This window comes from Lupinus angustifolius, chromosome LG17 (genome assembly GCF_001865875.1).
Source record: "Lupinus angustifolius cultivar Tanjil chromosome LG17, LupAngTanjil_v1.0, whole genome shotgun sequence".
Taxonomy (NCBI): domain Eukaryota; kingdom Viridiplantae; phylum Streptophyta; class Magnoliopsida; order Fabales; family Fabaceae; genus Lupinus; species Lupinus angustifolius.
Genome location: NC_032025.1, coordinates 10,061,316 through 10,124,955, shown reverse-complemented (window position 1 = coordinate 10,124,955; position 63,640 = coordinate 10,061,316). Strand labels below are relative to the sequence as shown.

The 63,640-nt window shown below is 32.3% G+C and overlaps 3 protein-coding genes across 3 annotated transcripts; 1 reads left to right on the top strand and 2 right to left on the bottom strand.

Moving 5' to 3' along the window:
• On the bottom strand, nucleotides 2,982-21,076 carry LOC109331021 (beta-glucosidase 40-like). The gene is made up of 13 exons (XM_019565304.1): nucleotides 20,941-21,076; nucleotides 12,941-13,007; nucleotides 11,844-11,902; nucleotides 9,813-9,888; nucleotides 6,926-6,997; nucleotides 6,718-6,805; nucleotides 5,814-6,069; nucleotides 5,571-5,686; nucleotides 4,681-4,904; nucleotides 4,551-4,582; nucleotides 3,892-3,994; nucleotides 3,262-3,379; nucleotides 2,982-3,175 (listed from the first exon to the last, which is right to left on the bottom strand). The coding sequence occupies exons 1-13, from the start codon at nucleotides 21,073-21,075 to the stop codon at nucleotides 3,001-3,003; spliced, it is 1,521 nt and encodes a 506-aa protein (XP_019420849.1). The 5' UTR covers nucleotide 21,076; the 3' UTR covers nucleotides 2,982-3,000.
• Nucleotides 31,347-40,125, bottom strand: LOC109330856 (beta-glucosidase 40-like). The gene is made up of 12 exons (XM_019565129.1): nucleotides 39,895-40,125; nucleotides 39,004-39,099; nucleotides 37,980-38,094; nucleotides 37,689-37,833; nucleotides 36,257-36,512; nucleotides 36,024-36,139; nucleotides 34,824-35,047; nucleotides 34,705-34,736; nucleotides 33,774-33,881; nucleotides 32,480-32,582; nucleotides 31,671-31,788; nucleotides 31,347-31,592 (listed from the first exon to the last, which is right to left on the bottom strand). The coding sequence occupies exons 1-12, from the start codon at nucleotides 40,123-40,125 to the stop codon at nucleotides 31,418-31,420; spliced, it is 1,719 nt and encodes a 572-aa protein (XP_019420674.1). The 3' UTR covers nucleotides 31,347-31,417.
• LOC109330855 lies at nucleotides 46,873-54,037 on the top strand. Its single transcript, XM_019565128.1, has 4 exons — nucleotides 46,873-47,286; nucleotides 49,007-49,205; nucleotides 50,844-50,908; nucleotides 50,966-54,037. Exons 1-4 carry the CDS (start codon nucleotides 46,873-46,875, stop codon nucleotides 54,035-54,037), a joined length of 3,750 nt encoding a protein of 1,249 aa, XP_019420673.1.

The window sequence follows — 63,640 nt, the reverse complement described above, 5'->3', positions numbered from 1 at the left end:
GGTTACCTTTGGTTGCCATTTCCTATCAAGACAACACAAAACTTTGTTAGAAAAATCAGCATTAGTAAAAGTTTTATCAAGGGCGACCAAATGATTTACAACATGAGTAAAACGTTTTTGCATATTACATATAGATTCATTAGGAAGCATGCGAAATAACTAATACTCATGCATAAGCGCATTTAGTCTAGCGCGCTTAACTTCACTCGTGCCTTCGTGGGTAACTTGCAAAGTATTCCACATTTCTTTTGCATTAAGGCACTGCGAGACTATGAAGAATTCGTCATAGGATAAGGCCAAAGTAATAATGTTCTTGGCCTTAAGGTCATGTTGGACCTTTATTTTCTCAATATCCGTCCATAAGCTTTTAGGCTTCTTTAGACTTGCCATCCACCATATGAAGTAGAATGTATGGGCCATTGACAACGGAATCCCAAATGTCCGTGTCTATTGCCTCANTTGCCTCAATATAGATTCTCATGCGAACCTTCCAATATGCATAACCTTCCCCACTGAATACGAGAGGGCGGTTAATGGATGCGCCATCACCGCCAAATGGGTTATTAGAGCCCATATGTAGTCCCTCTCGGATCACGCGGATGCGGTTGAGCTAGCACGACGTACTAGCTCTAATACCACTTGTTAGGTATCAGTGGTAGAATACACCTAGAAGGGGGGGTTGAATTGGCGTGGCAGAGCTCAAGTTCCACTTTTCTGGTTTTCACACACTTGCTGAAAAATGCGCAGTTAATCAATTAACGACTGGTCTTAATCGATTAACCAGTAACAGAAACTGAATGATCAGATCAACTTCTTGCATAGATATACAACATATACTTTTATGCAAGATTAACAAGAACATAGCAAGGAACAAGCAAACAAAATATTAGCTCCAAATTCGCATTAAAACATCTTGAAATATAAAAGAGAAAAGGATAGAAAAGATTACGCAAAGATTTTATCCTAGTTCGTTTGGTTGTCCACTGGAAAAATACATCCAGTCCTCCCCTCTGATTTGGGAGATTTTCCTTCTTCACTATAGAACACAATGTACGTTACATACCCGCTTCTAATTACAAGACTCGAACGCTCCCTTCTTGGAACCCAAAGAACTTCGTCACCCTTGGTTTGACCTTTCCCAAAACCGCCTCCAAGAAAACTTTTCTTACGCGATTCGGCCCCAGCCAATGTATCGCCCTTTATCCCAAGACCTCAAAGTCTTTGTGAAGACACCTTACCTAATCGCAGCTAGGATTTTCCCAATCCTTTAATAACAATGCTTTGAGTTAGGAATGAGTACTTAATACTCGGATATTACAATAAAGATCAAAGCCTAAAACCTAAGCAAGAACTCACAAGGCGTCCTAGTCTAATATGAATATTCATGCATGAGGTTTCTGAAAATATGCAATCATTAAAAGACTATCTCTTTTTATTTTCAAGAAACATAAGAATGATGCAAGAAAAACTCTTTAAAGAATAATGCAATATGAATATGAATACTAAAGCCTTAGCATGATGTAAGCTTTCTCCTAATTCAACATGCAATATTTTATCCTAGATATGATAGTTAATGACTCAAAAATATGCAGAGAGAATGATGTAAAAGTGTATTGATTCTTATGCCACATATCCTAAGATTTCAATTTAAATAGAAAATTGTTTAAAGTCCTAGTTAATCAATTAAGTACCCATTTAATCGATTAACAGGTTGTTTGAAAATAACTGTTTTCAGTTTTTCCGTTTTCTATTTAAACTGCAGTTCTCTGCACTTCTGTTAATCTGCTAATCGATTAACGGGTTACCTTAATCGATTAAACAATGTACAAATTAGCTTGTTAATGCATGGTAAACTACCTATATGATACATGCTCATGCGATACATGATTTCCAAAATATAATACATTTAATGCATAAAATCAATGTATTCAAATGCATGAACCTACTTATCATATATTTGTAGATGATGTCTCATTTTAGTGGATTGATTACTTTATTATGTCTTGTAAGAGTCACACTTAGGTTTACCTAACCTAAACTCAATATCTATGGCAAGCAACTTAGACTTCTAAAAAGATAATAAATAATTATAACATAAGTCTAATAAGTCACCACTTGAGCCCTCGGCATGTTGATTGTTGAGCCATCTTCAAGCTTTAGCTAATTCCTTGTCTTCATCAAAACATAGGCAAAACATTGCTAATGTAATCCTTGACCATTTGCACTCGCACAACTTACACAAAAGTTTAATACCAGTAAGTGTGTGGGTAGAATCTGATTCCACAATGGTGGTGGATATATTCAAGGGTCATGCTAGTGTTCCTTGGAAGCTTCAAAACAGATGAGAGCTTTGTAAAGTCAAGATAGCTTCAATGAGTCTAGTCATAACTCATATTTACAGAGAGGGCAACACATGTGCTGATAAGTTGGCCACCTTTAGTATTAAGACTAGGTCGAATCATTGGTGGAATGTCATGCCTACCTTCATCAAGGAGGACATTCACAAGAATAGGAATGAACTCCCAAATTATAGGTTTAGAAACTTGTAATACTTTGTTCTTGTATCTTGACACTTTAATCTAATATATCAGTGCAGTAGCACTATTGTTAAAAAAAAGATCAATATATGATTGCGCAAAAGTGTAAGAATTAGAATCTACAGTTTTTGAAAACCATAATCAAAATCTAATTTGGATCGAATCCATGATAAGGATAAAACTTGACTTTCCCCACTAAAAATAACATCATTTCTCATACTCCAAATACACCAAATAACCACAAACTTATGATAATCTTATTACATGTTTATGATGATTTTTACACTCATTGATCTAAGTCATCTTAGGAAGATCGCGAAAAAGACACCTGAATTAGACCAATGTAAATTCATATTGTGTTTCATTTACTGTTGAAGCATAATGATAACATCTTTATTGATAACAACTTTTATTTAATGCTGCATGCTGTTGTCATATATGCTTATACATCCTCATTTTGCAGTTAATTAGTTGGTTTCAAGAAGTTCTTGTACCACACAGCAGATTTTTTGGGGTATCTCTTCAAGTTGTCTGTATAATCAACATAATATAGACCAGTTCTACTACTGTATCCAGTTTCCCACCCCCAGCAATCTAGTAGTGACCATGTAAAATATCCTTTCACATTGCAGCCATCTCTGCAGTTATCAAAATCACAATGTTATTAGTTTATAGACTTCAAAAATAGTAAAAGAATTAATAAATAGAAGCAACTACTACATACTTGATAGAAGCCAGTAAGCTAGATAAATAGCTACTGTGGTATCTAATCCGTTGCACATCATTTAAATAAGCATAAGCATACTTAATAGAGATAAATGGTGTAGATACATCAGACATCCCTGTGACAAACATGAAAAAGAAGCATTAAGATTTAGGTCACAAATTTTATTCTGTTATGCAATTATCTTCTGTTGCAAAATTATGGAGAATGAAAATATACAACACAAGTTGGGATGAGAGAAAGAAGGCTTTAAACTTGTGCTGAATAATTTTTTAAATCATATGATGAGGTTTAACTAGCCATGTAAAAATAAGTAAAACTTGTATAGGCTCATACACATGTAGGCAGAACGAATTAGAATATAGCTACTCATTAAAATGATAATTTAGAAATAAAATAAAAGTATACTTTCAAATCTTGATTCGTTGTGTCTATATATAGACATGTGCTAAGTTTTACTATGTAGAATGTTGCATATGGTATGTATGTATGCAACACTGGTAGCTAATGTATGTACTAATACACAACTATAAAGACCTAGGATCAATTAATTAATTTACAGTAGCCTATAACTTATTAATGTTAGATCAACATTGAATTTGTTGCAGAAGGCAAGAGTTTGAAGATTACCGTTTTCAGTGATAATGATGGGAATGTTTCCATATTTTTGTTTGATGTAGTTCATTAAGCTTCTAATGCCTTCTGGCACAATATACAACCATGTAGAACTTGTCTGCAAGTCAGAATTTACAAATTGCTGTCGTGAGTGAGAGAGAAATTCAACAAATATATGCACTATATAACAAGACCGGAGTGTTTCAAACTGCAGACTGTATCACGTGATGCACCGTAATATTGCGGTTGCGGTAACTACTGTAACTGCATCATAACCACAATTGCAGTCTGATATCGAATTACAATGACATAACCACAACGCAACTACACCAGACTGCATTAGATTGCACTGATATCGAAAATATTTTTTTACTTGCAAAATAGTTCACACCGTAACAGCATAATCATAACGGCTATAATAACCGTAATTACAGTAACCGCAACCCCATTTGCAGCCGAACTGCAATTTAAAACCCTGCAAGACTATACTATATAGTCATCACTCATCAACTATATACAACCATAATACTAGAGCACTTAAATGCTCTACACCTTTCAGTAGCAAAATCCATTCCATTTATGTTTCATTTCTCAATGAAATAGCTAATCAATCATCATAACATTAAAGTCTCATTATAAGGAGTAAAAAAATGCTCTATTTATGCAAGACTTACAATTTCTCCAATAAAGTTTGTACCGTTGAATGCTGAAATGAAAGGGTTTGACAACAGTGACTTAGTTGTAGCTGTAGTGCAAAAAAGCAAAGCTATAAAGCACTCAGATAATGTTTGATCTTAAACTTACAAAGAAAAAGGGCACCATTGTCTGTCAAGGCATCTTTGAGAATTCTTTTAGTGATATTAATAGAATCATCTTTTACATAATATGTGGTGAAGTGATTGATTCCCACAAAATCTAATGAACCCTTGAGTAGAGCAGCCTCAGCTTGAGAAAATTTTGGCAGCCTGCTTCCTACTCTACTTTTCATTGAGCATGGATAATCTCCAAATATCAAAGGATCAAGAAACCTGTCATTAAGAAATTTAAATGTTTGTTTCAATCATTATCAATGTGTAGATATCATCTCCATTTCTTGTTCATTTTCAGGTGTGATGGTCGTTATTTTTGAAATAACTTAAATTCAATATTTTAACATATATGTAAATTTCTTAAAAGAAATAGAAAAGACCTAGATTCCTTTTTATTAATTTCCTCCATCATGACATGTGAATATTGTAGAAATTTATGATGATATTAATTGTTAAACTAAAATACGAATTAATTCAAATAATTTATTATATAATCAAAATTTGTTACAAAAGATAATATAATAACGATTTAAATAATAATATTAAGATGAAAATAAATTAGAGATAAATTTAAACAAAATAAAAGATAAAGCTAACTAGTCCTAAAGCTGAAGCTTAGTACATATAAAATTATTACAAATAATTCATCTTTAAGATTATTAATGTGAAAAAAAGTCACTACTAATATAATTCATGAGTACTAAAAAAGACACCACCAAAGTAATGGTGAGTGGAAAGAGAAACCACTAATATAATCAACTTCGGAATGATCATGAGTGGGAAGAGAAACCATTAATATAATAACACTTTTATTTAAGCTTTTCATTTCATGTCTTTAGAAAATTATGAAAATTTTAATCTATCAGCTACATGTCAATGACTTACCAGCCTAGCATGAAATCTTTGGCTCTTTGAGTTGCGACAATGTCTTTTTCAGCGTTTGTTGCTGGCACAAACCAAGGGGTAGCTAAAATTGTCCCAATTGATCCACCCTGTATATTCTGTAGAATAACCAAGTTATTTACAAGTTCCTTACAAATATAAGATCTCAACTTTACAATTACGTACGGAAATGAAAGTCATTTTTGCATGAATTTAAGTATCCACAATATCATTAAGTATATTTACCTTATATTTTTTCCTGTAAATATCTGCTACTGTTGCATGAGAACGTAGGATATTGTGGCCAACAATGTAAGGTTCAGTAGCTGAGTTTCCTGACCTACAAAAGAAAGGAGGGAGAATGGAGCAATGTCCAGGCGCCTGGATCCCATAATCATATCCTTGTATGGTAATCGAATAGGGTCTAGCGATTGTGCTCCAAAATTTCACCCTATCCCCGAATTTCTGAAAGCATGTCTCGGCAAAATTTCCATAGTCCTTTCTGTAGAACACAAGTATCATGTAAACTGGTATACATAATATTACTTTTAGAATTTAATTATAATTACTTCTTAGAAATTCACCTTTTCCACTTCTCAACTTATCGCTCGTATCCATATACTTCACACTTGATTATACCTAACAATATTTCCTTCAAGTATGAGTACCCCACACTTACCAAGTAGCCTTAAAGTTCTTTATATCTCAGTCGAACCGTCAAGTTCTAATATCATTTATTGGACTTGTCCATGACGGAGGAGTCTCCAACAACCGTTTGGTTTTATTGTTATTAGACATGAAAAGAGTGAAGAGCTACGACTGAAACATCATACATGTCTTCAACCTAAACCTTTACTTCATCCGATCGTTTCATGTCTTGCCTAGTTATAAAATCTTCAATTTATCCACATCTATCTAATGTGAGACTTTACATTCGAATATACTAAACAATTATTATTTTCTTGTGAATAAAAGATGTGTTAACTTTCTTTCATGTATTTAATGTCTTATGTTTAGTGTTACTCAAATAAATGTAGAGAGACCTTTCTTCTAAATGTATTTAAGTTGTTCATTCAAGTAGAACCAATTTTCATGAATTAAGGAATACGGCCAAATCAAAAGTTAAAATGATGTACATGATAATCTATACATTATCTCGGTGCTGAGCCATCCATTATATTTGTCTTCTAATGCTTGAGGTAGGTCCCAGTGGTAGATGGTGACGAACGGTTCAATTCCTATAAATGTAATGGATCAATCAATAAGAAGCATTGAAGATATCTTGGACGGTATTCATAGACAGAACTTTTTTAATTCAAAATTAAAATTTAGAATTGTACAAGGAAAATGAGAACTACCTTCAGCCACTAATGCGTTGATAAATTCGTTATAATGGTCAACTCCTGCATCATTGATTTCCCCGGATCCATCTAAATTCAAATTTTATGATTTCAGATCATTTTATAATCTTCAATTAGAAGCTAAGCAATCTAAATGATATTTTGGAAGCAGGTAGACTTGATTATTTTTAATAAATCAAAAGTTTTGTGCTAAGAAAATCAACAGGTACACAAAAGTGTAAGTTCTTTCCGAACATTGACTACGCCAAAAAGTTTTGTTAACTATCTTGAAAAGTGGGTAAAATAACATAATATATATAAAGAGAGGATTCACTTACTATAAGAGTATATTTAAAAAAATTATTTTATATACTAGTCATCCATTCTAACTAAATCTAATGGCTTAAATATATTTATTAATTCAAATCATTGGATTTTCTTATGGTAAAAGGTTAAAATGTGAATTTTGTTTTTTAAACTTTCTTTTATAATAAATGGACCCCTTCCATATATATTACCATAGTTAGAAGCGGTATTGTAAAAATCGGTGAATCAGTCTCAATATTGATACAGTACCATAATTACACCGGTTATGCAATCATACCGGTCAAAGCGACCAAAACCGATCATATCGGTCGGTTTTCAATTGAGCCGTACTATTCATATAGCCGATTTTTATTTAAAATTAATTTTTTAATGAAATAAAAAAAGTATTGGTTTTTTATTGATTTTTCAACATTAATGTTAATATATTATATATGTATATCTAATCTCACCGATATGTAGTTTAATTAGTAAACGACTAGTTGAATCATTATATCATTATACCAGTACTCTAACCAGTTTGGTGACCAGTAAATATTTAATAACACTCGTTATAAGGCGAGATAGTTAATGTATGGTTAGTGTTATAGATTTATCTCATAGAAATATCAATCCATAAATACATGTTAATCGTGTAGAAATTTTAGGAGAATAAGGAAGAGTCAAATTCAAATACAAGTCACACAAATAATTTATTATATAAACAAAAGTTGTTATAAATGATAAGATTAAAATGAATTATACAATAACTAACAAAATAAACATAAATTATAGGTAAATTATTCAATTAACATGAAACTAACTAAATCTTAGATAAGATTATGTTCTATCAATCTAAATATTCTTTTAACACATCCATTCAAATTAAAGCTTAATAAGCTTTAAGCTTGTCACGAATAATTTCTTCAAAAATGAAAAATATACAACTAATTATATCGTTGCACAAAATCATTTGAAATATGTTATAACTGTGAAATATGCAGGTACAGTTATCACATGTGAGAAAAGAATTCACTAATGATATAATTTGTCACTAAGAGAAGATTCACCACTGGAATTATCATTAACAGAAAGAAAATCATTGATATAATGACCACCACAATATAATTGTCGACATGAAAAAGTTTACTACTAGCATAATTCATCAATGAAAGCAGTATTATAAAACTCGGTTCGAACCGGCTGGTCCGACTGATTCAACCGTGAACCAGACATCTAACTGATATGAGCCTCGCATCTAATCGGTTTTGCATCAAATCAGGTTGATTCGGTTAGTTTAAGCCTAAAACTAGTAACTTGAATGGTCGGACCGATCGAGTCAATCAAAATTGTTGTTTTTAAAAAACAACTGAATCGATATCGTTTTTCAGTGAAAAACAAGTAATTTTAACTCATATATAGTCATGTTTGTCATTTGTTAGTTTACATTATAACAAAATCTTCATTGTATGTTTAATTAAATTTTAAACTTATTATACATTTTTGTTGTAGTTAAAACATAATTCATATGTTATTTGGTGATGTTATCAACTTACTTATGTCATTTTATAGTAGTAATTTTTTTTTGTTTAGTTAGACGTGATAATATTTTTAAATTTTGAGTATACGATTATTAAATATTGTTACGTAATATTATGAATTTTTTAGAATTTGTAATATAAATAAAGTTAACCGGTCCAATCATTGATCCACTGATTAAACCAGTGATATATTGACCTAGTACCCTAATCGAGTCATTGACCGGTCCGAGTTTAATAACACTGAATGAAAGAAAAGATACCATCAGAATGGTCTTCGATAGAATGAGAAACTCGGTTATATATATAATCACCATCAAAATGATTATGGATAGTAAATAAATCAATATATATAAAATGAAAAAAGTGAATTTTTATATTAGAGCATCTTGGTATTTGTTTATTTGGATGAATGTTCTTTGATATTTAGAATTATTATGTTGAAGAAAAAATAATGATTATTAACGAGAAAGTAACATGTAACTAATCAAAGATTCAAATTTTTGGCACCTCAATGGTGGGATAGTGGCAAAATATATTATAGATGATGAAACCACTCTTGTTAGGTGGGGCAAACACGAACATCGAAAAAGATTAATTTATTACTTATAAGGTAAGAGGATACCATTATAGTATCAAAAAAGATAACAAGTAGAAGTTTAGGATTGATTGGAAAAGATCAATCAAACTCAAATATAAGTTAGTTCAAACAATTTATTATATAGGCAAATGGTTAAAGTTTCGATTCCTGTACGCAACACTTATTAGGTTGAATAGTTATGCACCCAAAAATGAATTAGTTCATTACCCAAAAAATAAGAGAATGCTCTTGTTAATACTAAAACAATAAAAATAGTAGTTTATATGACCGCAATGTTACATTTTTTAGGCTACAATTGCATTTGCAGCCTTAGTTTTTTTGCAATTTCCCATATCTGTAGTAATGTAATCACAACTACAACTATAATAGCACACAAATCATGAATCTTAATGTCACTTTTCTAATAAATAGCATTACACCAGTTACAAATTATATTAAAGATAAACTGTAAAAAAATGCTTACTTGGAAAAATACGAGGCCAAGAAATGGAAAACCTATATGCATTAGTCCGCAAGTCTTTCATCAATTGTATGTCTTCCTGCACGATAAATCAATTTAAAGTAAAACAACCTTTGTTTGAGGGCTAAAATAGTAAAAATGAAATTTTATTTATTTTGAATTAGTTTCACTATCTAAAGAAATCCATTAAACTATAAGAGTGTTAGTTAATTTATTTACAAAACATTTGACAACAACAAAAACCAGTGTAAGTGTTGAGTTTTATTTTGCAAAAGTGGAAACCCAATATCTCATATCACTTTTCAACTATTCATATGTCATGTTCACACCAATCTGAATGTATGTACAGCACAAAGTATAAGTTATAGATCCAAGAAAAGACTTACCAATGACCAAAAACAACAGTCAAATGACAATTATCATTCATATTATTATTATTTAAGAGGGATTGTCGTGCATGTGAATTCACACATTTTTTAAATTTAATATTATAAATTAACACTTTCTTAAATAAGAGTTAATTATATAAGCAAAATAAAATATATGAATATAATGATAGATTTAATTTTATATAGATAATAAATAATAGAATGTATCTTGAAAATATAAATTATTAGTATGACTAAAATAAGACAAACAAATTTATGTTATTCAACTTTCCATTTATTTATTAAATAAGTGTAGATATAGAATATATAGAGTGATATTATGATTACGGGTTATTAGAACTTAAAATTTGTAAAAGGATATGAGAGTAATTGTCAGGTCACCTAGTAAAGGAAGCTTTGAAATTTCTTGCCTTTATGACCGATTTGCGTCAATGAGTAAGACTCAATGTAACTTTCCTCTTCTCAAGTATAGTGTGTCTATGTGTGTCAATGGCCTGTGAGTTAATTTCCCATATCATCGTAAAAGAAAACTTAATATTAATTGGGGTTTGGAACATATATGTGAATGTGATTTGTTTAATTCAATAACTTTAATATTACATATTAATATTTCTATAAATAAAAGTTGAAGGGAAAGATTAAATTCAATTTTATAAGTTAAGTTTGAATAATATATTATTAGTGAGGGTAAAATAGGACAATGGTAAATTATGCAAAAGTAATTGTCATTCCTATATCTTTTATATATGTATATACACACACATAAATGTACTCTTATCAATTAACATTTTTTTAATTCAATAAATATAATATTCTAGATTAATAATTTCATAGTCACATATATTAAAAATAAAAAATTTATTATTAATGAGAATGATGAATTTAACTTTAAAGACATAATAAGATGGATTTTATTATGAGAGATAATGATAAACACAATTTCAAAGATATATTAGAATGTATTTATACTATATATAAAGTCAAAACTTGAAATAACTTCTTTCATGGTGTAATTTTCACTTTCTGTTTTGCCATTAACATTATTTATATTTTACAAAAAAAATTATATAATCCTAAGCAACCACCACCAACATATTAATTAACCACATATCTCACCTTAAATTAAACTTTGTCATAAACACACAAAAAATATAATATAAAGTACACTGAATACAACAAATACATTCTAATTCTAAAAAATGAAATATATAAAATTTGAATATATAGTATCATGCAATATTCACCGGCAGATATGAGGTGTCTGTACACACTAGTGTTAATAAATATAAATTATTAGCTAGGATAATTGAAATGTTTTAAAATTATGCCAATACAATTACCATTTTAAAATTATTATCTCGAGTAAATAAAAGTTAAAATCGATGGGAAAAAATAAATATTTTTAGATAAGTGCCTAAGTTTTCCCTATATATTGATACCCTTTTATACATTTTAAAATTTGTTATCAGGATAATAATAGTTGAAATGAATGAAATTTTTCAACTCTTTCTAAATAAATAGATAAATTTTTTTCCTCTATATCAATAAAAACAGCATATAGTACGGATGATAATAGTAGTAGAAAAAAAGAAATAGGGACACCAAATTTTGTTCAAAATGTCTAAATATATCAGTCATAACATACTTTGAATCGATGATACTGATCCACCCCAATATCATCATTGCTAAAATCCAGTATCTTTCCTGCAAGACATGTAAAGTAAAGGTCACCATGCATGTTAGAATATTAAGAATTTAATGCTTCTAATTTTTGTAATCATCTAAAATAGATGCTACTACAGTTAGCTGAGTTCTTAATTTGTAATATATAAATTGTGTTGCATGGATTTAAAATGTCGCAATGCACTTTATTCTTCTTATTCACTTCCCACTCTTTTTTTCATTAAGAGAAACTTATGTAAAGACATATACAACATGTCATGTTTAGATAAAAATGTATTTATATTTTTTTGTACTATCATTATAACTAAATTTTAATTTAAATTAATTTTTTAATATATTGTCAAGATTTTATTAAATGTCTCTACATAGATATATCTCTATACAAGTCACAAATAATGAATTGATTTTATATAATGTATAATTAGTTAAGAGTAAATTATAATATTGACCCCATTCAAGTTTAACTTAAAGTTACGCCCACCACCTGGTTACTTGTTTAAACGATTACATATATTTACTTTGTAGAGATAATCAATATGATGTATGTATATAAATATAATTTAGGAGAATTTATATAGGTATAAAAATGACAAATAATTTTTATAATTTTACTAAAATTTAGAAGTCATGAGTATTCTAAATGACTCTAAAAAATTGAGGAAGTAATACTGAAAAATAATAAAACATACAATTAATCTGCTTTCCTATGGCAAACTGTTAATTTTCATGGAACACTGAAATCATTTACATGATCATCTACTTTGTTTTATTTTTGGAAAAAAGTTACACTTTAGCAACCACATCAAATTGAGCACCAATAAAAACTTAAAATAGTTAGCTTTGCCACTTTTAAGAATGGTTAAAAGTGGTAAACATATTTGTATTGATAGAATATTATCTAGAATTTAGTTAGCTTTGTCACCTTCATCCTAGAGAGAAGTTAACAATATTACTTAAATTGTTTAGATCCAGAAATGGATATTTAAATTCTTAATTAGGAACAATTAAACTAAAATGATGAGAATCTTCAATAAAATATGCTCTAAGAATCACACTTACCAGGAGTATGTGAAAATGTATCCCACACAGATTGCCCCTTTCCGTCTTCTTTCACGGCTCCTTCAACCTAGAGAGACGTTAACAATATTACTTTTTTTTCTTAAGTAGAAGGGTGCAACAACACCCAAAAGAACTAGATTAGAAAATAAAGTGAGTTACAAATTGCTAAACCTATTAGCTGGTAAACCCATCTTATTTCTATTACATTCATTAACCAAGAAAGTGGGGACAGAGTTCCAATGAACATAACACTTCATAGCAATGCCATAGCTCGCAAGCTTGTCTGCACACTCGTTTCCTTCACGGAAAATATGAGAAATAGACCAAGTGCACTGTCTCAGAATGGATTTGCTTCTTTCCCAACTACTTAAAAGTTTCCAAGGGGCATTGCACTTACCTTTGAAAATTTGCACAACCAGAGCCGAGTCACATTCAATCCATATGTTTGTCCAGCCTTTTTTAAAAGAAAATTCAATTACCAAAATTGCAGAATTCATATCAGCAAACAAAGCATCATTGATATGAAAATAATCAGCAAAACAAGCTAACACTGTGCCCTCATGATCCCTGAAGATAGCTCCTCCACCCGAATGACCAGGAGAACCATGGGCAGCTCCATCAGTATTTATTTTAACAGTGCCCAAAACCGGAAAGCACCAATTTACTTCAACAATACGGGGAGCCCTTGTGTAGTTAATAGAAACATTGAAGGCTTTAAGAATAGTAAGCTCATGCACATTAGGACGAGCAGCTGAGTTGGAAGAGTTGGCAGACAAATTGGTAGCCAACTTTATCTTAGAAATTGCTTGTTGTAGATTGCAAACTCTATTCTCAAATCTAATATGATTTCTGCAATACCATATTATGTTAATGGTATGAATTATTGTAGCAGCCAGTAAGTCTCTCACCCGAGGGCTCCAATTACTCCTACAGACCTTGATCATTAATGTTATTGAAGATTTATCAATGGAAACTGAGAAAGTAGAGTTAACCTAATCCCATAGAGCAGAAGCAAAGCAACATTGCAGAAATAAATGATCAGAATTCTCAAAATTTTGATTGCAAAGGCTGCACATAGAAGCTAAGTTGCAACCCCGGATCTGTAAGTTGTCATCAGTTGGCATTTTCTTGTTTATCAGTCTCCAAGTTGTGAAGGATTTAGAAGGAGGAATTGAGGAAGACCAAATCAAGCTACACCAACTTAGTCTATTTCCCTATGAAGTTGTAGTCATGTAAGCAGACTTAAGAGTGATAACACCATCATTAGTGCCCTGCCAGCAACACTTATCTTATGCAAGGTCTCTGCTGATTTTAGAAATTGAAACAACAATTTGAGGGAATTTTTCCTGCAAACAATTTGGAATTGTCCACTTATTCCCCAAAATGAAGTCACCAACAGAAGACTTCAACTTATGATGCAACTCCTCCGGGATATCAAGAATCTGCACAAGAGGCATACCAGTCCAATTATCATTCCAGAAATTGACATTTTTACCATCCCCAATCAGCCAGGTTGAGTTCATTGAGAAAGTTAGCATATTGGACTTAATTCCAGGCCAAATAGAAGATTTGAAGTACTTGGACTTGCGATAATTTCTGAACCTGTGTCTGCAACCAGTAGCCCAATCTTGATCAGAGGATAGCAAAGACCAAGCAAGCTTTAGAAGGGCTGCATGATTCATCTTTTTAATAGAGCTGAGACCAAGACCACCCTCATTCTTAGGAGTGCAAACCTTAGCCCAAGGAACAATGACAAGCTTTCTAGAGTTAACATCCCCTGACCATATGAAATTTCTTATACAAGAATCAAGTTTTTTCAGAAGTTGAGCTGGCCAAACATAGATATGAAAGCTAAAAATCATCATGCTATGGATAATTGATTTCACCAGCTCCACTCTTCCCATAATCGAAAGAGAGTGACCTTTCCACTTAGAGAGCTTACCAATAATCCTATCTGCAATAGGAGTGAGGTGAGACTTCTTAGGCTTTCCTATGAACAAGGGAACCCCTAAATAGGTGAAAGGCAAAGCACCAGAATTGAAACCCAAACAAGCAGAAAGCTCATTTATTTTCCTGGCAGGACCCTTAGTGTAGAACTTGCACTTTGAGGGGTTTATGTGTTGCCCAGAGGCCGAGACATACTTGTTAATTAACTGCTTAAGAGCCATAAGATCCCTTTTGATTCCCTTACAGAAGATCATAATATCGTCAGCATATAAAACATGAGTAGTAGTTGATAAATTCCTAGGACCTGAAATAGGCTTGATCATATTTTCCCTCAACAACTTTGTGATCCCTCTGCTTAAAACATCTTCAGCCAGACAGAAAAGAAGAGGAGAAAGATGATCTCCTTGTCTAACCCCTCTACGACAATTGAAGAAACCGACATTGTTACCATTGACATTAAAAGACAACTTGGCAGATTGCAGAATTACGTTTACCCATTTGATGAATTTGTTATGAAAACCAAAAGCCTTCATAGTATCAAGCAAGAAAGTCCAGTCCATAGTATCAAAAGCTTTCTTTATGTCCAGCTTGATAGCCAAGTTACCACCAAAAACTTTATGGTCCAAGAGATTAATGGCTTCAGAAGTTGTGCAAATACAATCCTGAATGCTTCTATTCATAATGAAACCCTTTTGTTGAGGAGAAACAATTCTAGAGGCAACCAAAGCATGTCTATCAGCCATAACTTTGGTTATGATTTTAAACTGGAAATTAGCAAGAGCAATGGGCCTAAAGTCTTCTATTCTATCAGCAGAAGCAGATTTAGGGATAAGGATCACCGTGTTGGAGTTCATGTTTGGCATCAACCAACTTTGGGAAAAGAATTGCTTGATAGAATTACACACATCATGTTTGATAATATTCCAAAAACTCTGATAGAAGCAGCCACCATAACCATCGGGACCAGGAGCTCCATCCCTATTTAAAGCAAAAACAGCAGCCCTGATTTCATCATCATCAGGCATTTTAGTTAAATTCTGATTCTCCTCTTCTTGCACCAGACTTGGGATAACCTCCTGAATTAAAGAGTTAGGAGTAGAATTATTAGGGCAAGCAAATAAATCAGTATAGTAGTTAAACACATGACTAGCTATATCCTCCTGATCAGTAAGAATTTCCTCATCCACCTTCAACATGGACAAAGATTTAGAGACTTGTCTAATTTTTGTCACTTTATGAAAGAAACTGGTGTTTCTATCTCCACTGCAGTGCCAATTTAATCTGGATTTTTCCTTCCAGAACTTTTCTTCCATAAGAAGGGCAGAAAAAAGATTGGTTTGAGCAATTGCTTCTTGGTCAAGTAACTCATGATCAGGACCAAGATCATTAATACAAGACTGAATTGTTTCCAGATCAGCTTTAGCATCTTTCACTCTATGGTGAATGTTACCAAAAATGTTGAAGTTCCAATCCTTAAGCACCCCCTTAAGCGTTTTTAACTTAGCAGCAAGAACATACATGGGACAACCAACAACATCCAAGGCCCAAGACTCCTCGATTATTCTTCTACAGTCTACATGATGGAGCCACATCTTCTGAAATTTGAAAGAATAAGATCTTCTGACCAAATCAGAGTGAGAACAAAGGAGAATTGGGTTATGGTCAGAGGCAATTCTAGGCAAAGAGCAGCAAGCCACTTGGCTCCATTCATCGATCAAACTATCATTGCATAAAGCTCTATCTAATCTTCTCTCAATGAGGGCAGCCCCCTTCTCTTATTTGTCCAAGTGAAGTCAGCACCCCTAGTGACAAGATGAATAAGATTTAAATTCTCAGTGAAAGAATTAAACTCCTCAGTAGGTACTCTTTGAGGAATTCTGCCCCCACGACACTCATGAGCCCCTCTAACAACATTAAAATCACCAAGACAGCACCAAGGACCCACATTAGCAAACATCAGAGCTTGAATCTCATTCCAGAGTAATCTTCTATGGTGAGAATCCGTGCTAGCATACACAGCGCAAATGAAGAAAATTTGATTATCAATTTGTAGGGAGATAGACAATTGTTGATCAGAATTAGCTATAATTTTGGGACTCAAACCCATGTTATAAAGACCCCAAATAGAAGGCTGCAAAGAGTCTCTTTTATTAACCATAAACAAGTTTAAATTAAGATCAGATCAGAAGCTGGAATGAACATCAGAAGCAGCAATTTTAGGCTCAGAAATGAACACTAAATCAGGCTTATTATTGACACACATAGATTTAAAAACCAAACGAGTTTTGTGATTACCAAAACCCCTCCGGTATTACTTAAATTACATGAATAAATATATAATTTCATGTCTTCAAATAATACAAAGATTAAATATATGTAAACAATGATCATGCATAATGATAATATAACTTCTTTGCCTACTTTAACGTTATGATATTTAATTTTATAACTTTTTTTATTCAAAGGAGAGATTCATATAAAGCCTTATATAAGAGAATAGAGATATGAGAAAAGGACCTAAGAGTCAAAAATATTTTGATGACTTATTAGAGATTTCACTTTATATTTTACAAATTAGCCAATTCAAATAAGGAATGACTATGGAATCTAATGGGATGAAGCGAGCATAAGCAATCTTTTCCATTGCTCATATTATCATCTATTTGTGAATACCTAGTGAATATTTATGGCTACCAAATTTTAATTATATATTTAATAACAATTAGTATATATAAAAATAATTATTACATGATAATAACATAGGTATATGATCAATTTATCACTATAGTTAAATCATTAAAACCTATTATTAAATAATAAAAACGATTACACATATTTACTTGGTAGGGATAACATATTTACTATAATACTTATGTCACCCATAAATTATTATTACTGAGTACCCATTATGGATACCTACTGCTCAAATATTTTTGCCACCTCTAGATTTACATAACTCTCAAACTATTTTTTAAATTTAAAACATTGAATTTTTTTGGTTGAACATTATTCTTTGGTTGTCCATCAGGCTATTTTCAAGATAGTTTAACACCATTAGATAGTTTAACACCATTAGGTGATTGTTTTTTTTTGTTGGTATTATCAAGTATATCTTCTCACCTTATGCAAAAATATTTGAGCATTATTGGTACCTACTGCTCAAATATTTTTGCCATCTCTAAATTTACATAACTCTCAAACTATTTTGTAAATTTGAAACATTGAATTTTTTTGGTTGAACAGGTTGTCCATGAGTCTATTTTCAAGATAGTTTAACACCATTAGGTGATTGTTGGTTTTTTTTGTATTATCAAGTAAATATTCTTAAAATAAATAAGTAATTTCTCTAATAAATATCATTTTTAGGAATCAATTTAGTGAACTTTTTATCTTTCTAAAAATCTAGCACACTTACACCACTAAATGAGCTTTTAATTGGTTGTTGGTTTAGTCATATAAATTATAATAGTTATAATTTTTTGGACAAATTTAAAAAGTCAAGTTATTACGTTGACTTTTTATAAAAAAAGAATATTAATATGTACATTTACCCGCCAAATAAAGTATTGTTACTCTTTTATCGTTTCAGTAAAAATGTACTAGTTTCACCTTTGAAAATTACTATCAATTACTTATAAGTTTTATAATTCATGAATATATTAGATACAAAACAATATCTGAATAGTTTTATATGTTAAGTTAAACCAATGATTAGAACCGGATCAGACTGGACGGTCCGACCGGTCTGACCGCTGACTGGACTTGAAAACGGCTCTAATTTGTCGTCTTAACCGAATGAGAGTTGAATAGCTTTGAACCGAAAAAAATCCAATCCGACCCTGTTAAACCCGGTTAAACCGGAATAACCCGGGAAGTAAACCGGACGGCTCACCTAAAAATGGGACAATTTTATAAAATTTTGTTTTACTACGATCCAAAAAAATAAAGATACATTATTTCAATAAAATTGTTCATATTTATATATAAAGTTTTACATTTATATATAACTATATATTTATAAATAAAAATTATTAATTATGTCCGAAATCATCCGGTCAGACTGAACGGTTTAACCGTTTAAACCGGTTAAACCTAATATGAAACCTTTGTTTTACTTCCTGCGGGTTTCACAACACTGGGTTAAACTATTATTTTATATATCTTTTAATTGGCACATCATCTGAAATTTCTTAAAAAGAGGATAACTTTGGAAGAAGGGATTTTCTTACTTGAAATTTCCACACAATAATGCTATATGAAAGTAGACAGGAAGTGGACAACAGCATTTAAGAGCTTGTTGCAGAATTCATTATGATTATCCTAGTCTCTAACAATAAATTTCTCTGTTAAAAGTAAAATACTGTGGCTACATTTGTCCTTCTCAGTCTCATCCTTGTAGACTCCATGGTTGATAAAGTTTATTACTTGACATCAATCAAATTAATTAACTTACAATGACAAGACAAATTCATTGTTTCCTAATTTAATTTGTGGTATCATTTTCTATTCTATTTTCATGTCTTTCAAGAAAACATATCATCCCTGGAACATAATTTGTGTACAGATCTCTCTTTAATGCCAATTTGTGAAATTTCATGAAAGAGAATAGTTTTCAAGAGGAAAGAATCCATTGACGCATAGTGTAAACCAGTGTTGTTAATATAGTAAGTACCGGTCATCAAATTGGTTAGGGTATTAGTATAATGGTATAACAGTTCAATTAGTGGTTCACTAATTAAACCGCATACCGGTGAAATTAGATATAAAAATATAATATATTATCATTAATGTTAAAAAGTCAATAAAAAACCAATATTTTTTTCATTTGCATTAAAAAATTAATTTTAAATAAAAATCGGTCGGTATGACCAGTACGGTTCAATTGAAAACCGGCCAGTATGACCGATTTTGACCGGTTTTAACCGGTATGATTGCATGACCGGTATAATTACTATACTGTACCGGTATTGAGACCGATTCACCAGTTTACCGGTTGAACCGACCTGCACGAGCCGGTTTTCATAACACTGGTGAAAACTTATGTTAGCAATTTTCATCCAAAACTAACAATATATGCTCAGAAAATGTAATGAGTAAAACTAACAAAAATAAAAATAAAAAATTTGGTATATTTATAGGTATCGAAAACAAATTTAAACAATCAATTAATTTATATGGACAACTTTATTATTTCCCTATTTAATTTAATTTGGTGTGTCATTTTCTTTTGCTTTTTTGTTGGGTACATGTGTGTCATTTTCTATTCTTATATCTGGTTACATATATGCATGGTAAGGGTGTCTTCATGTGCTAAGGAATAAACTCTCAACTTTACTCACCTCACAAAATCAAAGGAGTAAAGATTTATGACATTAGAAATATATAATATATATATATATATATGTATATATATATGTATATATATATATGTGCTACAATAATATATAACATTAGAAAATGCATCTTATAACAGGAAGCAAAGTTTTAAATTATGGTCACCGTAGCCATTTTTTTACGTTTACAGCAATTATGGATTATTATATCAGAAAATGTGGTTGGTTGTAATTGTGCCCTTAAAAATACTAAAACATTAAGAGTAATGATATATTTTTTTACTACAAATCTTATATGTGTCATTGTTCCAACCTTAATATTATCATCTTGGTTTGTTGTTTTATGATCGATTTGAATTATGAGGAATGATGTTATTTCTTATGATAAGGAGTTTAGCTATATCAATTTGATAGACCTTATCCAAATTAGATCGTAAATGTATTTTGCTCTAGTGTAGGTCAAAAATTTTATAAGTTTGCATAATGGTTTATTGATCCTTGAAGTTGTATTACTCAGTCGTTTAAGGGTAATCACTCTTGACGATTGTCTCTCTACGCATTTGGGTTGACACTTTTTGTGTTTTTTTAATGAATTTTTCTGGTATGAAAAAATAATATTATGATCTTAGTTATGATCGCAAATCCAAATTGAAAACTACAGATATTTTGAAGTGTAAAAACATGCAGTAAAAGTGAATAAGTAGCTAGCTAGATGCAAACCTGAATGGCTGAAGATCCAGTACCAAACATAAAGCCATTTGGGAAGTCACTCCAGTTTATCTCTGATGTACATATCTGAACTTCAAACAATACCGCCACTAATAATATCAGAAAAATGTTGCTCTTTAACAACATCTTAACGTGGAGAATGAGAGAGAAAGGAAAGTGTTCAGTTTTGCATTCGAAGTGAAGTTCATATGAGAAAGACTTTTGAGTAAATATGCATGTATAGATATAGGGAGGACATGAGAGAGAAGTGGGGTCCAGCTGTTAAAATGAGTACATCTTATTATATATTAATATTTGGAAAATGATATATGTGGTACATAATGTGATATTGATGAATGTAAGGGGATAGTGATATTTTTAAGTTTTAATTAAAAACAATTGCAAATATGAACCATTAAAAACATCTCTATTAGTAATGAGAGGAGTTAGATCTTTTAATACACTATAAAAAATAATGTTTCACAAAGTTTATTAATGATTGGTTTATAAGTGACATGTGTCACTTTCTTATGGCGATGATTTATTTCGTAAGGAGAAAAACTTGTGTATAGACATATCTATACAAAGACAATCAATAAAATATTGACAACACATTAACATTTTAATTCTAATCAAAATTTAGTCCTAAATGATAGACCAAAAACCATAAATGCATTTGTCTTCAAATATGACGTGTTTGATACAATTTTACACAAGTTTTTCTCTTTAGTATGAAGATATAACATTTTTCTTAATATTTATAATATACTATTTTAATATACTAAAATATTTTATGTGAAATTTGAATTTGAAAATATGAAATTATTGTTTGTATTACATAGAATTATTTAAGAGCATGTTCATTAACTTATTTAAAGATAGACATATTTGATTGAATGAAGAAAATTTTAAACAAGTGAAGTATAGACTATTCTATTAGAAATTCATAATTTTTAATTAAGGTGTACATCATATATTTAATATAATTATATTGACTATTTATTTTGGGTTACGAAATAATTTAATTAATGACAACCTAAAAGACTTCTAAAACTGATAACGAATATGAGCTTAATGAGGGGATACCCAAACAGTTACCCTATAGGGGTAATAAGAACCCTATAAGTTAACATATAAAGAACGATTATGGTCCCCAAAACACCAAATCAAAAATAGTTTTCACCTTTACCCATCAGAAAGAAAACGAATGTCCCAAAATGAATTAAGGATTTGTTGAGGAATACCATCTTACCAAAACTCTTTCAAAAAGTATATTAAAGGAGTAGATCAGAGAACATGAATACAGATATGATTTTGTATCATTGTTTTTTATTATGTGAGAGTATCATGAGATTCAAGATCCTAGAATTGGTATTTCACCTATCATAAGGAATTTCTAACAAGTAGAATCAGAATAGAGGTTCTGAATTTTATGATTCTCCATTAAAAGTATTTTTTCCCAATTTTTTATGAACCCTAATTTTTAAATTTGAGGATTTTAATGTTTCCGCTATTGGTTATGAAAAATCGGTATTTATGAAAAATGAGGATAACTTTCATGTGCTTCCGCTTATTTGAGTCATAAGTAATTTGTATTATGAATCCTTGCAACATGTGTTGAAGTATATATTCATATATGTTGGACATTGACTTTGATATATGTGCACTAATGCCTAATGTCTTACTATTGAAAATTGACTTTTTGGTGACTTTACAATTTGCAATTTGTTAAAGTATGTATATATATATATATATATATATATATATATATCATGACCTTGTATATATTGTGAATTAAAATATACATGTATACACATAATATATATATATATAATGGTTACAAATAATGCTTAAATTTTTTGATTAAAGCTAATATATATATAATGGTTGAGGTGACTATGATTTTCGGAATTATTGATTAAAGCTAATATATATATAATGGTTACAAATAATGCTTAAAATTATATATAAAATGTTAGTGTGTAAAAGTGTATATATATATATTAAGATATGCATGATCATATTCAATTTGAAATTTTGATAATGATTTGCATTTATTTTTATGGTTTTCAATTTGGATCTACTTTGCATTTGGTTAAGATTGCATCTACTTTTATGCATTGACATATATATGTAATATGTCTTTTTGATTTGGAATTATATTGTGAGATTAAATTTGTTAATCATATGAGATATCAAATCTGAAGGTTTTAATTCCAAATTATATTTTTTTATAATGGACCCATATTATTTTCCTTTTGTCTGATAATTATTTTTGAATTAATTGATGCAATATGTTGCGAAAGTAACATCTATTATTTTTGAATTACACGGATGAGTATGCGATTGTTTATGTGAATTATATTGGCCCAAAGGAATATACAATTTGACTAAGTAATAACATACATGTGATTGATAAATAAGTAACAATTATAAAGTTTTTCCATGTGAATAATAATCGGTCCAAAGAAATGTTATTGTTTGACAGAACTAATTGTTAATATTTGATCATTACATTGAGAGTACCACTTACAAATTAATTTCTCTATCCAAGGACTAGAAATTGATATTGTGTTATATATCTTGTGATGAGTCTATTATGTGAACATGTCTTATTTTATATATATTACCTAACTTGTTTGTTTAAATGGTTACAACACTTCATGGTTTGTTGCATTGGTTGATGGCTAATTGCAATGCTACCAATAGGCTATAGTGGTTATATGTGTTTATATGTGATATAAATAATATATATTTTAGATTAAGTGTTGAATCAAACTCAACTAAATGTTTTTTATTTTATAAAATAAAATTGTTTGACATTTTAAGTGAACCTATTAAACAAGAAGTCGCCAAAGTGACATCTTTTCTATTAATTGTTCATAATAAATGTCAAATGCTAGTGCATATATGTATCCATGCGAGTATTAATCGTCCCAAAGGAAGATTATTACTTGGTCGGATTCTATATACACATGTGATGATAAATATGTGATTATTATAAGGTTGCATATCTGAATGATAAATCAGTCCAAATGAGGGCTTATTATTTGACATGTATGATGATTAATGTTTGACCATTACAAACAAAAGCACCATTAGTGATTGATATAAAATATCAAGCCAACTATATGTGTGCATATTATGCGAATAATGACCGGTCCAAATGAAGATTACTATTTGGCCCAAATTACAAACATACTTGTATCAATAAATATGTGATAATCATATGACTTTCTATGTGAATAAAAAGTGAGTCCAAAGAAAAGCTTATTGTTTGACATGACTCATTATCAGTGTTTGATTACTATATTGACTGTACCACTTACAAGTTCATATTTTTGTCCAAAGACTGAATATTAATGTTGTGCTAGGTAAATCGTGATGTGTCCCATCATCATTTGAATTTAAGTTTAATTGCAAGAATAATTGCAATTTGTTTTATTCTTTTATTAGTGTTGCAAATATTTCTACTCAAATTAAGAACATCTCATTGCTGAATGAGACAAACTTTAAAGTCTTTAAGGAAGCCATAGAAATTGTTCTCGACTGTATGGATTTAGATCTAACACTTCAGGTGGGGGAAACCATTTCTACTATGGAAATCCTCGATGATGTTAAAATTGATAAATTGGAATAATCTAACCTAATGTGTCTAATGATCATGAAATGCTTTATTCTAGAAGCGTTTCGGGGCTCTATTTTTGAGGTTCAGAGTGCAAAGAAGTTCCTTGAAGAAATAGAACCATACTTTGCCAAAAATGAAAAGGCAGAGACAAATAGCTTTTTGGATAAACTCATCTCCATGAAGTATAAAGGCAAAGTGAACATAAAGGAGTACATTATGGAGAGATATCTAATCTCTCATCAAAACTCAAGTCACTTAAGTTAAAGCTTGGTGATGACTTGCTCATGCACTTGATTTTGATCTCGCTTCCTGCACACTTTGGGCCATTCAAAGTGAGCTATAACATTGAGAATGACAAATGGTTTCTCAATGAGCTAATATATCACTGTGTGCAAGATAAAGAGAGACGGTAGAGAGATAAGACTGAAAGTGCTCATTTGACTATGACCTCTCAGAATAAGAAAAGAAAGAATAATAAGGATGTCGTGAATTGTGTCTTTCCTCAGAGAATATGGAATTGTTCTGCAATACACTATACCAAGCAAACCTAGAATGAAGGGTGTTGTTGAGCGATTAAACCAAACTCTTAAGGATATGATGAGAAATATGATTAGTCATTCTTCATTGCCAGAGTCTCTTTGGGGGAGAGATTTAAATACCACAATTTACATCCTTAATAGGGCGTCAAATAAAGTAGTTAACAAAATCACATATGAGCTTTGGAGTAATTAAAGACCAAGCTTAGAACACTTGCACATTTGTGGTTTTCTAGCTGAGGCATGACCTTATACGTTGTATGAAAGGAAACTAGACTCAAGAACTGTTAGCTGCTATTTTGTTGGTTATGTTGAACGCTTTCAGGATTATAAATTTTATGATCCCACTTCAAAACATTTTTGAGACGAGAAATCCAAGATTTCTTGAGGAAGTTGATTTTGGGAGGAAAAGAACATAAAAAATGTTGTTTTTGAGGAAGAACTTGCCAGTAATGGTGAACAAGTTCTTGTACTTATTACCATTCAAGGAATAACTTCGGTAATAGAAGATAATGTTCAGAATATTGTTCCTGGTAATATTCTTGAACAAGACAACAATGAGGTTCTCCCTCAAGTACCTATAGAACAAATTCAACAACCTCAAGAAGTAGAAGTGTCATTAAGGAGATCCACTAGAGAGAGAAGAAATGAAATTCTTGATGTTTATATTGTATTTTTTTAAGAACATGAGGATGACATCAGGTTAACAGATGATGATCCATTGAAATTTTGTCCAGCCATAAAATTTTTTAACTCTCTAAAGTGGATTGATGTCATGAAGGATGAGATGAAGTCTATGCATGATAATGACATTTGGGATCTTGTCGAATTACCTAAAGGTGCGAAACCTATTGGTTGTAAATGGATATTTAAAACCAAGAGGGATTCAAATGGTAATATTGACGCATATAAAGCTCGCCTAGTTGCTAAAGGCTACACTCATAAAGAAGACATTGATTATAAAGAAATATTCTCTCCATTATCTTCGAAGGATTATTTTTGAATAATATTAGCACTAGTAGCTCATTTTGATTTAGAGTTATATCATATGGATCTTAAGTCTATGTTTCTAAATGGTGACATTAAAGAAATGGTGTATATGGTGCAACCAAAAAACTTTGTGTCAATTGTCTCAAAGTCTATGGTGTGAAAATTAAAGAAATTCATATATGGCCTTAAATAAGCTTCTCGTCAATGGAATCACAAGTTTCATCAAGTTATTGCCGCGTATGGTTTTGAGGCAAATAAAGTTGATGATTGTGTGTATCACAGGTTTAGTGGGAGTAAATTTATATTCATGGTATTATATATCGATGATATTCTACTTGTGAGCAGTAGTATGAGACTATTGCATGAGGCCAAGAGATTTCTAACAAATAATTTCGAAATGAAAGATCTTGGGAAAACTTCTTATTGTATTAGGTATTCAGATACTAAGAGATTGCTCTCAACGTATCCTAAGGTTGTCACAATAAAGCTATATAGATAAAGTCCTAGATAGAATTCACATGAAAGACAGTAAACTAGGGGATATCCTATAGCTAAGGGAGACAAGTTTAGTCTCGAACAGTGCCCCAAAAATGACTTTGAAAGATACGAGATGAAAAAGATTCCTTATGCATCTGTAGTAGGAAGTCTAATGTATTCTCAAGTTGTATATGTCCCGACATAGCGTTTGTCGTGGAATTTTTGAAAAGATATTTGAGCAATCCTGTAATGCATCACTAGAAGGCAGACAAACGTGTTATGCATTACTTAAAGAGAACAAAGGAGTACATGCTCACTTATCAGAGGTCTGAGAATTTGGAGATCATTGGATATCCTGACTCCATTTTTTTGGATGTCTAGACAATAGATACTTCACCTCTAGATATGTGTTTATCTTTGCTGAAGGTGCTATCTCTTGGAAGTCTGCTAAACAGATGCTCAAACCTCCTTCAAGCATGGTTGCAGAGTTCATGGTTTATTTTTGAAACATCAGAACATGGCATATGGTTGTAGAAATTTTGTCACTGGCTTACATGTGGTTGATGGTACTAAAAGACCTCCGAGAATTTATTGTGATAGTAAGTCTGTGGTTCTTTACTCCAACAATAATAGGAGTTCTATAAAGTCAAAATTTATTGACATCAAGTTTCTGGTTCTTAAAGAAAGTGTTCAAAATAGACAAATTTCTATAGAACATATAGTGACATATTTTATGCTAGCCGATCCATTGACTAAGGGTTTGGTACCTAATGTCTTTCATGAGCATATTGCTCATATGATTATTGCTCCTTAGGATACCTTAGTTCAGTGGGAGTCTATATGTTTTATGATATACTTTGGATATCATATATAATTTTATGCATAATAAATTTTATTGTAACTATTGTGTTATAATTAAAGACTTTGGATTGATCTCACTATAGAATAAAGAAGGATCAGTTGTATTGTCACTCATCCATATTTGATCCATGTCATTAAGTATATTAATATGGTGATCATCGTGGTCAAGTCATGTTTGAATATGATGAAGGTCGTGGTGGTTCCATTGTTGATATATGAGATGGACAAGATTATATTAAGGATAAGTCTAAATATAAATAGCATATAGATGCACACCTAAAGAATATGTGTTATAATTGTCCCAGGAAAAACATGAAGCTCAAGTGGGAGATTGTTAGAAATTCATAATTTCTAATTAAGGTGGACATCTTATATTTTTCAAACCTTGAGAGCATTATTATTAAGTGCATACAAAGAGTTATCAGATTGCAAGTAATTATTGTGTCAAATCTTGTAAAAGCAATCCTTGCTATAATTAAAGTTTTCTTCATTCAAAGTGTTGAATTACTTTCTTTCACAAGGGTGTGATAAGAAAAGGGGATAGAGTCACTTGGAAATGTTGTTTTCCAAAGAGTGACATAGGTATCAGAGAGTGAGTAAGATACAAGGAAATCTCGGGTGAGAATTTGTAATTGCTACTCTTAATATCTAGTGAAGAAATCTCTTGTGTTGCAAGAGTATTGGACGTAACCTTCAATGGATAAGAATGTGAACCAATATAAAAATATCTGAGTACTCTCTTCTCCCTTATCTCCTTAAATTTATTTGATATTTTTCTGCACAAATTTTTCCGCTACTACTAACTCCGATTATTGCATAAAAATATGACATAGATTTAAGACTCTAAATCACCGCCCTCTTAGTTGCCATCTTAGTCTTACAATTGGAACAAAAGCTTTTTTTGAGTAAATTATTCTCAAAATTGATCTTGTATCTAAGATGGCCTCAAGATCATTTCTGGGAGAAGGTGTTAGGTATCAGTGGTCTAGGAACACCTAGAAGGGGGATGTTGAATAGGTGTGGCGGTTAAAAATTACCGCTTTTTAACAACAACCTAACTGATGGAAAAACAGTCCAGTTAATCGATTAACAGAAGGGTTTAATCGATTAACACAGTTACAGAGCAGATTAACAGAACGAGCAAATTGCACAACAATTAAGATACACTTTAAACAAATATATTTAAGATATTATTGCATACAAGTGTTAACTATATAGCATTAAACAGATATCCAAATTCTCAAGTATATATTCAGTGTATCAATGCAAGAAATAGAAACAAGATAAAGAAAGAAAGAACAGTGCAAAAAGGATTTTTATCCTGGTTCGTTTGCGGTCCACTGCAAACTACATCCAGCCTCCCCTTCTGGATGAGGGAGATTTTATTTCTTCACAATATTGAATTAAGATACAGTTACCGGTTCAATTTACAAGCACAAGGGATGCTCCCTTCTTGAAATCTATGATCTCTAAAACCTGGTTTGACTTCTACCCTTTCGCCTATTGAGAAAACCTTTCTCGCGAACAAGCCCCAACCAAGAATCTTATCCTCAAATCAAGACCTCCCTGCCTTGGTGAAGAACTACAATCTCTGTGGTGATTTCCAAGAGATAAATCCAGACTACACAACACATGTTAAAATCAAGGTATTCTAAGCATATAAAGCCTAAGATATTACAATGTAAAGACTAACGATTAACCCTTATCATAATCGGTTAAGCCATCAATATGCAAGTGAGTGAATCAGTTTTCAGTATACAACAAGTTTCTTTCAATCAGAATCTAATGCATGATCATGTGAGCAATATCAAATGAATATGAAATTATGCAGAAACATAAAGCATGTTACAGAAAAAAAACAACATAATCTCTCTTCTCTCACACGCAACTCTAATGCAAAATAACAGTGAAAATACGAATGCAAATGCTCTATAATACAACCCTAAACAAATAGAATTAATGCTTATAAGTTATCAGTAAAGCCTCATATTTATAGCATGGTGAATAAGTGGTTTAAGTCGTTGCAAAAACAGTTAAACAGTTAAGCAGTTACAACAGTTTAAACAGATTTCAGTTATAACACAAAACAGACTCGTTAATCGATTAAGACTACCATTTAATCGCTTAATGGACTTACAGAATGACATCCAAAACAGTTAAAATAGAAACCACATATTCAATAAAAATCAGTTACGTTAATCGATTAAGCTTACATGTTAATCGATTAACTAGAGCATTTATGCATATGTTTCACAAGGCAAACTTCTCAAATGTCATGTGAAACATATATACATGTTTTACAATTTATATTATGCCTAATATGCACAAGTAACATGTATGATATATGCATGAACATACAATTAACTAGATGATGCACCTCATGAATATGGCAGTTCAATTATGATGGCTTAAGAGATTAGCATCTAGGTTCACCTAAGCTATACTTACTTACTACGACACACATCCCATACTACTTAGATTATAGACTCAATTTATCTCCTAGTCCAGATATGACCAAATGAGCATAAGGCATATTGATTGTTGAGCCTTCTTCAAGCTTTGTTAGAACATTGTCTTCATCAAAACATAGGCTAAGATATGCTAGTGCTATTCTTGACACTTTGCACTTTCAGTTTTAAGAGCACTTTGGTGGAATCCAATCACATTAGCACAAAAATAAAAATAACACAAATTACATTGTTTTAACATTTGTTTTAAGAGTACCAATCACATTCACACAAAAATAACCCAAATTGACCCTATGAACCCATCACCGTTGTCAATAGTGTAATGGTAGTAAATCCAAAATCTTCATGGAATGATGAAGACAAAAAGAATGTGCAATACAAAGCAAAGGCAAATTGGTAAATTGGTTACTTTATTTGGTAAATTGCAGGAACACGAATTGGAACTCAGCCAACTTGAACAACATAAAGAGCAAGAAAAGAAGAAGAAAAATATATCTCTCAAAGCAAAGGAAAATAGATATGAGTCATTGATAAGTGCCAAACATACCTAAATTTAATACACTTTTATGACACTTATCTTAAGGAAAATAGATATGAGTCATTTAGGTAGAACCGCAAGTTCTAAAATATAATTTTGTTCCTAGTACGCCAAATAGTACATATTGCAGCTAACCAAAGGAATATCTACGGTTGTTTATTCTTGTTCGCCATCCATGACATGTTCCCATGATTTGAGAAGTTAGTTTTAACATCATTATCGATAATTGAGTTCAGACTAAATCAAGAATAAATGTTTTACCAAACATTATAGGATTTTAAATAAGAGAAAAATAAGTGGTATGTTGATTCATGGAGCTCCATACATAGAACACAAAGTGTTCAGTCATTAGCTCCAAAGAACTCCTCTTTGCACTTGATTCAATTTTGTAGGAACTCCATCCAAGGAAACTTTCTATACTAAAATTTTTAGTTTTGGTGGGACATTACTTACTCACAATCTCTTGAAGAAATCATTTTCACTGTCCCTATCATTCTTTTGTAGCACCTTGTATGCATTTCAAACTGAATATTGACCTCATCTATCATGAATCCAAATCTATCCATCGTTAGCATCACTGAATTTTTAATAGTTTTTAAGAGATCTTCGTATTTCTCTTTCTCCTAAAGGAATAAACTCCTTCTCCAGTTGACTTTCTAGGTCCATACACCATTTCTGAAAATTTCTTTTGTAAGATTATTTTAGGTGGCTTTGAATAAAAATGGAATCATTCTTTATATGCATTTAAGTAATAGGTTAAAAACTAATCTGGGAATCATATTACATGTTTATAACAATTTTTACAATTATTGATGATAGTCATATTAGGAAGAAAGCGGAAACGACACCTGAATTACACCAATTCAAGACACTTGAATTAGACCAATTCTAAATTTTTATTGTGCTGAAGTATAATGATAACAACTTATTGATGTCAACTTTTATTTAATGCTGCATATTGTTATCATGCTAATACATCCTCGTTTTGCAGTTAATTAGTTGGTTTCAAGAAGTTCTTGTACCATACAGCAGATTGTTTAGGGTATCTCTTCAAGTTGTTTGTATAATCAACGAAATATAGACCAGTTCTACTACTGTATCCAGTTTCCCACTCCCAGCAATCTAGTAGTGACCGTGTAAAATACCCTTTTACATTGCAACCATCTCTGCAGTTTTCAAAATCACATTTCATTAGTTTATAGATTTAAAAAATTGTCAAAGAATAAATAGAAATTATTACATACTTGATAGAAGCCAGTAAGGTAGATAAATAGCTACTATGGTATCTAATTCGTTGCACATCATTTAAATAAGCATAAGCATACTTAATAGAGATAAATGGTGTAGATATATCAGTCATCCCTGTGACAAACATGAGAAAAAAGCATTAAAATTTGGTTCACAACTTTTATTCTGTTATGCAATTATCTTCTGTTGCAAAATTATGGAAAATGAAAATATACAATACAAGTTGAGATGAGAGAGAAGGCTATAAACTTGTGCTAAATTAAATAATTTTTAAATAATATCATGAGGTTCAACTAGCCATGTAAAAATAAGTAAAAGATGCATAGGCTAATATCTATGTAGACACAACTAATGAGGATATGGTTGGTCATTAAAACAATAATTTAGAAATAAAATAAAAGCACACATTCAAATCATGATTGTTTGTATGTATAAATACGTGACTATATAAGTTTTACTATGTAGAATGTTGCATATGGTATACATCACTTGGAGCCAATGTATGTGCTAATACACTACTATGAAGACTTGGTGTCTTATTTTATTGGCAAAAGGCAATTTTATTAAAGAATGTGTTTAAATGTACAAAATATTATAAAAGTCAGACAGTGTTAATAAGTAGGAAAAATATATATGGAAATGTGCTTAGTGAAAGTAATTGAGGTGAACAAAATTGCAGTAGACGTGCAGGAGGATTGAATTTATTAAGACCTAGTATCAATTAATTAATTTACTCTAGATTTAAATTTATTAATGTCAAATCAAGAATTCAATTTGTTGCAGAATGCAGGAGTTTGAAGATTACCGTTTTCAGTAATAATGACAGGAGGGTTTCCATACTTTTGTTTGATATAGTTCATTAAGCTTCTCATGCCTTCTGGCACAATATACAACCATATAGAACTTGTCTGCAAGTCAGAATTTACAAATTGCTATCGTTAGTGGGACACAAATTCAATAAATATATGAAATATAGCAAGACTCTACTATGTTAACCGTTTTTGTAAACCATATCCAAAATTTTGTCCAAACCATGTCATATCAATTAAAATTTTTAACAATTATTATTTTTTTATTTTTATTTAAATGTCATTTTTGTAGGATAGAGTTTAAAACATAGTTTAAGATTTCACATTCTTGCTCTTATAATATAATATAGTCTTATGCACTATGTACAAGACTTGAATACTTAAATGCTCCTCTACCTTTACCAAAATCCATTCCAATTATGTTTTATTTCTCAATCAAATAGCTAATTATTGAAATGGTAGGAGTCCTGAATAAAAGAGATCTTCTTGATGAGCAAGAAGGAATGAGAAAATATTATTGAATTGAAAATGAGTTACAAGGAATAAGGGAATCATCATTTATATACTACAATGTCTAACTAAAAACTAACTAGTTAATCGATTAATGAAACTCTTAATCGATTAATTAAAAAAATATTACAACTAACAAACTGAAATCAATTAACAATTTTAACATCCCTCAAGTTAGAATGTGTCAAACATTCTAAGCTTGAAATGATTGTGGTAAACATCACGCATACTCTAAAACCTCCTCTTGAGGTGAGCGAATCTTCGTCTCCTAGTCTTGAAATCTGAACGTGAAGCAATATTGACGCTTAACCACCATTTGACAGAAACATTTTCATTAACGCTTAACCATCTTTTTGACAGAATATCCTTATATGTTGCTTCAATGAGAAAAAAATTACATACTATAATGTTGTGTGTTTTAATGAGAGAGGGGGTAAAGAAACTAGAGTATAAAAAAAATGAGAAATGAGATAATTGGGATTTAAAAGGATGAAAATTAAGAAAAGAAAGTAATATCTTCATTGATTGAAAATGAATTGATTGAATGAATGAGTATTGCATTAGCAAGATCAAGAAAGTCCTTCATTTCTTGAACATTGAGATCCTTTAGAATTGTGGTGTAGAGAGAACAGAGATAAGAAAGGGTCAAAGAACATGAGTAGCATGGCATGCACAACACATATATGAATTAAGCATTCCAAATTTTGGGAAGCATTCCAAATTTTGAATAGCATTCCAAATTTTAGGACTGTGATATGTAGAACGCTCCTCATCATATGCCTGGTGATTGGGAAGCAAACCAAATTTTGCATTTCTGCAAAGGTCTGAATACAAAGCAATAATTCCACCTTTATCATTATCGTCTGAATTCAACGTTATAATGGCAGACTTCAACAAATAAAAAAGACACAAACTCCAAAAAAATCAACGAAAATGCACCAAATATTGCATCATCATTTTGAACATGTTGCAATCTTTCAGAAAATATACTTATAGACATAAAGAGGGGGATGCTCAGGTCACCAAACAGAAAGCCTAATCACTGATTTAGAAACAATAACATGACTCTCATCAATAATCTCTTCAACATTTCCCATGCACATTCATCGGTGAACCTCTAAGATCATCAACCTTAGATCTATCTTCTTCAGCTTTATCTGGCTTAAGCCGTTCTTGATTTTTGCAACTAACTCTTCTTCCATCAAAATGAAGAAATTAGGGTTAACCGGAAATTCAGAATGAATCATATGCCAAAGAAAAGAAAGTATAAGAAGAAGGGTTGATGACAGTGGAGAAAGAATTGATGATGTTTGGTGGTGAAGAGTGTAGAAGTTGAGCCACTAATGTGAGTGATGATTGTTTGTTGAATTTTGGAATAGAAGGAAGATAAGCAGAAGCACCATAATTATTATTCTGATACCATGTTGAAATGATAGGAGCCATGAATAAGAAAGATCTTGTTGATGAACAAGAAGGAATGAGAAAATATTATTGAGTTGAAAATGAGTTACAAGAAACGAGGGAATCACCATTTATACACTATAATGCCTAACTAAAAACTAACTAGTTAATCCATTAATAAAACTCTTAATCCATTAAGGAAAATAATATTTAAACTAACAAACTGAATAATTTTAACACTAATCAATCATCATAACATTAAGGTCTCAATAGAAGGAGTAAAAAAATGCTCTACTTATGTAAGACTTACAATTTCTCCAATAATGTGTGTACCGTTGAATGCTGAAAGGGTTGGAGAACATTGACTTAGTGGCAGTGCAAAAAAGCAAAGTTATAAAGCACTCATATAATGTATGGTGTTGAACTTACGAAGAAAAATGGCACCGTGGTCTGTCATGGCATCATTGAGGAGAATTTTAGTGATTTTAGCAGAATTGTCTTTTACATAAAGTGAGGTGAAGTGACTGATTCCCAAAAAATCTAATGAACCCTTAACTAGAGCAGCCTCAGCTTGAGAAAATTTTGGCAGCCTGTTTCCTACTCTACTTTTCATTGAGCTTGGATAATCTCCGAATATCAAAGGATCAAGAAACCTGCCATTAAGACATTTAGAATTTTTTTCAATCATTATCTTTGTGTAGATAGCATCTTCATTTCCTGTTCATTTTCTTGGTCTGATAGTCATTATTTTTCAAATAAAGTTTAATTCAATATTTTAACATGTATGTAAGTTTAATTCACAATTCTAACCATTTGGACAAGACGAGACAGTCCAACAGTAGACCGGATAGGGATACAACTTCACACAGGTCAGAAAATCGTTCAATTCAACTAGTCAACCCGCTTTAAACCGCTAAAAATCCGATCAAACCACCTTAAACTAGTTGGTTTTTGATGGATTTGATCCATATTAAATTATGGACTTGGCTTTGATCTAGGGTACCTTAAAATTCTTATGATTTTATGCAATGGTGTATACATCTTTGAAGTTGTATTACCCAGTCATGTAGCAGTAATCGCTCTTGACGGCTGTCTTTCATTGTAATTGGGTTGTCACCCTTTATGCCTTTTTATTAAATCTTTTCGTTTATAAAAAAAGTTGATTGGATCGACCATTTTGCTCACATTAAAAAATAAAAATAAAAAGAGCAAATACGTTAAAATCAACTGTGAAATTCTATCTCATCTCAATGTCATCTAACATTAACTTGAAATCTATATGTAATTTATAATTATACAAGATATCGTTCAATCTAACCAAATGGTTTAAACAGATAGAACCTATAAGATTGATTCTAACAAATAAGATCTTGTTCATCTCTTTTGAAGAAATAGAAATGACCTAGATTCATTTTTCCTCCAACATGACATGTGAATATGATATGATGGACACAACTTCTTGACCTTTGTTTGAAGTTTAAGCAAAAGGTGAGTCTTTTATACAAACCCCACATAGGAGATCTAATGAAAATATCACTCTTGTTTCAGCCTTTCATTTCATGTCCTCCACCGTTAGAAAAATATGAAGATTAAAATATTTAATCTATCAGCTACATGTCAATGACTTACCAGCCTATCATGAAATCTTTGGCTCTTTGAGTTGCGACGATGTCTTTTTCAGTGTTTGTTGCTGACACTAACCAAGGGGCAGATAAAATTGTTCCAATTGATCCACCCTGTATATCCTGTAGAATAACCAAGTTATTTTCAAGTTCCTCACTACTATAATATCTCAACTTTACAAGTACAAAAAAAAGTCATGTTTGCATGAATTTAAGTATTCACAATATCATTAAACTTACCTTATATTTTTTCCTATAAATGTCTGCTACTGTTGCATGAGAACGTAGGATATTGTGGCCAACAATGTAAGGTTCAGTAGCTGAGTTTCCTGACCTACAAAAGAACGGAGGGAGAATGGAGCAATGTCCAGGCGCCTGTATACCAAAATCATATCCTTGTATGGAAATTGAATAGGGTCTAGCGAATGTGCTCCAGAATTTCACCCTATCCCCGAATTTCTGAAAGCATGTCTCGGCAAAATTTGCGTAGTCCTTTCTGTAGAAGACAAGTATCATGTAAACTAGCATACATAATATTAATTTTTAGAATTGAATTATAATTACTTATTAGAATACATTGAAATAAGCAACAGGAATTAATATATTAGGTTCATGCATACTTGGCAACATAATTCATAAGAAATAGTTCACACATGAAATAATTGTTTTGTAAATATAATATAATTTAGCTTTGACTTTGGTTCTAATGGAAAATTCAACACAATAACAATGAAAACTCTAATAGTTATATACAGTGCATAATAATTCCCCCAATTTGCTAGAATCTATGAGGAGCAATAACACATAATAGCAGTAAGTAAGAATACACAATGGACTTTTAACGTGGAAAACCTTCTCGATGTGAGAAGTAAAAACCACGGACACAAGCTAGTCAATCAAGCTCCACTATGATTAAGATAAGAATACAATAGTGTCTCCAAAATATAGCACAAAATCTGCTCAACAATATGGCATACAACAAAGTATCAAACTTGAAAATGAGAACATAAAGTTGCAGGAAAAACCAGAAAAACAACCACTGTTATGGCTTGTTTTCTACCACCTTGAACAAAATCTCACTGATCCAACTATTCAAAATGTAGTACTAGAAGTTGTGAACATGTTGTCCAAATTTCAGCCCGATCTAAAGGTGAACGAACACACAATCGCAAATTTCTCACTACTGCTATGAGTTCTTGTGGGTTGAGTTCTTTCACTCCTCTCTCACTTTTCTAATCCCTCTTTTTGCCTAAATTGATTGCACACACTTACCGCATATGATCCCAATCCATTAGATTAAGTGAGACAAGTGGGCTTTACCCAATTGGATCTTTCTCAACATAGGAAGGGGGCCCAAACCCAACAAATCTGCTTCTCACAACTATGTGGAGAGAATCGCCAAACTGGAAATCTCACATCAAGTTTCAAACTTCCACCTTGATAAGATCTTAGTCATCATATCAGCACCATTATCATCTTATGAACCTTAGCCAATTCCAACAACCTAGCATCCAAAGCATCACATATCCAATGATACCTCACATCAATGTGTTTGGACCTAGAATGAAAAGTTGAATTCTTCCCAAGATGAATTGCACTTTGACTATCACAAAATAACAAGTATTTGTCTTGGACAAAACCAAGATCATGCAAGAATTTTTTCACCCAAAACAACTCCTTGCATGCTTCTATAATAACAATGAACTCTGCCTCAATAGTGGACAATGCAATGCACTTTTGCAACCTAGATTGCCACGCCACAGCTCCTCCTACAAACTTAATCAAGTAACATGAAGTGGACTTTCTGGAATCAATGTCTGCGAATCAGTATAGCCCACAAGAGTAGGTTTATCACCTCCAAGACAAAGCCTCATACTAGCAGTACCACAAAGATACCTCAAAATTCATTTCACAGTATTCTAATGCTTTATATCTGGATTTGACAGAAATATACTAATTGTACCAAGAACATGTGCAATATCTGGTATTGTAGACACCATTGCATATATCAAACTTCCCACAACAAATGCATAAGGAACCCGTTGCATATCTGATTTTTCAGCTTCACTTGCAGGACACTATTTAGCACTCAAATTAAAATGAATAGCAAGAGGATTGTTTACGACCTTAGCATTTTCCATCCGAAACTTTTGTAACACTCTCTTACTATAGTGTTTTTGTGACAACCAAAGTTTCTTTTCTTGTCTATCTCGCATGATTCTTATACCAAGAATCTACTTAGAAGCTCTCATGTCTTTCATGACAAATGACTTGCCTAATTGCTTCTTTAACCTGTCAATCATGGAAATATTTTATCAAAGCATGTCATCAACATACAATAACAAAATAATGAAATCACCATCATCAAACTTTCTAATATAGACACAATGATCAGAAGTAGTCTTCTTGTAGCCTTGCTCACACATAACAGACTCAAACTTCTTGTACCATTGTTGTGGAGTATACTTCAAACTATATAGGCTCTTTCTCAGCCTACACACATAGTCTTCTTTCTCTACAACAAGTTAACTATCAGGTTATTTCATATAAATCTCTTCATTTAAATCACTATAAAGGAAAACAATTTTTACATCCATTTGTTCTACCTCCAAATCAAGAGTAGAAGTCAAACTCAATACAATTCTAATGGATGACATCTTCACCACAGGAGAAATTATCTCACTGAAATCAACATCCTTTTTCTGCCAAAAACCTTTAACCACCAATTTGGCTTTATATCTCAAAGATGTGTAATTACTTCCTTGCTTCACCCTGTAAATCCACCTGTTTTCCGTAACCTTCTTCCCTTTTGGCAATTTAACAAAATAGGACTTTATTTCCTCTTGCATTGAATCCAACCACTTCTCCTCCTCCTCCTCCTCCTCCTCCTCCTCCTCCTATCCTCATTCTCATCCTCTTCCTATCCTCATCCTCCTAAGGGTACCTGGTAGTTGGTTTCTCTACCTATTAGACATCCAAAGTTGAACTTGAGGTGGTTCAGGAGCATCACCATGATTCTCATCTTGTGACATCTCATGTTCAACTTCACCAATATCAATGAGAAAATCTAACTCATCTCCAAGCTGTTGATCACCAAAATAATCATGTTGATCACCATTTTGAATGTTATTTTCAACTGTATCCAAATCATGTATAGGCGTCCAAAATGGATCAATATCAAACAATCTATTATATTCTTCAGGTGTAGTCTTCTTCATCTTATCAATGTCTTCAATGATTTGATCTTCCACGAACTTCACATCACAGCTTCTAACAACCTTTTTCTCAATAGGATCATACAACTTGTAGCCAAATTCATCTTCACCATAATCGATAAAGATGCACTATCTTGTGTTCGCATCCAACTTGGACCTTTCATCCTTTGGATCATGCACAAATGTCTTGCAACTGAAGACTCCCAAATGATCATACCTGGCATTCTTGCCAAACCAAATCTTGTCTGGCACCTCAGTATTCAAAGTAACTGCAGGACTAATATTAATAACATGCACTGTCGTGTATAAAGCCTCACCCCAGAAATGTTTAGGTAATTTTACTTCAGAAAGCATACACCTAACTCTTTCAACATAAGTCATGTTCATCCTCTCCGCTAAACCATTAAGCTAAGGAGTCTTAGGATGAGTCTTTTCATGTCTAATAACTTGTTGTCTGCAATAAATATCAAATGATCCACAATACTCACCACCATTGTCAATATGAATCATTTGAGCTTCTTGCTAGAATGTCTCTAAACCAAAACATGAAATTGTTTGAACTTTTCATGCACTTGGTCCTTTGTCTCCAAAACATAGACCCAAAGCATCCTTGAACAATCATCAATAAAAGTAACAAAGTAAAGTGCTACCAAATGACTTTACCTTCAATGAACCACAAACATCATAATGCACCAATTCAAGCAACTCTGACTTCCTTGAGGGAAGATGCTTCTTAAAGGATACTTTCGTTTGCTTACCAGCCATGCAATGAGAACATTTCTCCAACTCTACACTCTTCACTCCTGGAAGTACATCCTTTTTTGCTAAACAATTCAACCCTTTTTCACTGATATGATTGAGTCTGTGGTGCCACAAAGAAGCCTCCATATCCATGGCATTTACACTTTATTTAGCAACCAAAGCTTTTGTCCAATACATTTTAGAAATTCCCCCTCCTGGCCACAACCAAGTTACCTTTGACGAGTTTCCATTTTCCAGAACCAAAGTGATTATCATAACCACCATCATCAAGTATCTGCACAGAGATCAAATTGAAACAAACATCTGAAGCATGTTTAACTTCTCTCTGTAACAACTACACTCCCATGATAGTATGCAAATAAATATTACTAATACCAACTACCTTTGACACACTATCATTATCCATCTTCAACAATCCAAAATCACCACAAGTATAAGATGTGAAGAACTCCTTCCTTAGTGTAACATGCAGTATAACACTACTATCAATTATCCACATACTCTAATTTGATACAAGATTAACAGAATCACGGTCATGAAGAATAATAAGATCGTCACAAGTGGTAGTAGTAACACGATTATCATCATCATGATTCTTCTCGTTTTCATTTTCCTTCTTGTCTTTGTTCTCCCTTTTCTATTGAAAACAATTCTTATGTATGTGACATGCTTTGTGACAATAGTGACACTCCACATTCTTGTATCTGGACTTGGACTTACTTTTGCCCTTTTCTCTATCACCTTTCAATTCATTTCTATGACTTCTCCCTTGTTTTTAGTGACAAACGTCTCAGAATGAGATGAATTACCATATGCATTCTTTCTCATCTCCTCATTAAAAATACTACCTTTTATACTTTGCAAAGAGACAATACCATCAGAGGTTGAGTTTGTAACTGAAACCCGAAATGCTTCCTAAGAATCTGGTAGAGTATTCAGTAGCCATAGTCCCAACACTTCATCATCAAACTTGATACCCATTCCTGATAATTGATCAAAGATCCCTTGAAAATCATTCAAGTGATCTGAAATATAAGCTTCCACCTTGTACCTCAAATTATTTAAGGAATTCAACAAATCTAATTTATTATTCCCTAATTTAGAAGCATAAAATGATTCAATTTTCTTCCATAAAGATTTTGCATTTTCCTCATTAGAAATATGATTGTAGACATTGTCTTCTACATATTGTCGAATGAGACCATAAAGTTCTTGATGTTAAAAACTCCAATCCTCATCAAACTTCGACTCTGGCTTATCAATAGAAAACATAGGAATATGCAAATTCTTTACAAATAATAAATCTTTCAATTTTCCTTTCCACAAGTGATAGTTAGTGCCTCCATCATTCAAGCAAGTCAAATAACCTCAAACAAAAGAGTTTTGATATCACTCTGATGAGAAATTCTACACAATAACAATAAAAACTCTAACAATTATATGTAGCAGATAATAATCTCCCGAACTTCATAGAATCTATGAGGAGCAATAATAAATAATGAAGTAAGTAAGAATACACAATGGACTTTTAACGTGGAAAACATTTCTAATGTGAGAAGTAAAAATCACGGACACAAGCCAGTCAATCAAGCTCCACTATGATCAAAATAGGAATACAAGAGTGTCTCCAAAATAAATCACAAAATGTGCTCAACAATATGGCATACAACAAAGCAACAAGCTTGAAAATGAGAACACAAAGTTGTAGAAAAAACTAGAAAAACAACCACTGTTATGACTCGTTTTCTACCACCTCGGACAACGTCCCATCGATCCAACCGTTCAGAATGAAGTAACAGAAGTTGTGAACCTATTGTCCAATTTTCAACTCGATCAATAGTGAAGGAAGACGTAGTCGCAAATTTCCCACAACTGTTATGAGTTCATGTGGGTTGAGGTCTTTCAACTTCTGTCTCACTTTTCTAATGCCTCTTTTTGGCTAAACTAATTGCACACCCTTACCACATATGACCTATATCCATTAGATTAAGTAGAACAAGTGAGTTTTGCCTAATTGGGTCTTTCTCCATATAGGAAGAGAGCCCAAACCCAACAGGTTCACGAGGTAACACGAAACTCGAGCATTTGCTTGGATGCAAGAGTGTGATACGAGGCATTGGTTGCCATTTACAGAAGGTGTATGATGTGAGTATACTCCTTATTGTGAAGTGTGACAGTTCTTTTGAACTATGATTTTGGTGCAGACCATGGCAATGGTGGTTGAGCTTTTCCTACTTGAATTAATACACTCAACAATCTCACCCTCAAGTGTGGTTACCACACACTTACTGATTTGCTCCCCATTAAATCCTTCATGTTCTAGCATAGCCATTAGTCATGATACCATTTGTTGCACCCATGCATGACAAGGGAGTTTTCAACCATTTGTTATGATATCACGTCTTGAACCAAAATATTAAGGCAATGGTTTCATGGGCATTTTCCACTTATAAAGTCCTCAACTCATCCCCTCATATCCACAAACTTCATAATTACGAGTGTGTTATCCTTAAGTTCATCATGTCACAGCCAAACCATCGGTTCTAATGCTATTTGTGGGATCCATCTGCGACCATGGAGCCTCCACCCAGCAACAAGTTCTATTATTATTAGGTAGGAAAAGAGTGAAGAGCTATAACCAAGACACCATATATTGAACAAAAACCTTTCTCGGCCTTTTGGATAAGATTAAGTGTAGTATGTATTCTTATTAGTCTAATATATGATATATGGGTCATCGACCCATACAATATTTAATTACTTTTTTAAATGGGAGAGGCCATTATAGTAGCTTGCTATTGGGTCTCTCATGTGTGGCCTTAGTGTTGCACTAAAGCTTGGGCCAGACACACCCTCTGATAAAAAAAACATCATGTAATAGTTTAATAGCTTTTACACTTACTAAGTTTTCAATTCACCCTCTAATATTTATTTAGGATAAGACTTCACACTTGAATATATCCAATTATTATTGTCTGGTAAATAAAAGATGTGTTAACTTTCTTGTCTTGGATGCATTTAATATCATACGTTGAGTGTTACTCAAATAGATGCAGAGAGATCTTTCTTCAAAATTTATCTGAGTTGTTATATAAGTATTACCAATTTTCAAGAATTAAAGAGTACGGCCAAATCAAGAGTTAAAATGAATTATATAACAATCTATACATTATCTTGGTGCTGAGCCATCCATTATATTTGTCTTCTAATGCTTGAGGTAGGTCCCAGTGGTAGATGGTGACAAACGGTTCAATTCCTGCAAATGTAATGGATCAATCAGTAAGAAGCATTGAAGATATCTTGGACTATTCATAGACAGAATTTCTTTAATTCAAAATTAAAATATATAATCGCACAAGGAAAATGAGAACTACCTTCAGCTACTAATGCGTTGATGAATTCATTATAATGATGAACTCCAGCCTCATTGATTTCCCCGGATCCATCTAAATTGTTTTTTATGATTTCAGAACATTTTATTAGAAGCTAGGCAATCTAAACTGATATTTCGAAAGTAGCTAGCAATATACTTGATAATTTTTAATAAATCAAAACTTTTGTGCTAAGAAAATCAACAGATGCACAAGAGTGTCAAGTTCTTTTGGAACTTTGAGTAAGTGAAAACTTTTGTTAACTATCTTGAAAAGTGGATAAAATAACATACAGAGAATATATATTACCATACTTAAGAGGCCGGAACAGTTAATGTGTGGTTAGTGATGTAGATTAGGTAATCACTTTTGGGGTATTTGAGCTATTTCACATGATGATCTCATGGAAATATCATTCCATAAATACAGGTGAATCATTCTTGATAATTACAAACATTAATCCACCAAAAACTTAAATATACTCGGGAAGAATATAAAATCTAAGCACAAATAGCATAAGAACTTTTACACTTTTTACTTGTAACTAGGTTAATTTCTTTAATAAACCAGAACCCTACTTAATAATTATAAAACTTTTCAACGTAACTTCGCTCTCAGAATCCCACATCTTCTTAAGAGTTTTTTTTACAATATTGTTATATAACAAGTGTCACAAAACGTTCTGCTAGGGCTTAACTTCCTATTTTATGGGAACTTCTTCTTTCTTATTATGTGCTCCTCTGAACCAGTCATCCCATGGAGTTTTCTCGATGGGCTTGGCCTCTCTCCTCCCTCGAAAAAAGCTCCAAAAAAAGTTCCAAGGCTACCTACGAAATCTTTTGCACAAGCTATTAGGAACTCTTGTGATGTAACAATATCACAATTACCTCAACCCTGTATTAAGGGGGACGTCATAGCCATAAAAATACATGAAGCAAACTACCAGGTGGGGCTACAAAGATGCAAAACACACCTTCATGGCAAATTAATCCTTTCTAAAGGTGATACTCCATTGAAATACATAGATCTAAAAGCCAAGCTTTCTACTTTGTGGTGCCACAAAGAAAGTGGTCAATGATATCCCTGGGGAAAAGTTTCTATGACTTCTCCTTCACCTTGGTTGAGGACATGAGAAGTGTTTGTTCCATAGGCTCTTGGAGTCTAAAGCCAGGGTTCCTCAGAATGTTTCTCTGGTCGCTGGATTTCAACCCTAGCCTTCAAAAATTGTCTCATGCCCAATGTTGAGTTAAAATTCATGGGTTACCATAGGAATTATGGTGCCCGCATATCATATTTTCTATTGCAGGGGGTATTGGGACTCTCATCTTTCTTGATGATGCAACAAGAAATAGAACTTTTGGTCACTTTTCCAAGGTTTTGGTGGAGCTAAACCTTAAAGCACTCATGCTTGATCAAATCTTGGTTGAAAGGGAAGGCTTTGCTTTTTTTTTTTGTCTTAATTGAATACGAGAACCTCCTGGAGTTTTGCAATGATTGTCTTTCCATAGGCCATATAGCTGCAAAGTGCAAGAAAATGACAAAGAAAATACTTTATGAGGAGGTATCCAAGCCTGTGGCTAAGAAGCAAGCTCCTGTGAAAAAGCTCTGTCAATGGTTGTCAATAATGACTTAGTCATTATTCTCGAGATAGATAACAAGGATGACATTAATCTGGAGGGATCAGAAAGGGTGGAGCTCACACCTAGGACTGATTCAATCAAAGGAAGACCCTTAGAAGAGGTAATGAATGACATCAGAGTTGTTAGCTCACCTCATATCAATGCACTAAACTCCTTGCTTGAACAAGGAAAGAATCTCATAGTTCAAGAAACTGCCCTACCAACTAACCCAATTGTTGCTAATGATTTGAGGTTAGTGGGAAAACTTTGGGCTGATGATGATGGGGCTGAAGAGGTGGAGGAAGAGGCTTTCACCAATGTCCTTAGCAAATCTCAAAAGAAAAGGCTTAAAAAAAGGAGTAACACAAAAAAGATACATTATACACGAAATGGTGGTTATCTTAACAATGATAAATGAAGGTCCTCTACTGGAATTGTATAGGTATTGGTAACCTAAAATCTAGGTTAGTGTTAAAGAATCTTTGTTTATCTAATAGATCGGATTTGGTTTTCATTGATGTGCCCATGATTCTTTTTGACATGGTCCACTCTAGTGTCTAGACTAAATAGAGACTAGAAATTTTTGAGATTAATAATAGGGGTGGTTCTTTACCTAATCTGTGGGGTCTTTGTACAATTGGTTTATCCCATACTGTACTGATGAACTATAGGCATCATATTTCCCTTTCTATTACTTTGGATTATAGGATTTGTAATATTAGTGTTGTTTATGCTCATAATTGATATCTTCGAAGAAGAACTCTTTGGTTTGAAGTCTAGGATATAATGCTTACCAATCCTGGCCCTTGGTGTTGTATTGGTGACTTCAATGTTGTTCTTGGAGGCAATGAATGCAGAGGTTCAAGAATTCCTACTAGAGTTCCTACTCATGAGTTCAAAACTTTTTCTGATATTGCTGGTCTTTTGCACTTGCCTACTACAGGTGCCCCCTTCACTTGGTCCAATAGAAAAAAAGGAGCAACCCTTATTAAGAAAAGGCTTGATAGAGCCATTTGTAATGAGACTTGGATTCATGCTTGGAATTAGATTTCTTATTGTGCCTTGCCTAGAAGTACCTATAATCACCGCCATCTTTTGCTTTGCTCAGCATCTGTTGCACTTAGAAGGATCACCCTTTCAAATTCCATAACATGTGGCTTCATCATTTGGATTTTAGAAGAGTTGTGGTTGAATCTTGGAGTCATGAATTCTTTGGTTGCTCTATGTTCATCCTTGCCCGAAAGTTGAAGTGCCTTAAAAAAGACCTTAGACTTTGGATCATCAATGTGTTTGGTAACATCCATCAGAGAGTTCAGATTTCCATAGTCTCTGTTGATAATATCTAGTAATGCATTGCTGACTCTGGTCTTGATCAGGTGCTGCTGGATTAGGAAGATCAGGCTCAAAATGATCTGCTGCATGCTTTAGTGATAGAAGAGACTTTCTAGAAAGAAAATTCCAGGCGTAATTGGAAAATCAATGGCAACAAGAACACCAACTTCTTTCACAAGGTCACTAGAATTAGACAAGCAACCAAGTCTATGTCTATGCTAAAAGAGGGTGACATAATTCTTTGCAATCAAGAAGACATTGCTAGCTATGTTCTAAGTTTCTACACTGAGATGTTTGATTCTCCAAACAACATAGTCCCCAATGTTCAAATTCAGAAGGTAATCCCCAACCTAGTTACTAAAGAGGATAACTCCCTGCTCTCTAAAATTCCCTATAACCAAGAAATTAAGGATTCTGTATTTGCCATGAATGGGGAAGGTGCCCCAAGTCTTGATGGTTTTGGTGGTTGTTTCTATCAAGCCTTCTAGGACATAGTTGAAGAAGATATTTTCAGTTCTATAAGCCAATTTTTCACTCAGGGATAGCTGCTTCCTAACATGAACTCAAACTCTGTGATTTTAATACCTAAGAACAACAGTGCTGATAAAATTGAGGATTACATGCCTATAGCCCTTGCCAATTTCCAATTCAAGATCATCACCAAGGTGCTAGCTGATAGGCTAGCTACTATTTCTCCCAAAATCATCTCTCAACAGCAAAGAGGCTTCATCAAAGATAGAAAGATCCAAGATTGCATTTGCCTTGCATCTGAAGCCATAAATCTGCTTGAGCGCAAGACTTTTAGTGGGAACATGGCTATAAAGCTTTATTTAAAGAAGGCTTTTGACACCATGGATTGGGATTTCCTCTTAAACACCTTGCAGGAATTTGGCTTCAATCCACAATTCATCACATGGATCAAGGTTATTCTTCAATCTTCTAGGCATTCTTTTAATGTTAATGGGCAGAATGTGAGATTCATTAAGTGCAGCAGGGGTGTAAGTCAGGGGGACCCCCTTTTCCCTTGTCATTCTGCCTTGCTGAAGAAGTCTTAAGCAGAGGTATCCTCAGACTTGTGGATGATAGGAAGCTCAGATCTATTACTGGTCCTAATGGGATTTCTACTCCTAGTCGTATGCTCTATGCAGATGACATCCTCATATTATGCAAGGGAATCAAGAGTGAGTTGTTATCCTTGAAAAATTTAATCTCTACTTATGCTCAGGCCTCATGCTAAAATATCAGCACTGATAAATGCAAATTCTACATCAACAATACTCCTACAAGAAAGATTTCAAGATTGTCTTCCTACTTGGGTTTCTCTCCTGGCAGCTTTCCTATTAACTACTTAAGTGTCCCTCTTTACAAAGGGAAGCCTAAAAGGGTCATTTTCAGCTAATTGTTGACAGAATCCTGTTAAAAATGACAGGTTGGAAGGAATCCTCCCTCTCAATTATGGGTAGAGTGCATTTTTTTAGATCCATCATTCAAAGCATGTTTGTTTACAACTTCCATATCTACAAATGGCCAACTCACTTACTTAATCTTGTGGATAAAAAATGAGAAATTTCATTTGGCCTGGTAACACTGATGTAAGGAAGCTTGTCACAGTGGCTTGGACTCAAGTTTGTACCTTCACTCAGGAAGAGGGGGCTTGGATTGAAATCCCTAAAGTGGATGAACAAGGCTGCTCTACTCAAGCTCACTTGGGACATGATCTCTTCCAATCAAGATTGGGCCATATTCTATAGGACCAGATTTGGTTGCAATAAGGAACCCCCTCTAGATATTACAAATCTTCAATCTGGCATGACATCATGACAATTGGAATTTGGCTATGATTAATTCCTACTGGATGGTTGGTGATGGTCAGAAAATCAATTTTTGGACAGATAATTGGCTTGGTGAGCCTATAGTTGATCTTCTTCAACTTCCTCAGCACATTCATTTGTGGCAGACTTCATGCATCATTCCAAATTGCTAATTCCTTCAAATTTGGCTATTTGGTATTCTAAATTCATTCCTAAAATCAATAGTATCACAATTGTTGCTTCTACTGATAAAATAATATGGAAGGACACCAATTATGAATTGCTTTCTTCAAAGGTTGCCCATGCTTGTGTTAAGCAGTCTGTTGTCACAATAGGCTGGTGTAAAAAGATTTGGTTTATTGCCATCCCTCCCTCTAAGTCTTTCACAATATGGAGATTATTGCATGGGAAAATGCCCGCATATGACAACCTTATTAAGAGGGGCTGCTAAATGGAATCCATTTGCAATATTTCTAGGCTTGCAATAGAAAACTATGACCACCTCTTCCTGTTCTGCTCATTTTCTAACTACCTTTGGCAATGGTTGAGTTCCTCTATTTCCATCAGTGTATTCACATCCTCAATTGCTTCTTTATTTATCTGCAGCAACCATTGGAGCCCTCAATTGAAAGAGGTGTTTAATGCCTGCATAATCCATACAATCAACACCATTTGGTATTGTAGAAATCAATCAAGGTTTGAGGATAGGAAATTTTCCTTGAACCATGCCATAGCTAAGATAAAGAGGGGTGTTGCTTTCACTAGGAATCACTCTAAAGCCTTGTGCAACTCTTACATGCAGAAGTTTGTTATTCTTTAAGCTATGAAAATCTCTTTAAATGTTTGCAAGGCTCCTAGAATTTCTGAAATCCTTTGGTAGCCTCTTCTCAATGGTTGGGTCAAAGTTAATACTGATGGTGCTGCTCATGGGTCATCGGGCTTGGCAAGAGGTGGTGGCATTTTCAGGGATCAAAGTGGAAACTTCTTGGGTGGTTTTGCCATTTATATGGGCATTCAACTTGCCATCTATGCAGAATTTCAATGTGCTCTAATTGCAGTGGAATTAGCTTACAAAAAAGGTTGGACATTCCTTTGGTTGGAATGTGATTCCTCTATAGTGGTGGACATTTTTATGGAAAAGGCCAACACTCCTTGGCAATTGCTCAGCAAATGGTCCCTTTACAAAATCATGATATCTTCTATGTGCTTCAAAATATCTCATATTTACAGAGAAAGAAATACATGTACCGATAAACTAGCTACTCATGGCATCCGTTATAGATCCAACTTATAGTGGGATTAAATTCATAGCTTCTTATCAGTGGAATTTGCTAGGAATAAGTTAGGATTACCTAACCTTGTAAGCTTGTCATCCTCTTGTACTTGACACATTTATAAATATATTTCTTTCGGTGCAGTTGCACCTCTGGTTTAAAAAATATATAATCCCCTTTAATACATATTACTTTTACACACCGATGCATATATCATCCTCTAATTATATTTTTGTTATGAAACATTTCATAGGTTTACACACCACTTATAAATAGAGACCCGATGAATCTGGTAATGTAATATCATAACTACAGTTATAATAGGACGCAATTATGGATCTTAATGTCACTTTTCTAATAAATAGCATTAGAGTTTAAAATTGTAAAGATTTAAATACGTGTACTTTATCATCTACCATTCATTTGGATTACATTTTTTAAAAGTCAATAATAATTAAACATCAATTATGGAGATGCAATAACAATGTATAAAACACATACATTGTCGTATATACATCTTTTTCTCATAGCATTATACCAATCACTAATAATATAAGAGAAAAATGCTTACTTGGAAAAATACGAGGCCAAGAAATGGAAAACCTATATGCATTAGTCCCCATGTCTTTCATTAATTGTATGTCTTCCTGCGCCGTACCAATTTAAAGCATCAACCAACCTTTGATTAAGGGTAAAAATAGTAGCACTGAAATTTTTTTTATTTTGAATTAGTTTCTTTCCAAGACTATCTAAAGAAATTCATTACAATATAAGAGTATTAGTAAATTTATTTAGAAAACAATTAACAACAAAAACTAGCAGTGTAAGTGTTTAGATATATTTTGCAAAAACACCTAACTAGTGGAAGTGTTGTGTCACGCTTGGCGAAACCCAACATCACACATCTCCATTTAACTATTCATATGTCATGTATGTATAGTACAAAATATATGTTATAAATTCAAGAAAAGACTCTACCAATGTATCAAATGACCAAAGACACTTTCTAGTTACAAAGAGGTATAATTACTCTTAAAATTCAAAAAAACAATTCTCATCGTATGTCTATAACTCTTGGCTCAGAAAAGGAATTCCGAATAAATTTAAGGAAAAAGCAATAGAGTGAAATAATTTGAGAGAAGATAACAACTGTTTATTGACAATTTTCATTCATATTATTATTATTATTATTATTATTTAACAAAGATTGCCATGCATGTGTTAGGAATATAGCTAAGGGTAGTTTAGTCTTTGCATTAGCTTTTCCTTTCCTCTTTGAGTTGTTATATTTCTTCTATAAATAGAAGTTAGTTATCTTTTGTAAACTAACTTTCAATATCAATAACAAAAAATATCTTCTTCTGTTTCTCTGAGTTAGTTAACTTTACATGGTATCATGTCAATCATCGCCCTTTTTCTTCTTCTTCATATCCTGATTTTCAGGAGATTTTGCCTCAAATCCAATCTCTTCACCTTCTTCCGCTGCTCCAATTCTCAATTCTTCATTGGTGCTTAATCTTCCTCTGCCTTCCACGAAACTCACTGAGCATAACTTTCTTGTTTAGAGACAATTCATCCTTGTTGTTCTTCGTTCAAATTGCGCTGAAAGATTCATCACTAATGATGAAATTCCCTCTCAATTTCTCACTGAAACTGATTGTGTTCAAGGTCGTGTGAATCCTGCGTTTCTCACATGGGAGGAACAGGATCAAATGCTTATTTTTTGGATTCTGAATTCACTCTCTGCTGAATTGCAACCACGTGTGGTAGGATGTTGCACATCGAGACATTTGTGGCTTGAACTTGTTGACTATTGTCAAGCTCAGACAAAGGCAAGAGCTCGTCAATTGCGTTCTCAGTTGAAGTCCATCACAAAAGGATCAAGCACAATCTCAGAATATTTCATTTTAATCAAAGGTTTAGTTGATGCTCTTGTTTCCATTGGATCTCCAATTTCACATGTTGAACATGTCGATTTTGTTTTGGATGGTTTATCTGAAGATTTCCAAACTGTTATTACTGCTATTGAAAGTCAAAATGAATTGCCTACTATCAATGCTCTTCAATCCTTTCTTCTCACCTTTGAAGCAAGATTGGATCGTAAAAAAAATCGATCAATTTCATATGCTCTTTCTGTTAACATTGTTGCTGCTTCTCCTTTCAATTCTTCTGGTGCACTTTTTTTTGCTTTCACACCACGAGCAGATGGCTTTAGAACGTTTCCTCGAGGATCTGGTAGTATAACTAATTTTCGTGGCGGTACTCGTGGAAGATATCGTGGTGGATCTAATGGTTTTCGTGGCTCACGTGGTTCTTGTGGCAGATTTTCCACCAAAAGTGGTTATTTCTGCATCTTTTGTTACAGATTTGGACATGATGTGTCATTATGTTATTATGCTCCTTCTAATTTTGGTGCACCTTACTCTTTAGTTCATGAGCCTTACTTTCCTGGTGGATATCATACACCTCTTAACACATTCATGCCATATCAACATTATAACCATTCTCCTACTATACCTCCCTATATGGATCCTAATTTTCCATCTAACTCACAGTCTCCTTATGCTTTGGCTCAATCTCAATCTACTTATTCATGTTTTCCTTTTGGTACTATTGTTGCTCCTCAACAATCTGCTCATCCTCATGCTATGACTGCCTTTACTGCTAATGCATCAGCTTCAAGGCCTTCCAACTCATTGTGGTATCCAAATTCAGGAGCAACACATCATCTAACTGAAGATGTTGCTCTTGTTCATGAACCTATTGAGAAATTCTCCACTGACCAAATATGCATAGGTAATGGAGCTGATATTTGTATTAAAGCATCCGGTTCTTCTAAATTTTACTCTTCCACTAATCCTCAAGTTGTCTTCACAGTTAATAACCTTTTGTTTGTTCCTTCTATTACCAAGAATCTTCTAAGTGTCCCTCAATTTTCTAAAGATAATCTTTGTTACTTTCAATTCTATGCTAACCATTGCCTTGTGAAATGTCAGGGTTCTAATCAAGTGTTGCTTAAAGGATTCCTCACTCCTGAAGGACTTTATGCATTCACTGATCTTCAACCTCTACATTCTAGCAAACCAAGTGTTGTTCATGTTTCATCATACTTTCCTTGTAATAGCAATAACATTGTTATGCACAAGTCCAAAAACAATGTTTCTAGTCCTATAGTTGTTCCTAGTAGTTGTTCTTCTTATTTTCTATGTTATTGTCGTCTTGGACATGCTCATCAGAAGGTTGTTAGTCATGTTCTGAATACTTGTAATGTTTCTCATATGAATAAAACAATATTAGATTTTTGCACTGCTTGTTCTCTTGGAAAATCACATAAACTACATGCCCCTGCTTTTACTCATGTGTATGTAATTCCCTTTGAACTTCTATATCTTGATCTTTGGGGTCCTGCTCCTATGGACTCTAATTCAGGTTTTAGATATTACCTATCAATTGTTGATGCTGCCACTAGACATACTTGGTTTTTTCTCCTCAAAGCTAAAGCTGACATAATACATGTTTTCACTTATTTTTTGAAAATGGTGAAAACTCAGTTTGCTCACCCTGTCAAGTCTGTGCAAAGTGATTGGGGTGGGGAATTTAGACCATTCACTAATCTTCTGCAGTCTATGGGTATTGTTCATAGGTTAACTTGCCCACACACTCATCATCAAAATGGTACTGTTGAAAGAAAATATAAACACATTGTTGAAACAGGTTTATCTTTACTTGCTCATGCTTGCTTACTTATGTACTTTTGGGATCATGCTTTTCTCACTGTTGTCTTTCTTATTAATCGATTACCATCATTGTCTCTATCCAATAAAACTCCTCACTTTCTCATGTTTGGGACTCATCTAGATTACTTGTCTCTTAAGGTGTTTGGTTGCTCTTGTTTTCCTCATCTCCGACCTTATAATACTCACAAGCTTGAGTTTAGATCCTCTGAGTGCACATTTTTAGGCTATTCTACAACTCATAAAGGCTACAAGTGTCTCACAAAAGAAGGGAAAATGATTGTCTTTAAGGATGTTGTCTTTAATGAATATTCTTTCCCTTATGCCTCAATCTCCAAGTCTGTGTCTCTTACTTCTACTCCTAATATTGATCATTCCCTCAGTCTTGTTCTTATTTCTTTCCAGTCACCTAGTTGTCACACTAGATGCTCTAATATACATGCTACCTTCACTCATTTACCTACTGTTATCCCTGCTGTGGAAGGTGGTTTGGACACATCAAAAACTCCTATTGATGTCTCTTCAGATGTGCTTATCAATGACTCAAGTTCTTCTAATACTTCTCAAACACAGGCTCCACCTACAAATTCCTCTGCTCACGCTATGCAAACCAGATCCAAATGTGGTATTTTCAAGCCTAAAGTCTTTCTCACTCAGATTGAACCATCTTCATCCAAGATTGCCCTCACCATTCTTGTGTGGAAGACTGTTATGCAAGAAGAGTTTGATGCCTTGATTAACTTGGGTACTTGGTCCCTTACTACTCTACTTCCAGGGAAACAAGCAATTGGCTGCAAATGGGTATTTCGAGTCAAACAGAATCCTGATGGATCTATCAATAGATACAAGGCAAGATTAGTTGCTAAAGGCTTTCATCAAAAGCTTGGAGTTGACTACACTTAGACATTCAGTCAAGTAGTTAAGCATGTCACAATTAGGGTGTTATTGACTCTAACCTTGACCTATCACTAGCCCATTGAGCAGCTAGATGTCAATAATGTTTTTCTGAGTGGCACCTTAGTTGAAGAAGTGTATATGCAACAACCTTCAGGTTTTCAACATTCCAACAAAAATTTGGTGTGTAGATTACATAAGGCTATATATGGGCTCAAACAAGCTCCTAGGCAATGGTTTGAAAAACTTAAATCCACCTTAGTCTTTCTTGGCTTTGTAATCAGCAGGTGCGATAACTCTTTGTTTATTCTCAACACTAACTCTTACAAAATCTATGTTCTGGTTTATGTTGATGATATTATCATCACTAGATCTTCAATTGAGCAAGTCAGAAAAATCATCACAGAATTGAGCACTGCATTTGCTCTTAAACATTTAGGCACACTAGACTATTTCTTTGGCATAGAGGTCAAGTCTCTGCCTAATGGAAGATTGTTTCTGTCTTAATCTAAATATGTTCGAGATTTGCTTGACAAAGCCAATATGAGTCATGCCAAGTCTATCAATTCTCCTATGGTTCACACTGTCAAACTTACTAAAGAAGGTTCTAACCATCTTGACAATCCCTCCCTCTATAGGTCTATAGTTGGGGCATTGCAATATGCTACAATAACAAGGCCATATATTGCTTATTCTGTGAACAAGGTGTGCCAATTTCTTTCAAATCCTCTAGAGGAACACTAGTCTACAGTAAAAAGAATTTTGCGATACTTGGTTGGCACACAGGATCACGGCATTGTTCTTCAGCCTATAATTCCTTACTCTCCCCTCCATATCACTAGTTTTTTTTATGTTGATTATGCTTCCGATTGTGATTATAGGAAATCAACCTCTGCTGCTTGCGTTTTTCTTGGAAACAACCTGATTACTTGGTGGTCTAAAAAGTAAACTACTATCTCTAGATCCAGTACTGAGGCAGAGTATAGGAGTCTTGCTCTTCTAGCTCAAGAATTGCAATGGGTGCAGTCTTTGCTCATGGAATTGAACTTCAGTTTTTCTGCTCCTCTGGTGCTTTGTGATAACTTGAGTATTGTGTCTCTTTCACACAATCCAGTCCTTCATCAAAGGACAAAGCATATTGAGCTGTATATCTTTTTTGTTTGCGATAAAGTTCAAGACAAAAAGCTTATAGTCAAGCATATTCCAGCCAACTTGCAAACTGCTGATATTCTTACAAAAGTTCTGTCTCTAACTCCTTTTAAGTTTCTCAAACATAAACTTTGAGTTATTGGTGTTCATAAAGCCAAAAATTCACCAACAAAAAACTCACCCTGAGTTTCAAGGGGGAATGTTAGGAATATAGCTAAGAATAGTTTAGTCTTTGCATTAGCTTTTCCTTTCCTCTTTGAGTTGTTATATTTCTTCTATAAATAGAAGTTAGTTATCTTTTGTAAACTAACTTTTCAATATCAATAACAAAATATCTTCTTATGTTTCTCTGAGTTAGTTAACTTTACAGCATGTGAAGTCGCATATTTTTTTAATTTAATATTATAAATTAATACTTTCATAAATAAGAGTTAATTATATAAATTATGAGTATGATTACAATTAGATAAACTAATTTATGTCATTTAACTTGTCATTTCATTTATTAATAAGTATAGATATAGAATATATAGATTATAGAATATATAGAATGATATTATTATTAGTGGTTATTAATATTAATGTTATTGTTCTTGTTTTTATTTGTTAAAATTTGAAAAAGGGTATGAGATTAATAGTTAGGTGACCTAGTAAAGGAAGCTTTAATTCCAGGGAAACAAGCAATTGGCTGCAAATGGGTATTTCGAGTCAAACAGAATCCTGATGGATCTATCAATAGATACAAGGCAAGATTAGTTGCTAAAGGCTTTCATCAAAAGCTTGGAGTTGACTACACTTAGACATTCAGTCAAGTAGTTAAGCATGTCACAATTAGGGTGTTATTGACTCTAACCTTGACCTATCACTAGCCCATTGAGCAGCTAGATGTCAATAATGTTTTTCTGAGTGGCACCTTAGTTGAAGAAGTGTATATGCAACAACCTTCAGGTTTTCAACATTCCAACAAAAATTTGGTGTGTAGATTACATAAGGCTATATATGGGCTCAAACAAGCTCCTAGGCAATGGTTTGAAAAACTTAAATCCACCTTAGTCTTTCTTGGCTTTGTAATCAGCAGGTGCGATAACTCTTTGTTTATTCTCAACACTAACTCTTACAAAATCTATGTTCTGGTTTATGTTGATGATATTATCATCACTAGATCTTCAATTGAGCAAGTCAGAAAAATCATCACAGAATTGAGCACTGCATTTGCTCTTAAACATTTAGGCACACTAGACTATTTCTTTGGCATAGAGGTCAAGTCTCTGCCTAATGGAAGATTGTTTCTGTCTTAATCTAAATATGTTCGAGATTTGCTTGACAAAGCCAATATGAGTCATGCCAAGTCTATCAATTCTCCTATGGTTCACACTGTCAAACTTACTAAAGAAGGTTCTAACCATCTTGACAATCCCTCCCTCTATAGGTCTATAGTTGGGGCATTGCAATATGCTACAATAACAAGGCCATATATTGCTTATTCTGTGAACAAGGTGTGCCAATTTCTTTCAAATCCTCTAGAGGAACACTAGTCTACAGTAAAAAGAATTTTGCGATACTTGGTTGGCACACAGGATCACGGCATTGTTCTTCAGCCTATAATTCCTTACTCTCCCCTCCATATCACTAGTTTTTTTTATGTTGATTATGCTTCCGATTGTGATTATAGGAAATCAACCTCTGCTGCTTGCGTTTTTCTTGGAAACAACCTGATTACTTGGTGGTCTAAAAAGTAAACTACTATCTCTAGATCCAGTACTGAGGCAGAGTATAGGAGTCTTGCTCTTCTAGCTCAAGAATTGCAATGGGTGCAGTCTTTGCTCATGGAATTGAACTTCAGTTTTTCTGCTCCTCTGGTGCTTTGTGATAACTTGAGTATTGTGTCTCTTTCACACAATCCAGTCCTTCATCAAAGGACAAAGCATATTGAGCTGTATATCTTTTTTGTTTGCGATAAAGTTCAAGACAAAAAGCTTATAGTCAAGCATATTCCAGCCAACTTGCAAACTGCTGATATTCTTACAAAAGTTCTGTCTCTAACTCCTTTTAAGTTTCTCAAACATAAACTTTGAGTTATTGGTGTTCATAAAGCCAAAAATTCACCAACAAAAAACTCACCCTGAGTTTCAAGGGGGAATGTTAGGAATATAGCTAAGAATAGTTTAGTCTTTGCATTAGCTTTTCCTTTCCTCTTTGAGTTGTTATATTTCTTCTATAAATAGAAGTTAGTTATCTTTTGTAAACTAACTTTTCAATATCAATAACAAAATATCTTCTTATGTTTCTCTGAGTTAGTTAACTTTACAGCATGTGAAGTCGCATATTTTTTTAATTTAATATTATAAATTAATACTTTCATAAATAAGAGTTAATTATATAAATTATGAGTATGATTACAATTAGATAAACTAATTTATGTCATTTAACTTGTCATTTCATTTATTAATAAGTATAGATATAGAATATATAGATTATAGAATATATAGAATGATATTATTATTAGTGGTTATTAATATTAATGTTATTGTTCTTGTTTTTATTTGTTAAAATTTGAAAAAGGGTATGAGATTAATAGTTAGGTGACCTAGTAAAGGAAGCTTTAAGATTTCTTGCCTTCATGACCGATTTGCGAAAATGAGCAAGACTTAATGTTATCCATTTGTCTTTAAATATAATGTATTGTTAAGTGTTAAAATATCATAATTTAACTACCAATTTGATGACATTTTAACTTATAAACTTACTCTAATTTTTGGCAAATTGATCATAAAAGTTTAATATATGTTGAATTGTCGAATATTACTTTTATAGTGTTTGTTCAAGCCAAAACCTGAGAAATTGTTACAAAAAACCAAGTTTCCGGATAAAAATAGTCTAGGCCTAACACAGAAGCCAAGCCCAACAGATCATACATGCTCAAGAAGTCACGTCGAGCGAAATTTATACATATAATGAAATTAGCAGCTTACAGAACATCCATCCATTGAAATCTTTGCATTAAGTTTCTATTTGAATTTCACCCAGTGAAATTAAGCATTTGCGCCTAGCGCTGAAATTGTGTTCAACACATCTTGGCTAGCTGAAAGGTCAAGCTCGACCAGACAAAACGTTGCGCACAACGAAAATAACATGATTCAGACTCTTTAAAATATGATTAAATTGAACTTGTTAGATACGCATTCGAAGATAGCACATCGTACTCGAAATATACTTAATTCTTAGGCTACTTTAAGCTTCATTTAAGGTGTGGAAACAAGGAGGAAATGCTAGAGGTCTAATCCAAGATAGTAAGAGTGATAATTTCTTCTTTATGAGTTGTATTTCTCTTTTCAACCTTTATTTAGTTATTATATCTATGAGTAGCTAAATTTCTCCCTTTTGAGATTGAATGTAATATGACCTTAATGTACACACTTTGATTTGAGTTTATGCTATTTTATTATGCTTTGATTCTTACGAGCTAGTTTTGTATGCTTAACGCTTACTTTAAAGATTGAAAATTTTGGTGTATGATTTTGTGAATGTAAATACATGGAGAAATCTTCTTTATAATTCTGATTTTATCAACTCATCATATTGATATAATTGCTAGAGATAGATTTATATCAATTAGTCACATTATGCATGTTGTCGTTTTGGTTACTAGACATAGAACTAATTCAATAACTAATAACTCTCAAATTTGTTAATATATAATTGCTAGATATAAATGTATTCATAAAACTCCATTTTATTATTGTAGTTATTAGACATAGAACTATTTATAAGCTACTAATATGATCAAGACATTAAGATTAATACATTTGAGGTGTTGCATTAAAACTTAATTTCACAAGTATAGTTGCTAGACAAAGATATTTGTTTTGTGAGTCATAGATCTTCATACTTCATAGTTATGTAGACTAGTGTTGCTGAATCAAGTGTGTATTGGTAGTAAATAGTAAGTTCAATCTCAACATCTTTATTCTAAATAGTTTAATCAATTAGTTAAAAATTAGTGTAATCAATCAACTAGTCAAAACACAATTAAAATCAATTTAGAATAACAATTTTGTTTGAAAGACTAATATCAAACAAGTCCTTATGGATTCGACAACCTTTCTATATTTATTTATGACACTAAATTTAATTTTTTATTGACCAATTAGCTAGTTAGCATGTGTTTATGTCTCTTAATGACTTGTGAGTTAGTTTCCAAGATCAATCCTTAAAAAACTTAATATAAATTTGGTTTATTATTATAGATTAATATTTCTAAAATAAACTTGTATGGAAAGATAAATTTTAATTTTATAAGTTAATTTTGAAAAATAATTTATTAGTAAGGGTAAAATAAGACAATGGTAAATTATGCTGTAGTAATTGTTATTCATCTTTCTTATTTATTTATATGAGGTCTATTAGTGTTTTGATATGCACATGCTCTTATAAATTAATTTTTTAATTAAATAAATATAATATTATAGTTTAATAATTTCATACATAAAAGTCATGTATATTAAAATTAAAAATATAAAATTATGATACTGATGGATTTAATTCTAAAGAGATAATAATATAAATTTTATTATGAAAGATAATGATAAATCCAATTTTAAAAATGTATTAATATGTAAGTTGATAAATATAAATAATTTGTAGGATTAAAATTGGAATATTTTAACATTTATCATCTTCTGTAAACATAATTTAAAATCAATGAAAAAAAAAAGATAAATCTTTCTAGAATTGGTCGTATAATTCTAGTGCCTAAAAGTTTTCCCTATATTGATGATATAATTTTGAAGATACAATATAAGTTAGGAAATATAAATTAATATTAAGAGTAGAATTGGAATATTTGAAAATTGTGCCGATAGAATTATCCTTTTATACATTTTAATTTTTTTATTAGTAGTAAATAATAGTCAAAATGAGTGAAAAAGAAGTTAAAACTTCCTAGATAAACAGATAAAAAATTTCCTCTATATCAATATAAATAGCATATAGTACGGATAATAATAATAATAATAATAATAATAATAATAATAATAATAATAATAATAGTAATAGCCGATCAAAACAAAATTAATAATAATAATAATAATAATAGAGAGAGAGAGAGGGACACCAAATTTTGTTCAAAATGTCTAAATATACCAGTCATAACATACTTTGAACCGATGATACTGATCCACCCCAATATCATCATTGCTAAAATCCACTATCTTTCCTGCAAAAACATGTAAGGTAATGGTCACGACACATTTTAGAATATTAAGAATTTAATGCTCCTAGATACCAACAAATTTATTTCTAAAAAAACCTCTACCTCGTATAATCATCTAAAATAGATGCTACTACTTAATTTGTAAATATAAGTTGTGAAGCATGGGTTCTAACAGTTGCAATGCACTTTACTCGTCATATTCACTTCCCACTATTTTTTTTTATTCATATTTAAGACATCTTATTAACCTCATATAAAAAATGAGAAGTATTGCGGTAAAATAATAAAACAGACAAGTAATCTGCTTTCCGATGGCAAACCGCTAATTTTCTTGGGACATTGAAATCATTTACCCGATTTATCCACTTTCTTTATTTATTTTGGCAAAAGTTAAAAAACTTTCATAACCATAGCAAATTTAGCACCAATACAAACTTAAAATAGTTAGCTTTGCCACCCTTTAAGAAGGGCTCAAAGCCACTCAATCACCTCAATTTTATACCTACATTACACAATTTTGGAAAATAAAGAAGACATAAACAAAATTACATAGTAGCTATTAATCTATCTAATATTGTGTTGGGTTTATTTAAGTATGAAGTCCCACATTGAATATGTAAGGAAGAGTGAAAGAGTTTATAAGTAAGAAAGACCCATAAAACTAATGTCTTAAGGTTTTGGTTCAATATGTGGTGTCTCATTTGTGACTCTTCACTCTTTCCATACTCATGTAATAATGAAGCTCCCCGGTCGTTGGAGGGCTCCCTGTCGCAATGAAAAGCTTTCATTGAAATGTATTACTAGACATACATGAAACTGATTTGGTTACTTGAGTTCAATTGTAACTAGAAATGTAAAAAGAAGGCAGTCGAAATGGATGTGATTTTTATATTCTTAAGAACAATTAAAGTAAAATAATGAGAATCTTCAGTAAACTATGCACTAATAAGAATAACTCACCATGAGTATGTGAAAATGTATCCCACACAGATTGCCCCTTTCTGTCCTCTTTCACTGCTCCTTCAACCTAGAGAGAAGTTAACAATATTACTTAAATTACATGAATGATTATATCATTTCATCTCTTCAATCAACACAAAGATAAATATATGTAATCAAAGATCGTAATGATAATAATTAACTTCTTTGCCTACTTAAACGTGATGATTTTTTAGTCAATACTTATTTTATTCCCCAAAACTTTCACGTGTATTACTTTGATGTCTCAAAATTGAAAAACTCAAAATGGTCCCAAAAAATATTAAATGTGGGGAGTCATAAGGTAGTTCAATGATTAGAGTGAAGAGTTTAATGAATAGAGTAAAAGAGGTTGTCGGTTCGAGTTTCACACTTAACAAATTTATAAAGAATGGAAGTTATAAGATGGTTGGTTAGAGTCTCACCCAATATAAATAATAAGATATTAACATTTACCGATAAAAAAATATATCAAATGCGTATTAAATTAATTATTTTAGCATGTTTTATAACATCTGATAGGGACTAACTAATTTGACCTTAAAAATTATAATTTAAGTTATGTTGACATTTTTTGAGTCATTTTGAGTTTTTTAATTTTTTAAAGACCAAACTAGTATATATAAAAATTTTGAGGACCAAAATATATATTTAATCAGTTTTATAATTTTATTGTCAAAGGAGATATTCATAGAAAAGCCTTATAAGAGAAGAGAGATAAGAGAAAGGGAAGTAAGACTCAAAAATATAATATTTTCATGACTTTAATAGAGAAATTCCTTTATATCTTACCGTTTAACCACTAACTCTAAGACTAGTTTTTAAAATTTAAACATCCAATATTTTTAGTTGAATTCAAGTAATTCTGAGCTATGTTTAAGTTAAGATAAAATTTTAATAATTAATTATTTTTCTAATCAATTATAAAAATTGATATATGAAGTATTATATTTTTTAGATAGAAGATAGCTCCCTTTTTCAATATAGTTTAACAATGTTCTCTCTTGGTTTAGTGATATAATTGTTAAAACTTTTTTGAAAATTTTAAAAACTCATGTTTTTACATTAACTTTTATAAAAGAATCCAATTTGTATATTTACCCGCTAAATAAAGTACTCTTACTCTATCATTTCAATTAGGGTGAGTAGAATGTTATTTTACCCACTCATCTGTATAGTTTGATTATGATTGAATCTAAATATGGTCGGTTTTCATCGACTCTAGAGTTGAATTTGAGTTCAAAAATTAAACTCAAATAATATTTAGGATCGTATAGCGACCAAACATGACTAGACCCATTTCGTGGTCACTCACCATCATGTTTGTACATGTCTCTGTTCAAATGTGTCAGACACTTTTTTGATCGAAAGTATCATTCATTCTCTAATTTTTTCATGATATTACATGATTAATAATATATATACATATATATATATACATATATATATATATATTTTATATATATATATATATATATTTTATATATATATATATATATATATATTTTATACGTGATATTACATATTCATAATAATAAATAATTTAAAATTTTTTTATATGAAATGAGTAGGCATTATATTAAATCGAGTTTAGGATCTGGTTCGGGTTTAAAGTCTGACTCGGTCGATATTTAGGGTTAAGTTAGCTTCGCGTCTTAATCTAGGTTAAAAAAACGACTCAGCTAATATTTAGGGTCAGGTAAGAGACAAATTTTATCCCAACTTAACCAATCCATACTCACACCTAGTTTCGATGAAAAAGTGTACTACTCTACCTTTGAAAATTACTATAAATTACTTACAAATTTTATAATTCATCAATATATAAGATATAAAATAATACATGAATAATTTTATATGTTAGGATAAACTATTATTCTATGAAAAAATTACTTGACAAGTCATCTGAAATTTCTTAAAAGAGGATAACTTTGGTAGAAGGGATTTTCTTTCTTGAAATTTCCACACGATAATGCGACAGGAACTGGACAATAGCATTTAAGATCTTGGCGCAGAATTCATTATGATCATTCTAGTTTCTAACAATAAATTTGTCTGTGAAAAATAAATTATAATGGCTACGTCTGTCCTTCTCAGTCTGAGGATGCTCCATAGTTGACAAAGTAATCGGCATCAATCAAATTAATTAACTTACATTGACAAGACAAATTGATTATTTCCTTATTTAATTTGTGGTTTCATTTCTATTCTATTTAGTTTAATGTCTTTGAAGAAAACATATCATCTTTGATGTCAGTTTGTAAACTTCATGA

Coding starts and splice junctions, on each gene's coding strand:
- LOC109331021 (XM_019565304.1), bottom strand. CDS start 21,075: ATGTTGTTAAAGAGCAACATTTTTCTGATATTATTAGTGGCGGTATTG. Junction 9,889..11,843: donor ATCAGTATCATCGATTCAAA/GTATGTTATGAC, acceptor TTTATCGTGCAG/GAAGACATACAATTGATGAA. Junction 3,380..3,891: donor CATCATTATCACTGAAAACG/GTAATCTTCAAA, acceptor TGTTTGTCACAG/GGATGTCTGATGTATCTACA.
- LOC109330855 (XM_019565128.1), top strand. CDS start 46,873: ATGAACTCAAACTCTGTGATTTTAATACCTAAGAACAACAGTGCTGAT. Junction 47,287..49,006: donor TTAATGTTAATGGGCAGAAT/GTGAGATTCATT, acceptor ATCCTTTGGTAG/CCTCTTCTCAATGGTTGGGT. Junction 49,206..50,843: donor GGAATTAGCTTACAAAAAAG/GTTGGACATTCC, acceptor CCTGATTTTCAG/GAGATTTTGCCTCAAATCCA.
- LOC109330856 (XM_019565129.1), bottom strand. CDS start 40,125: ATGGATATGGAGGCTTCTTTGTGGCACCACAGACTCAATCATATCAGT. Junction 36,513..37,688: donor ATAGAAGCATGCAAGGAGTT/GTTTTGGGTGAA, acceptor TGTCTTCTACAG/AAAGGACTACGCAAATTTTG. Junction 34,737..34,823: donor CCACGGTGCCATTTTTCTTC/GTAAGTTCAACA, acceptor CAACCCTTTCAG/CATTCAACGGTACACACATT.